Source organism: Enhydra lutris, unplaced genomic scaffold (genome assembly GCF_002288905.1).
Source record: "Enhydra lutris kenyoni isolate GAN:26980312 unplaced genomic scaffold, ASM228890v2 scaffoldscaffold38, whole genome shotgun sequence".
NCBI lineage: Eukaryota > Metazoa > Chordata > Mammalia > Carnivora > Mustelidae > Enhydra > Enhydra lutris.
This window is the reverse complement of record NW_019154122.1, coordinates 2774596-2846684: the sequence shown is the minus strand read 5'-3', so window position 1 is coordinate 2846684 and position 72089 is coordinate 2774596. Positions and strand designations below refer to the sequence as shown.

Here is a 72089-nt window from a genome sequence, read left to right as displayed (position 1 = left end):
TACAAAGTTCAAAACGGTGAGTCTCAAGGTAAAAACAAAATAACAGGGGTGCCTGGGTGGCTCAGCGGGTTAAAGCCCCTGCCTTCAGCTCAGGTCATGATCCCAGGGTCCTGGGATCAAGCCCCGCATCGGGGCTCTCTGCTCAGCAGGGAGCCTTCTTTCTCTCTCTCTCTCTCTCAATCTCTATCTCGGCCTGCCTCTCCGCCTACTTGTGATCTCTGTCAAATAAAGAAATAAAATCTTTAAAAGTAGAATAAAATAATAAAAAAAAGAAAACAAAATAACACAAATCTTTGAAATCTGAAGACAAGAATTTTCTGTGAGCTACCAAAACATACCATACAAGCACGGGGAAATAGCTCTCATCTAGAAAGCAACTGGTAGCTGTGACAATAGTGCCACCTGGTGGCCAGAGCTGGGAATAGACTAGCAATGCTGTCTTTGAATGTCTACTAGGCCTTTATTTTTCCACTCCTTTTAAGTTAATCAGACAAAAATGTATAAGGAACCTCTGGAATACTAGAAAGAAAGCAGAACTTGCAGACAAAAGAACTTGTTGCCATACTACCGTTTTATAGCCCTTGTGTTCCTAGTAGTATTTTTTTTTAAAGATTTCATTTATTTATTTAACGGAGAGAGAGATCACAAGTTGGCAGATAGGCAGAGAGAGAGAGGGGGAAGCAAGCTCCCTGCTGAGCAGAGAGCCCGATGCAGGGCTCCATCCCAGGACCCTGAGATCATGACCTGAGCCGAAGGCAGAGGCTTAACCCACTGAGCCACCCAGGCGCCCCCCAAATATTTTTTTTTAAATAAAGTACTGTATATGTATTTTCCTGTCCTTATGATTTTTTTTTAAAGATTTTATTTATTTAACAGAGAGAGAGAGACCACAAGTTGGCAGAGAGGCAGGCAGAGACAGAGAGGGGGAAGCAGGCTCCCTGCTGAGGAGAGAGTCCGATGTGGGGCTCGATCCTAGAACCCTGAGATCATGACCTGAGCCAAAGGCAGAGGCTTAACCCACTGAGCCACCCAGGTGCCCTGTCCTTATGATTTTAATAACATTTTTTTCTCTAGCTTACTTCATGGTAAAAAGGTCGTATGTATGTATTTCAGTAAGGCTTCTGGTCAACAGGATGGTATTAGTAATTAAGTTTTGGGAGAGTCAAAACTTACACATTTTTACAGATTTTCAACTGTGCCAGGGTTGGCACCCCTAACTCCCTATGCTTTTCAAGGGTCAACAGTAGTCCTCTTGGTTAGGACATGGGAAATCCCACCTTTAAACGGTTCCTCTCTTAGGGTAAGATTCTGCATTCTCACAGTTTTCTGATTAAAACAGGAATGCCCAGAGAGGAGTGGTACCTGAAAGGACAAGACCTGGGTTCGGAAACCTGTCAGTTCACTACGTAGGTGATTGGGAAATCACTCCCCTTGAGTCAGCTTTGTTTAGAGGTCACCTGCCCATCCTACTTCACAAAGTTGTTGATCCTAAATCTTTTATGTCTTCTAGTTAACACCTTGGCCTAACTTGACTCTCCTCCCTTATTCCCCGGGTCAGAGGACTGCTTCAGTTACTTCCGGAGTACAGCAGCGGGCAGAAAGCAGGGAGTTAGGGAAGAAACACATGGAAGATGCCTTCAAAAGCTGACCGAAGATAAAAATGAAGGCAGGTCAAAGGGGCACCTGGGTGGCTCAGTGGGTTAAGCCTCTGCCTTCAGCTCAGGTCATGATCTCAGGGTCCTGGGATCGAGCCCCATGTCAGGCTCTCTGCTCAGCAGGGAGCCTGCTTCTGCCTCTCTCTCTGCCTGCCTCTCTGCCTACTTGTGATCTCGCTGTCAAATAAATAAAATAAATCTTAAAAAAAAACAAAAACAAAACACTTAAAATGAAGGCAGGTCAAGTAAAACTGGTTAAAGTTATTAAAACTGTTGAACTCAAGTGAGTTATTATAAATTTTATAATGAAAGTTTGGAGGAAAAAGTAATTTTGGGGTCTCAAGGGCGCTTGGGTGGTTCAGTGGGTTAAAGCCTCTGCCTTTGGCTCAGGTCATGATCCCAGGGTCCTGGGATTGAGGCCCACATCAGGCTCTCTGCTCAGCAGGAAGCCTGTTTCCCCCTCTCTCTCTGCCTGCCTCTCTGCCTACTTGTGATCTCTGTCTGTCAAATAAATAAAATAAAATAAATCTTTAAAAAAAAAAAAAAGCGAAGACCCCTTAGGAAAAAAAAAAAAAGTAATTTTGGTGAGCTGGCCAGTAAGTGAATAGGCCAGTTTGCTGAAAACCTCTCTGAGCCTTTGAATTTTTTATTAAAAAAGTAAATAAATAAATAGCATTAATCCCACAGGGATGTTTTAAGGATTAAGTTAGATTATTCATTTAAAGTGCTTAGCACATTGCCTGGTACATGAAAAGATGCCGCTATCCTACCACTAGTAGCACCATTAGGCACTAGGATAGGTTGGTTCCATCATGATGGTCCTGCAAGGACATTAAGTAGTTTGCTCAAGATCACATAGTAAGTTTAGACACAGATCTGGCTCCAAAACCCATATATATATTTTTAAATCCATACATTTTTCAAAAATACCTTCATGAAATAGAACACCAGTACAAACAAGTGCATTAAAAATAGATTAATGAATTATAAAGCAAACCACCATGAAAGCACCACAGATCAAGAATTAGAATCTTCTGTGTGTTCTGTAACCTGTCGTACATGTATTCTGACACACGTGTGCACAAGCTTCTCTGGGCTGTAACTTGAAGGAGCGGCAATACTGGAAAATGGGGCATATCCATACGTGTCTTCAAATTCACAGTAAGGACAAATTTTTTTAAAAAATTCAGTTAACATATAGTGTATGACTAGTTTCACAGGTACAGGTCAGTGACTCATCAGTTGCACAGAACAGCCAGTGCTCATTCCATCACCTGCCGTCCCTCATGCCCATCCCCCGGTTACCCCACATGCCCCCACACCTCCCTGCAGCCACCCTGTTTGTTCCCTAGTTTAGAGTCTCTTGTGGTTTTTTCTCCCTCTGATTTCAAAAGACAAACTGTTTTATAACGTGGTTGTTCTAATTAGCTCTGCCACCAGCCGGTGTGAAGTCTCCTGCTCCATCACCAACACTTGCCACCGTCAGACTTCTCTGCACCTGTCAGGGAGCATGTCATGGTGGTTTTGATAGTATTTCCCTGATTACAAACGAAGTTGAGCACTTTCCTATGTTCGGTAATCACTGGGACAGCTGCTTCCATGATGTGCTGGTTCATGATTCCAGTCTTTTTCCCAGTTTTTTTTTTTTTTTTAAGATTTTGTTCATTTATTTGACAGAGATCACAAGTAGGCAGGAAGGCAGGCAGAGAGAGAGAGAGGAGGAAGCAGGCTTTCTGCGGAGCAGCAAGCCCGATGCGGGGCTCGATCCCAGGACCCTGGGATCATGACCTGAGCCGAAGGCAGAGGCTTTAACCCACTGAGCCACCCAGGTGCCCCTTTTCCCCAGTTTTTACTGAGTTAACCCTGTTCTTTGTATGCTGCGCCTCACGAGGGGCTCGAGATACGCTCCAAGTAGCACAAAGGGAGGACGGGTACCGAGGGTTATTCTCTGTAATTCATTCTCTGTAATTCATAGCACTAGACAGAGCTGGCCACAGAGTGGGGCTTAACGTGACGCTGGATTGGCACAGGTCCGTAATCCTTATTGCCAATCCCAAACCCAAAATGTTAGGAAAACCAAGAAAACTTTTTTTCAGTTTGGTATACAAGTTACTTGGAGGCAAAACCTGAACTCACATGAGGTTAGTCATAGTTTTTATCGTATTTCCCTGCAGAAATATTCATGTGTTCGACTATGGGATGCTGTGATTTAGGACTATGGCCTGGGATGCTGCCCAGACCCAAATGGGAGGTAACATAATACACGATATTAAGTACCTATGCCCCAGGGTAGCTCCCTAAAATGAGAACATTTCTGAATTGTTGAACACATCTGGCCACAGAGATACTGAATATGGGATTCTGGACCTATTGTTTATTGAATTCTCGCAGTGTTTCTAGCACTAGGACTGTTTTACATTTACAGCAGACCTGTGGTCAAAATTAAATAAGGCAGGTATCAGCATTTTCACATTTTACACATGGCACACCAGAGGCTCAGACAAGTTCAATAACTTGCCCAGTCACACAGCACGACTGAGATTCGTGTTTCTGGGAAGGAGTCTGTCTTGCAAATCACACACATGGCACGTTAGAGCCACTGCGACCCCAAAGAGTCATCTAGAGGTATCACCGAAACGTACTTAAGAGCAGTTAGTGAGCCAAGCTGGGTGTCTGCTGCATATTCACAGAGAAAGGGGACGAAGCTGGGCTAGTCCCACACAGGACAAGGAGCACATAGTGCATTTCTGTTTCTAGGGACGACAGCACGGTGGTTCAGAGGGCAAGGGGCATGCCCCAGGCCTCATAGCTCATCAGTCTGAGAAGCCTGCAGACATTAATTTTAACTGTAACAGGGTTTTCTGACACAAGATGCCAACAGTCAATGGTGCACTCCTCCTTCTGGGGACTTGTAAAACAAAGTGGAATCATTATTTCTGAAAATGGCATTCTTTAAAGCAAGTAAGTTGCAAACATGGCAACCTCTCAAACCTCTCCTTGTTACCTTGCACTTACACATTCTTACCTCCAGTGTCAGAGGATGTGATGTCTTTTCGTCCAAGGCCCGCTGCTTTACCAGGGCCTCCCACCCCATGCACTCCCGTCTTCTCTGGGGCCTTGGTGCAGTAGTCATGAGCCCCTCCCACTTTTAACCCTTCCTGTTCTCAACAGGCCCTTCCAAACTTAAAAAACGAAACCCACACAACAAAACTCCATCATCCCTCCATCCCTTTCTAGCTACATTTCCTCTCTCCTTTCCTTTTTCAATAAGCCTGAGTACTCCTCACTACTCCCGTCCCTCACCTCCCACTTATTTCTCAGTCCGTCACTTGTCCTTCCCCCACTGTTCGGACACCATGTTACCAACTTTCGTGGATGCATCTCGTTCGTCTTTCCCACCCTCCGCGCTGTATTTGGCCCTGTCAGCCTTCCTCTCCATGAAACTCCTCTTCTTCAGCTGAGTGTTGCTCCTGTTTCCTAATTCTCTTGGAGGTTTATTTACAGCCTTCAACTCTCACAAGCTTCAGACTATCTGTAGATAGATTTCCGGATTCGTTTCTGGTATCTCCACACACCCATCAAACGAACTGTGATCAAATTCCCAAGTCACTCCCTCTCAAGCCCAGGCATGTTCCTGCATCCCTAAATCAGCAGAGCTATGACCTAGTAGATAATCCCACTAGAAACCCCGTAGTCACACCTGAGTCACAGCCCTCCCCAAATTCCTGTCTTTACCTAATCAAATAAGTCCAAGGGGAAAGGAAAATTCTTACTCCTCCTGTCAGCTCGGATGAGCAAACTTAGAGGGCCTTATGCACACTTAGAATGTGTAGATATTAAGCAGCCTATAGATCTTAGAAAAATGTCTGCCAACCCAGTTGGTCAAAAATGCTATACACCTACTAAACATTGACCTTTAGATCAAAACACTTTTGGAGAACTCACTGTAAGAGTATTAAGATGTACTAGGAGTCATTAACAGACATTTCTAAGTTTATATGTCAAGGGCCAGCTTTATAAACTTGCTTTAGTAGAAGAGCAAATATACTCAAATGCGTCTCAAGTTGTGGCAACCAGCCCCCAAAATGGCCCCAGTGGTTCTCACCTCCTGGTATTCTTGCCTTTCTGTAGGCCCTTCCCACACTGAATGGGGCTGACCTGGGTGATCAACGGAATATTGTGAAAGCGAAGGAGGCTTGCCCCTCTATTCACTCAGGCAGAGGCGGGGGGCAGGGGGCAAGCTCTGCCCGTCCTGAGAACACTCGAATGAGTCCAGTGAAGAGGTCCACTTGGGTCGGAACTGAGTGACATCTTCTGCCAACAACCAGCACTAACTGTCAGGCACGGGAGTGAGCCGCACGGGAAGCAGAATCTCCAGCCCATCGAGTCTTCAGCTGATGGCAACCCCCCAGGACTCAGAGCCTGATCACTCAGCTAAGCCACTCTTATGTTCTTGGCCCAGTGTAACCGTATGAGATAATAAGGTTTGTTTTGAACAGGCCTGGCACTTCTGTAAGGAATGAAGAAAGCCCTACAGCACAAGGATTCTTCTGACTTGGGCAAATGATGAGAGCCAATCCCATGAAATGTCAACAGTATCAGAAAGTCTTCCATTTTCCTACATTCCTTAGGAAACTTGTGAGAACTCCTGAGACAAGTTAACTTATGAATATCAAGAATGAGCGAAAGCTTTTCATGGTGTCTCTTATGTTAGGAAAATTCTCCCTGGATGCAAAACCAATGAGGATATTAATTCTGAAAAATCTGTCAGTGGTTCCTGTCTTTATAGACATGCAAGAATTCACACTGGAGGGAAATCCTAGGACTGTGATAAACAGGAGGGTGCCTCAGCCTCGGCTCTGTGCTGTGTGGCCACCAGATCATGTATACTGGCATTAAAAAGTATGAATGTTAGGAGTATGGGATTACTTTTGTCAATATCTCTTCCTTAGATTGGGCCACTAGGTCAGTAATTTTTAGGTTTCTTGAAGTATAAACATGGATGTCTATAGCTATCCCCTAAATTAACCTTAAATTACATTTTAATAAACAAACAAGCTGCTAAGTTCTGGGGGTAGTCTGCAATGCAGCTATGCACAAAGAACCCCCAAGACACAAGAAAATCCTGTTCAATACAGCTCATGATCCACTGGAATGGAGAGAGCAATCAGACTCTTGAGGCTGAAGTATCTGTCAAAGGAAGTTATTTTGAAAAGTACCCCATCGAACAATCTTTGTGGGAGAGCTGAGAGTCTCCAACTATGGGGTGTAGAAGTTGGGCCCTAGAGTATATTAGATAATTCAGTTAAAAAAAAAAAAAAACAACTGAGGACCAGACCAAGTACCCTGTGTCTCCACTAAAGCCCTAATTTTCATTTATGATCACAGTGGAGAGCCACACAGGCACTTAAGGAAGAGAGCCCAGACCCAGACTGCTGCTGTCTCCCCTTACTACTAGCCTCCTGCTCAGACTTTTAGGCCACTTCTTCAAAGCAGAAGGCAATAAACAACATGCTCATTTATTATTATTACTTTTGACATCTGTATTTCTCACTGCTTTCATTTCAGCCGCCACTGACTACAGCTAAACAGAACTAATGGCCAATCCCAAGAATTACATCTTTCTGAAACTACTTCTGAAATCTTAACGTGTTATTTTTAAACAGATCACGTTGTATTACACCTGAAATCTAACTTGATCAATAATGATGAGAGCAGAGGCCTTGCTCTGTTCCTTTATTGTACACCCAAGGCTCAGCACGGCATGTGGCTGGGCACACGGCAGATACTCAGTAAGAGCTGGTACACAGGCTACCGCTGACGACCTCAGTAGTTTGGTGCCTTCTCCTATAGAATCTTAGGATGCACCTTTCTCGTACACCACTCTTTCTAAAATCCGGGCTTACTTCAACTGTCATCTCCAAGAAATGTTTTCTAATTTCTATCACCTCCTATCTCCAGCATCACCCTACCTCATCTGAACTCCCACAGATCTTTAAACTATCCTTGGCTCCCTTTCTGGCATCGTACTTGCTTTTTTTTTGCTCATCTAGTCTTACCTATCAAATTGCAAACCAAAGCCCAGAATCCAAATCTCTCACAATACGCCAAATCTTAGCTGTGCGAACAAAGGACCAGCATTTAGGGCGCTCAGCTGGAAGGGCATGTACGCACCTGCGCATTCTGTCTGTCTCTGTTCCCCGAAATGAAGATCCACCCAGAAATTTTGTAGAACACCATCCAAGAGCTTTATAAATATTCTGCCAAATTCTATGGACATTCTCAACTTAGAGCTGCCTTTAAACTAAAAATGCATATTCTCTTCCCTTTTAGAGATCAGATGTACCAGTTTATATGAAGAGTTCAAAGGCTAGAGGAGTAAGCCCGAGTGTGGTGACTCGGACGTCTGAAGGAACAAGACAGCGAGGCACCAAGGCCTCATGAGAGCCCAAACACCTGTGCTGCTGGCCAGACACTGCCGGTAGAACTAAGCTCATGTCCCTGTTTACTCGATAGTGCCCAGATGTAACCTAGAGCCTGCAATTCAGCATCAGCTGGAAGCTCCCCAGGAATGCAGACTCTCCAACGGTACCTCCCCTTTAGAAGAGGAGTTTAGCACATCCTCAAAATTAGCAAGTTAACATACGACCGATCTGCTGCGCAACATTGTGCTGAAGTTAACAATACTGAAGTGTGCACTTAAAAATGAAGAGAGTTAGAAGTGCCCAGGTGGCTCAGTGGGTTGAGCCTCTACCCTTGGCTCAGGTCATGATCCAAGGGTCCTGGGATCGAGCCCTCCATCAGGCTCTCTGATCGGCAGGAAGCCTGCTTCCTCCTCTCTCTCTTTGCCTGCCTCTCTGCCTACTTGTGATCTCTCTGTCAAATAAATAAATAAATAAAATCTTAAAAAAAAAAAAAAATGAAGGGAGCTGGAGCACCTGGCTGGCTGGGTCAGTAAAGTATGCGACTCTTGATCTCAGGGCTGTGAGTTCAAGCCCCACACTGGGTGTAGAGATTACTTTAAAAAAAAAAAAAAAAAAAAAAAGTCAAAAAAATTCTAGAGTGTGAATCTCATAAATGTCCTTACCACAATTCTTTTTTAAGTTACCATATGACCCAACAATTCCACTCCTAAAGGTCTAGTCCTTATAGAAACAAAAACACATGTCCACACAAAATCTTATACACAAATGTTCACAGCAGCAGGGTTCGTGGTAGCCAAAAGGAACAACCTAAATGTCCATCCACTGACGACTACACAAGATGTGGTACGGTATGTCCATGCAATGGAAAATTATTCGGCCGTAAAAAGAACGAAGGACCTGATACACCTTTCCGGGAGGAACCCTGAACACATACTCAATGAAAGAAGCCGGTTACAGAAGTCCATGCAACATATGATTCCGTTTATGTGAAATGTAAACAGAGACAGAAAGTAGATCAGTGGTTGCCAGAAATTTCGCAGCAGACGTGGTGGTAAATGGGGACAGCAGCTAATGGGTACAGGACCTCTATTCTGGCAGGAAGAAATGTCCTGAAATTAAGACAGTGGTGATGGCTCGCATAATTACTTGCTTAAAAAAAAACAAAAAAACAAAAACAAAACCAAAACCAAAAACCCTCCAAATTGTACATTTTTAAGGAGCGAATTTTATATGAATTTTATTTCAATAAAACTTAACTTTTGTTGAGAAAAGAAATGCAGATTCTCAGGCTGACCCCAGACCTAGCGAATCAAAATCTGTATTTTAACAACCTACGGGTGATTCACACACACGCTGGTTTGAGAAACACTGATCTAGAGTAAGATCAAATTCGTTTCTCCGGTTAATCAATCATGGGATAGTTAACTTGATTTCCCCGGCCAGATGTTCCTTGACAAAATTTCTTCAGATACTCAACCACTGTTCACATTCATTTTATAACATCTGGTTTCTCTATAAATCTGCCCGTTTTAGTACTGGGTGGCACTTGCACTGAGCTAAGAGCAAAACCTTGGCATACAGATTTCTTAACTCTCGACAGTACTGGGTCTCCAGCAGCTCTGCCGAATGAAACCACCGATTTTGAAACGGGGGGGCAGTGACATACAGCAGGTGACCAAAGGAGATACAAAGCCAAAGGGGAAATGAGACCAAAAAAGCACTCACTTCAGAAAACACTTTATTAAAGGTCAAATCAGATTTACAGGAGTATAAAAACAACAAGGGGTAGAGGTGCAGAAGCTTCAGATAAACTGTGCAAACAACAGGACGTAAATTACCTACCTGGGGTTCTCAGAGCAATTTTCTACTTTTGCACTGGAGCCTAAGCTACTTTTTAAAGAAACCTAGGAAAAGTCTCGATTTAGCAGCTAGAGAAAACGTCCACGTTCCAAAAAGAAAGGAGTAAACTCGAGGGACAATAGGTATCAGACATAAAATAAAACTGAGGCAAGCTCTGCTTCTCGGTTTCAGGTCTTTCAATTTTGTGCATGCACGTACCATTGGGGGAGGGAGAATTGCTATTAGAACTTTTCTTTTCAAAAATTTCGTGAAGAATTTGGTATTTTTGGGGTACCGGGCTGGCTCAGTTGGTACAGCACTGACTTCTCATCTCAGGGTCATTAGCCTGAGGCCTATGTTGGGTGTAGAGATTAAATAAAAACAAAAACAAAAACAAAAATAACTGGAATGTTCCATGGGTACTCACAGCCAGGTACGGCAATCTGCAGAGCGCGAGTTCTGCAATCTGCCTGTTTGGGTTCAAATGCTGGATCCTAGATCACAGTTGTGCCAACTTAGGCAAGTTAATTAACTTCTCTGCCTTAATGATTTAGAAAATGGGCTTTAGTAGCATTCATCTCATAGGAGAGTTGTGAGAATTTAAAAAAATATATGTGAAGAGCTTAGAGGAGTACTTAACACATATGAAGTGTTTTTGCAAATCTCTCTCTCTCACACACACACACACACTCTCTCTCAAGTGCACACAGACACGGGATCTTTCAAATATAATCTGTCATATCCAGACTCACAAGCTAGAGTGGACTGTTGATGGAGAAATGTTAATTAGCCTCAGTATGTTAGATTTTTATTTCCTAAACTAGAATTCCATCTCTATCATTATCAGTAAAAAATGAGCTTCTAAAGACAGGAACTGTGTGCTAGTCCATTTTGTATTCCAGGGTCTGGCACAATGCCAGACACAAAGGTGTGTAATGAATGTGAAACAATTTAACCCTAGCAATTTAAAAAATCATCTACAAAACCAATAGAGGTGGAGGTGGAGACCTATAAAAACCCGTAATTTCACTCTTACTTCACTGCATACAATGCAAATGTAGTTCTCATAGTAACTCTGAAGCACTTAAAAAGTTTTCTATTAAAAAAAATAGTTTTCTATAGATACAGCGAGGGATAAAATTAAAACTACGATACAGTTCAATAAAGAATGTGAGCTCAAAATAACAAAAATCAGCACTCTGTACATTTCAATGCAAGTTCCAGCTTCACTGCTGAGAAGCAGAGGAAAAGCTCCATGTTGGCCGAACCCCTCCTTCTCCACAATACTGGGAACCAAGCCAAATGGGAGCAAGACTTTCTGAAGCTGGGAATTAAGCAGCTGTCTGTCTTTACTAATATGAAGCAATTAGTTTAAAAATACCTAATAGAGTCTTTCTTCAAAACAGGTATTTCACTTACCTTTGCAGAATATTTCCTAAAAACATTAAAGAAGATGTAAGGCTTAGCTGGTAATTTCCATGAACTCAGTTCTTTTCCTCTGACTGCAGTGGCGTTGACATGACAAAGCAGGTTTGGGAATGCTAGAAATGAATTCCTACTTCCCTTTGCATTCTTCAGGTTCATTTTCCCCCAAATTTCTGCACTGGTTGGCTTCCACTTCAGCAGCAGCCACGAAATCTTGAAGGTCAGACACAGTAAACAGGGAAGGACATAAAATTAAGTGATTCGGGCGTAGTTTTGAGTCTCACAACTTCAACAGGGATGAGTCATACCTTAAAGTGTGTGGAAATGAAATACATGTTCTACCCCTTGATGAAAATCAGCTTAGTCAAGCTAAAGGGAATTAGCTCACAACAGCCTAAAATTTTGTTTGCTCCTTTAATAAATGTTGAGTGAAAAAAGACGACTCCCGAGAAGGGGCACCTGGCTGGCTCAGTCAGTAGAGCATGCAAGTCTTGATCTCGGGGTCATGGGTCCAAGCTCCACACTGGGCACAGAGCTTACTTGAAAAACAAACAAAAAAGACCTAATTCCTACGACGACCAAATACAAACTGATCATTTTAGCATGAGTGCACGTCCGTGATTTATTTTGCAGTATAAATGTAAAGGAGAAACAGTTTTAACAATCAGAATTTAAAAATGCCAAATTGTTCTAAGTGATTTTCTAATTTGCCAGTCAAATTTGAAATTGATATTTACATACCACTTAAATCAGAAAAAAAGGTGAACTTTCTCCATCATTAGTACAAGCTTTAAATTAAAAGGCTATTCAACTGCTTTCTTAGTTATAGGGAATTAGCATTAAAATTAACTAGGTAAGAGGAGAAAAGTATTGAATAATTCATGTAGAATTAACAACCAAGAAATGTCTTTATGCTTTGCAAAATCATAAAGTGAAAATTAAAACTTTCTACGCTTAGTAGTTCACAATTTTTTTTCTGCTTTTTATAAATCATTAAATATGTTTGCTTTACTCACACACAGACACTTCGACCTCAAAATGACAGAACTAGGTCACTACTCTGGAAATGGAAATGAGGATAGCTAGATTAGGGGAACTCAGGCCAAGAAAACTTGCTTTTAGGGGAATGGAAGAGAAAGCCATTGATATGCCATAAGAGTTTGAGCATTCTGACCATATATCAATTATTCCTGCTGAATGGTCCTGGATTCCAAATGACATATTCTTCCTCAATGTACTCGTTCCATCACTGGCTCAGCGGTCGACACTGGAGACCATTTAAAAACGTGCACTTTGCAATAACCATTATCTATCTTAGCAGCTAGAAAGGCAAAACAAAAGTTAGCAGAAAAAACTACCTTTAGGGACAAGGGCAGAATACTAATTCACAAATGATAAACATAATAAGCAATTAAAAAAAAAAAAAAAACTATAATGAACACATCTGGTCCTGAAGAGTTAGGTTAAGGAAAACCAACCAACCAACCTCAAAATGTCTGTTTATCGGACATGATCAAAGTGCCCTCCTTTCCTGCCCATAACTTCTACCTTTGGACTGGCATTCCAGAAGTGTAGGGAATATAAAATGGTTAGGTGTTCGCTAACAGCAAGGAAAGCCAGTGAATTTGTTCAAGCTGTCCTATTAAACACTGACTTGATAGGCTTCCCATCCCAGAAAAACCCATGCATGAAAATCAGACATGGCAAGAGCTGCTCCTGATGTCAGATTCTGGTAGCAAAGCACAGAAGGGACTCGTGTTTTCACTTATAAAGAGAGACAAAAAAGCAAAATTCAGTTTCGGGGTGGGGGGCGGGGGAAGAAAAAGAAAAAAGGAATCCTCATTTCAAATGACCTGAAAAATTAAGTAAAAACCATTTGAGAACAAGTTACATGAATGCTGGGCCATTTTTAATGTTTCTTAGTCTGCAGTTAAAAAAACATTCAAAGGGAAGACAAATCCACAGGTTAATCGTTCTGAAGCAAGACACTGTTCAAAGCTGTTTAACAGTGGCAAAAGCACCAGGTTAAACACCTATCTGGAAATAAGGCAAAAATAAAACACTGCCGTCTGCTATAGGGCTAAAGCAGCATCCGGATTAGATCTGCTAAAGTTACCAGCAGACGGGAGTCAACAATAGACCTTTGCTCTTAGATACCCTGGTCTCTTAATGTTTTGTTATTGTTGTAATAGCCAACAAAAACTTAAATTTCAAGGTCTGTATTTTGAAACTGATCATTCGTCCATCTTTCATTATGAATCTTCATGGTAAATCTTACCTTCAAGGTCAGTCGTAAACCCTGTCCTCCTAAATACTTCCGTATTCAAAATCCTCGACTATAACCTAATACATTTATTCAGAGCCTGACCCACCTCTCAACTGTCCCTGTAGACTCAAAAGGTGGTTGGGGGGTGAGGAGGGAAGACTCTAAGAAATGTTAATTATACCTGTTCCATTCTATTGGTTTTACAGAATAAATCTCGTGATCTGCGAAATTATTTTTTGTTTCTCTTCATGCCTGCTTTATAGAAGTGGACACTGGAGATGAGAAAAAAATGTAAGTCCTCGTGCCAAGTTTTCACAGGTACTACCAATCATTCATTCGAAGTAAAGTCCAAGGGTATCAGCTAGCCCACATAAAAAAGCGTCCTTCAAATTACCTTGAGCTGTATTTGTATTTGTGCTGTCCTCTATGGTATAAGTAACCAAGAATCACATGATAATAGCCTTATTTCTCTGGCCTGCAACAAATCTAGCCACATTTTTAAGTGTTTGCTTAGTTCTTTGAAATATTACTTTCAAAACGTAAAATGAATAACATTATTTATTTAAACCCAAAATTCAGTGTCCCTGAGGTGGGCTCAATAACCTGTCTCTAAAAACAAACAAACAAACAAAAAAACAAACAAAACAACAACAAAAAAACCCCCACAACATTTGACTTAAACGTATCTTAAGTATAGCTGCTGGCTTTGTTTCAACACTTCCACTCATTTCTCTTGACTTGGTTCTCAATTCAGGCTCATGGCCAAAGAGAAAAATCGAACACTGTGCAGGCTAGGTTTTGTCGACACTGAGGCAAAACAGTCACCAAGTCTAAAAGAGCCATCGTCTCCAAGGTTGGGGATGCTCTGTCCTGAGAGTAAACAAGTGTCACGTGTAAGTTGTGCCCACATCAGCTCATGAAAATGCATTTTAAGAGATTATACTCAAGTGTTAAGATTATTTTAGTTGTGAAATGCTAACTATTATCAGGAGAATAGGGAGCCAGAAAAAAAAAAGTCTTGAGCACATTTTCTGTACATACTTTCCTGACAATCTAAAAACCATCAGAATATCCTTCGTGAAGCCTTATCTGATCTGTTAGCAGATGATGGTGACGGTGATCAGACTTGTGATTACTTATAGATTTTTTCCTTTAGAGAGGCTGTTGCTCTTGGACTGAATGCCATTAGAAGCATTTCCGCCACGTGGATACAGATTATCTGCTGCACATGTGTGCCTCCAGGCTGGCTTCCCATTCTTCCCCAACTGCACACTTAGGGAAGGAAACACTCATTTCATGTTAGTTATAAGTAAACCATACAGAAAGCAAAATCAGACTACAAATTACTTAATACTGATTTTTATCACCTCCTACCTTCCCAATGCTGACCTCACTCCATTCCCCGCAACCTCTTTATTATTTTTTTTGAGAAAAACATTTTTCTTGTATAATTCTCCTCTAACATTTGTGGGCCTTCCCCCTCCACTTTCTTTAAGACACTGAACTAAGCTCCTGGAAATTTCAGGGGAAAAAAAAAAAAAATCAGTGCTGAAACTAGAGGCAGATCTATAGTCAAAGCAAACAGTTTTCATATATATCACCCAAAGGGTTAAATTAGAGGCTGCAAACAGTTTATAGGATTAGCACTCTCTTCCCTTTCTTCTTGCCTTTGGTTCTGAGAACCTTAGAGATCAAGGTCACAGGCAGATTGTAAGGGACAAGGTGAATGGAGGCTACTTTCGGGACTGACTCTTCCCCCTTAGATGAAGATACAGGAGCAGGGACAGAAACTGCTGCAGTTTCATGAGCCAAAGGCTACTAATGTCTAGCCCAAACTTCAAAGGAAAAGAAATCCTAAATGTATGATTATCTTTTAATCGCTGGCAAGTCATAACTGCACTTTTTCATGAAAACACTAACATACTAAACACACAGCTCCACTTCTCAAGCCCTCGTTTTCCAACTAAACTGAATCTTCAGGTAACTTTAAAGAACGGTGCTAAAGCAGAGAAGCAAAGTTGGAACATCTGAATTTAAATGAATTTTGCCAGCAACTGTTACATAACCTGGAATGTCACCTTAGGAAATAAATGGACATAGTACTTCCGAGTGTCAGAAGCCATACTTGCATTATTAACACCGTTCCTCCTTGCTTTATGAAATAGGTTAATTCCTAAAAATCCACTGAACATAAAATTTTTACAGACCAGGTGGATTTCCTACTGACGACAAACTACTCTCAATCAAAGACGCCTTAATAATCTTTGATTGCTCTCCACTAGTTTTTGTTTTGAAGTAAATTCCTCAGTGGACTAGTGATTCTACCACATACTCGGATATCTTGCTAAATTAGCTTACTATAAATGAGATGTAGAATGTGGCTTGTTCTAAATTTTTTCTAGATTGCCATCAGCCTTGTTCCTAAAAGATTTGATTATCAAGACAAAGTAGGAAAAGAGAGAATATAGATTACACAAATGTGGAAACTCATGTTCTGATTTTGCAGAACTTAGTCCTTTTCAGTCATTCATTACAAAGTTCTTCTTCTACAAATAAATGACTTTAAGCCAACTTCAGGTAATTCCAAGTGAAAAACAAAAACAAAAACCACTGCAGGAATCTAGTTTCCAAGGAACACTTGACAGAAAAATTAATGTGTTAAAATTTTTGGTGTCACTAACTTTATAATTTTAAAATGTGTGGCGTATCTTGATTTTAAAACAAAGGATGTTTTAAATAACTTTATGAACCCACTCCCAAGTTTTTTGGTTTTCTACAACCTCTAGTCTTAGAGAAGAACTTACAAGGATATGCAGGACTTGTCTAGGCATAGCTGGCTCAGAACTGAGACACTGATTTATAACCCAATGAGGGTTCTGGGGATCTAAGAAAGCATTTGGGACAAAGCAGCAGTAAGGCCTGATTCTGATAAATCTAAAATGTGTTTTAATGTTTGCTCTTCATTTTGTAAGTAACTGAAGTCCTGCATAAAATTTCACACAAAGGGGAAATACTTCAAAGTGGTAACCATTTCCTAATGTAACATGAAACCACCTTTTTCGATCTTAAGGATTAAGAAAATTGATGTTACATTTATAAAATAAAAGAGAATCAAAATACCCACAATCATTTTGGCAAAATCTATACCATTTAAATTATTTTATAAATAATTTTCACACTGAATATGGCAGGTACGCAACTAAAGGAGATTTCATAACCCTAATTTGTAGAAAATGTTCCGTATGATATTTTTTACCTATGTCCTTCTTCAAGTGTGAGTGCTCCAATACATGCTAGTGAAAAAAAAGACCAAAATTAGCATCAGCACAAGGATTTTCAGTTAATACTGCAAATAGAGTCACCAGGGAAGAGAAGGCCAGAATAAAGGAAATTCAAATATGTGACTAAATGAGGAAACCCTTGAGACATACAAAATCAAACTGTATTACTTACCAAACCTCTACACCATCTCCTGATAAATATCCAAGGAAAAATGTGGGAGATCTAAAATGTATCATACACGGGCAAAGAGAACACTTTAATAGCCCTCCTCCTAAATAACAATTCAAAATGAAAAATTTTTAGACACAAGTCAATGAAGTATAATTATTTTGAAGTCTTTTATAAAATCTCTAAACTTATGAATAAATTCCCAGTTTTCTAATTCTGAGGATGCTAAAATCCTTTGAAAAAGAATAAAAGCAAAACAAAACAAACAAAAATCACTGAAATAAAGGTGGGGGGGGGGACCCAACACAGAACATGGGGAGGAGGGAGATTGAGGTGAAGAAAGAGAAACACCAAACTTAAAACAGAAAACAGGAACGCTCTACAACACTCTGGCATTCTAGTTTTGAACAAACCAGTTACCGGGTGTCTGAATCATGGCTCTACTACAAAATGTTCCTGCATCTCAAGTGTCCCCATCTGTGAAGCTGTGAAAATTAAAACAGACCGCCCAAAAACACTTGGCACAAATACTTGACATGCACTAGGCACTTAACAAATGGTAGTGCTATGCGCAACACACGTAATTCACCTAAGTAGTTTTTTTAGTTGGCTGTTATTTTTCATTTTGCAAGAGCAAAAGCAGGGATCTCCCTGACTGGCTGCAGTTGAGTCCAGATTTTAAGAATGTATCTAATGATACCTAACTTTCACAACTGCTTTAGGTAAATTCTTTAAGATGTTGTCTGGACGCAGAAGTCGCGGGCCTACATAGAAGGTCGCTCTCTTCTCCTTGCCTGGAACCAACTACTGCTACTGGTGTCAGAAGGAGATGGTAGGCAGCGCGCCCTTGCACACTGTGTCCGCGTGCTAAATGAAGGGTGAACTGAAATGTTCAAGATTGCTCTGGGGATAATCAAAGCGACCAGGTTACACTTGCAAGTACAAAATCAACTTCTTTCCTCTGAAGCTTCTGTAAATATACAGAAGGAAACATGAATCAATCACAAAATACGGAAAAGGAAGTAGTCTACGATGCTGAGGGCAGGGCAAGAGAAGCACACAACAGCAAATTTCTCCAAACTTAAACCTTATATTCTAGAATAAACCTTTTGCTCTTTTAAGCTTGTCATTCAAACCCTTCCCACAATAAATCTAATGTAAGAAAAGATTTTGTCTCTCACTCTAAAAAGCTACGTACATATTTGTAGAGAAAGATAAAAAGGAAAGGAAGTCTTAGTTCTCCTACTTGCTTTGTCACACACTAGCTGCACAACCCTGGCTAAGCCTGTTTTCCCACTGGTAAAACTGGGATACACTAACACTACTACCTAACTCAGGAGTTACTGCGAATACTCAAGAAATGGAAAGCACTGAGGTTCGTGCGTCTGGTACACAGGAAGTCAATGAATGGAGCTATTCCTTGACTACGGTGAGGAGTGTTGGATTAGGTATCAAGTCAAAGGTCGGAATATCAAGAAGCCTTTCTTCTGCACTTTCCACAGGAAGAGACAGCTGGAGCGCAGATGTCATAAGGAGGCAAGTCTAATGGACTTCATCTAAGGTAGTTTATCACCATGACTAGAGAAAAAACTCTTTAAAACAATCTCACGTGTAGTATGGATGACTACTGCAGTAACATTACAGTACATTTACTTTCAGAAAACACAGAAGCATGTGAAAATCTATGTACTCACCCGTGCAATTTTTAGGCCAGGACTGGCCAACTAGGTTGTTTGCTACTATTTGGTCTACATTCTCTACCAGAGCAGGCAACCCCTCTGAGTCACGAGGTTCACCTCAAAATCTGACAGCAAACCCTCATAACCGAATGATTAATTCCGACCCTTCTGCATTTTCTTACATATCGTTACCCACAGCACCTAGATAACAAGGTACAATACAATCTTGTCGAACTGCCGTTTAATTAATTCTAAATACTTCTGGGAGTTCTGGCTGGAGTCTAAAAAGTCATTCAGTACACGGCGTTTATGATAACTCTGCCATGTATTCCGGTTACTTCACAAATGAACACCGCAATCCAAGTCTCTTAAGAAAATGGAATGATCTCCAAAATAATTGCTAGGGAGGAATCGAGTAACCTGGACAAGGGCAGTATAACTTTCCTCAAGCTAACAGTAAAGGTTTAAGTAGAATCACAGTCAGATTAGGAAAGGAATAAAAGGTCTGAAAGGGGAGACAAGAAGTATATGAAAGGCCTCAAATGTCAAGAACTTAGATTTGTGACCATGATGTAACAGGAATGCTGGCATTTGTGAGAATTCCGGCAACTGTATAGGACAAAGAGGGCAGTAGAAGAGACTGAGTAGGACAATTAGGAAGAGGTCAAACAATCTAGGAAGAGACTTACAAATCACAGAGCAATGCCTTTTTCACCTTTAAGGCTTGGCCTTGGGGGTCAAGAAGACTAAATGCGAATTTTTTCCCCTTTAATAGATCACTAGCTCCAAATGGGGAAAAGACTGTCTTACTCCCACTGCTGTATTTTTAGTACCCAGAATATTATCTAAAGGTGGCGTTCCCAAATTACTATCTAGATCTGAATGTAAACGCTGCTGTAATGAGTAAAATGTAATTCACTTAGGAGATATTGCTGAATTCCTAGAATGTTTTAATATATGTTTAAATGTTTCAAATATTTTTTTTTCATTTATGTTGAAATCTAAACATTTAAATGTTTTAACACAAGTTTTCCAATGAACTCCAGTATTACAGTGTAACTGTATAACTGGTCTGATACCTTTTCCTACATTGGTTCCAAGTCATTCTCTTAGAAGATAAAGAACTGCCACCCTAGGATAGTAGATTAATGACTAAAGAAATTAAGGAAAAAAATCCATAGAAGAATAAGCATAACTTGATTAACAGAAAATCCAATAGAAGTAACCTGTAAGATCAAGAGGTGCTGCCCGAACACATGAACTCTTCTTGGCTGGTCTATAAAGCTTTGTTCCTCATGCCGGATGCTCTGCCTTGTATCCCCAGTTGCCAGTACAGGGCAGGAACATATGTATTCATTAAGCGTCTATTAAATGAACAGAAACTGGTAACTATTTTTCAACATTATCAAGTTCCATGTGGTCTGGAGGTACGTATGAGAGTGAAAGATTGGGGTGAGAGATAGAAAACCCAGTAGTCCTAACAGTGCTTGAAGAAAGACACAGGGAGGGGACATTATGGGGACAAGGAAATCCACAGAAGTGTGGATCAGACCAAGCCAGCAAAAGCCAAAGAAGTTTTGAGGTCTGCCTCAAAAATAACAAGATCAAGGACAGTGATGGCAAGAAAAAAGGTAACTGAAATGACAGGAAGGTCACTGATGCCATTAGCACCCTGGTTTGCCTGAAAAGCAATGAAAATATCTGTGATTACAAATCTTGTAGGCAGAACATAGAGGGATGGAGCCCCAGAGCACCCAAGGGTGCTTTAGTTCATCAGATGTCTATCTGGAACAGAAGCTGGTCTTGGTGCTAAGTTTAACTAGAGCCAGTCTGACTTTGATGACTACCTTCCAGGTCATTAAATAAATCCCAGTTCTGACATTGCTGAATTACTTATCCACCAGCTGTGTGCATGTATGTGTGTATATACATATACACATACATACAAACATACACACAGAGGCTATTACTATTAGAGAACAGATTTTTCCAAAGTTAACAGGCAGTCAGTCAGAATGCCACTCAACTCTGCTTGGGTAAACTCAAAGGCTTCTTTCTCCAGGAATCAAAGTGAGAGGAAAACTACCAGGACTTAAGTTCTGATTCTGCTCTAGCTTTATTCTGTAACCCTAGTGTAGGCAAATCCTGTGAGTTATGTAGTGAAATGGAAACAATAATACCCCACTTCTAAAATGCACACACACAAATGGAAAGAGAACTGCAAGTAATCAGAAAAGTGTTAAAAAAAAAAAAAAAAGGATAATCAGCACTACACAAAGCCATGGTCATGTATGCGCCCAGCATACTTCATGACCTTCAGGTAGCCACTTCAAAGACATAAAAGAAAGCCAGGAAAGGTACAAAACAGGGCAACTAAGAAGTGTTTACAAAAATAAAGTGGCTTTTACCTTCAAAGAGTAAGAACTCCAATCTGGAAAGAAAGACAATAAAATTGAATTCCATGTAAAATCATAATGATTGCAGATAAAATACCAACAAGCCAGGCTCCATTTTATTACAAGTAATTTAAAACAAATCCTGAACACTCTAACTAGGAGAGGTTTTAAGACTCATAAAAGGAAATCGCGAATCAAAGATGTTTGTGGCTTTTTTGTTACAAGTACAAAAAAAAAGAGCAGTTTGAAAAATCATACACAGGTTTAAGAAGCATCGTTCGATTACTGGAGGCTGCTCGTTAGCATTTCTTTCCAAAGGGAAGTTGCACAGCTATTCAGGGGCGATCAGTAGTTTTACTATCACAATAAAACATAGTTCTTAAGCTCTTACTCCTAGAACTAGTTTTTGGCCCCATCTTTAGTTCTGAGCTGGGAAGACCACCAGTCTAACATAGTAGTTAGCAGGATCCAATTTATTCTATTATTTCAAAGAAGCGCAATGACATTTACCCGACAAGACAGCAAAGAGCAAGTAAAATCCAGAAGGCAGTACAGGGGGTGATTAAAATGTAAACTGGGCTATCAGCCCCCCGCCCCCGGGGTCCAATACCAGATTGGCTACTTGTGCTCTGGAGGTCTTAGACCACACTATCTCCGGACCTCCGTTTCCACACTTAAATACTTAAGTTCAAGTAACTTTAAAAGAATGACAGCCCATTGGAGATACTCAGTATTAGCCCTTCTGTCAATGTGTTTTTGACTGAAACTGTGTCAACACGTTAACTTCAGTTCTCTCTTGCTGCCTGAAGTTCCAGCTGGCAGCCACAGGTCTTAGCGAACTTTGGAAAAAGGAGAAGGTTCATGAGTGAAAAGTTAAGAAGCTGCAGGCTGTGAAGGAGGGTAAGCTGGTGGGTTAAACCACAGTCTTATGACAATGTAGTCCGGAGTCTTTTTGGAAAAGGGGCCATCGTATCTTTTCTTTCTCAAGCACCTCAGCAGTGGCTCCTGTCACGTGTATTAAAATCCTGTAATACCGTGACAAGAAATGTATTATCAGACACTAGACTCATCAGCTTCAAAAAGACAATAGTGAAGTACGAAAACAGCCTGATCACATAGGGAACTTTACGAGTTAAGGAAATGGAGAAGAGTAATTGTTAGTAAATCTATCCCATTTGCACGAAGGAGCATCTGTATGTCTGTTTATCCTCAGGGAGGGAAGAAATGTTTCAGAGGACTGTTTACTAGTTCAATCACGACCAGAGATTTCGCACTGAAAGGTTGAAAGTTTTCAGTAATAGAAAGATAAAAATATAAGAAAACCTACCTTCACACTTGTTCTTTCAGATTCAGTCACCTCTTTATATTATTTATATGTTCTTAAAAATTGAACTGTATAGGTTAAAATTCTTAGGATCAACTTACTTTGATCATATCCAGTGGGCACTATATTTTTAGTTAGCTAAACAAAAAAAAAAAAATCATGACACAATTTACAAACTTTTCTGCTCACCAGGATAACTGAAATCATACACATTATTCATGTGTTCCAATTATGAGCTGAAACAGGAGCACAAAATAGCTTTTAAGTTTCCAGTGGTGTTTCTGGAAGATTTGGTTTGATGACTGTCGCTACGATTTATAAATCTATTACTGCCTCCCAGAATCTAATCTGAATTCTTTGAAGATAATGGTCACAGATTACCACGGATTACTAATATAGTCCTAACTCTGAACACACAGAACACTCAATGGTTGTGAAATGAATGGATCACGAATCAACCATCAACGTTAGGTATAAACTACACTTTTTAATAAATAGCTGACTTTGAGCCAATTATCTAGATCTGGTCGATGATGTACTAAGATTGATCCACTTAATATCCCTCCTTAAGCATTAATGCCTTGATGGAGATGTTTACTGCACTTTCTGAAAAGAAAAACAAGTTAATTACCTTCATAATACCTTTCAAAGGTAAAATCCAGAATGGGAATTTTTGGTAGTTCCTACTACTATTGAGAGCTCACACTACAGAGAAATAAACTAGCAGCTACTGTCCATATTTTTGCCATCTTTCTTTTAAGGTGAAAAACATGTTACATTAATAAAATAAGATTAAGAATTTTCAACACCAGAAGACATGAAGATGTCTTAATTTGGGTTTATTATCTCATTAGAATTATTTAAATGTTTTTTCAAATGTTTATTGATTAAACAAGATGACAAATTATATACTGAGACTTTGAGTGTTCAGCTGGTAGACTACAGTTACTCAACCTTCTTTCTTCAAGGCTACTACATCCATCTACAGACACTTAAATATATCTTGCCCTAGACAAAATCTCTGGGTAAATTTCAAGAGCACTTATCATTGCTTTGACCTATTGTCCAGATTAAGATAAAAGCAACACTAAAATTAATGCATAAGTGTTATTTTTTTTTAAAGATTTTATTTATTTATTTGACAGAGAGAGATCACAAGCAGGCAGAGAGGCAGGCAGAGAGAGAGGAGGAAGCAGGCTCCCTGCTGAGCAGAGAGCCCGACGCGGGGCTTGATCCCAGGACCCCGAGATGATGACCTGAGCCGAAGGCAGTGGCTTACCCCACTGAGTCACCCAGGCGCCCCATATAAGTGTTATTTTTTAAAAAGAAATTAACACTGTCTTTTCAGGTAACATTGGCCAGATTATTAATGTAACATTTCACATTATTAATAACCTCCCTCTGGCAGACATTTCATCTACACCAAAACAAAACTAACCTTGTGGAAATTTTGTTAAGAACTAGTTTTCTTAGAACCAGGCCAACTGGGGCACCTGGGTGGCTCAGTGGGTTAAAACCTCTGCCTTCGGCTTAGGTCATGATCCCAGGGTCCTAGGATCGAGCCCCACATCGGGCTCTCTGCTCAGCGGTGGGCCTGCTTCTTCCTCTCTCTCTCTCTGCCTGCCTCTCTGCCTACTTGTGATCTCTGTCAAATAAATGAATAAAATCTTTAAAAAAAAAAAAAAAAAAAAAGAACCAGGCCAACTGATCAGTTACAAACTCAAAGAAATGACTTGAGAACTTAGGCAGAGTAAATGAGCTTTTAGGCTCCTCCCCAATATGGTGTCACATTACTATCATGGTGACCTTAAATTCAGGACTGATGAACAAAGAATCCCTGATTCTATTCTGAAATACCCATTACTTTGAGCAATGGCTCAAATTACACAATCAAGATTGTATCTTCTACAATCAAGATAGTAACAGTTCTTAAGAATTAACAGGCTTTTAACAAAACTACCGATTGCTACTGACCTATATATTTTCTATATGGCTCAGATTTTCATGAAATGGGACAGTAGTAAAGAAAATACCTGGAATAATCTAAAGCCATTATTAATTTACCTAGAAAAGTATTCTAAGGCCTTTTCTCCTCCTGTATCAGGGAGAGTATCTTTGTTAAGAGTGCGTAAGCAGGTCTTACGCACCACCATGCTGGCTACTTTTATGCATAATTTTGTGTTCTTGTGCATGTGTGCACACACGCACACACTCAGGTCAGATATAAGTGAAGTTGTTTAACAACCTCTTTCACTAAGTCCTTGAGAAATGGAGAAGGGGGGCACCTGGGTGGCTCAGGTGGGTAAGCGACTGCCTTCGGCTCAGGTCATGATCCTGGAGTCCTGCATCAGGGCTCCCTGCTCAGCAGGGAGTCTGCTTCTCCCTCTGACCCTCCCCCTTCTCATGCTCTCTAATACATACATGAATAAATAAATCTTTAAAAAATTTTTAAAAAAGAAAAGCGGAGAAGGGCTGAAATCAAATATTAGATGATGGGAATGGCTTAATATACCAATAGTTTAAAAATGCTTAAATGCTACTTCAGATGGGGGGGTGCCTGATAGTAGAGCATGTGACTCGATCTCAGGGTCCTGAGTTCACGCCCCACATTGGGCGTGGAGCGTATGAAAGAGAGGAGGAAAAGGAAGAGGAAAAAGAAAGGAAAGGAAGAAAGGAGGAAAGAAATAGTACAGACAGAACTCAAGAATAAAAATAAGTTTGGATTTTGTGAGTAAAATATGCTGAAGTGAAATTTAAAAAATTTAAGTCATTTGAAAAGTGGCACCCCTTTCTGAATCAAGTATAATCTTGCCTAGGTGAAAACTAGCTTTCTCAGATATTTTGGCCTAGATTTTTATAGATGAATGATGGATGAGAAAACAAATGACTGAACTATTAACGTAACACACACATAAAAGGACACTTTAGCAATCCACTTTAATCTAGGAGAAAATTATTTTAAATTCAAACTAGGTTGGCTTTATTTTAGGCTTACAGGGCTTTAAGGTAAACAAATTTTCTTGTAAAAGTAAAAATTTTAAAGTAAACATAAAATTTAAGATTTAGGGGCACCTGGGTGGCTCAGTGGGTTAAGCCTCTGCCTTCGGCTCGGGTCATGATCCTGGGGTCCTGGGATCAAGCCCCCGAATTGGGCTCTCTGCTCAGCAGGGAGCCTGCTTCCCTTCCTCTCTCTGCCTGCCTCTCTGCCTGCTTGTGATCTCTGTCAAATAAATAAATAAAAATCTTAAAAAAAAAAAAAATTTAACATTTAATTCTAACCTCACGTTAGGCCTATTTCTAACCCGGTAGTTAAGAGTGTACACTTGGAGTCAGGAAGAAAAGGGTTTGAGTCCTGGCTTTGCCACTTCACAGACAGGTGAACCACCAGCTATATGTAACAAATTACATAATCTCGATCTCTGAATTCCTCACATGTAAAGTAAGGACAATACCACCTACCTGAAAGGGTTGTTGATTACATAAAAATACATAATGTGAGGCCATTCTTCAGCACAGTGGCTGGTACAAAATACTTACACCACAGTATGACTAACCTACCATTAAAAAAGCTTGGCTAAGGGGGCGCCTGGGTGGCTCAGGGGGTTAGGCCTCTGCCTTCGGCTCAGGTCATGATCTCAGGGTCCTGGGATCGAGCCCTGCATCGGGCTCTCTGCTCAGCGGGGAGCCTGCTTCCCCCTCTCCCTCTCTGCCTCCTTGTGATCTCTCTCTCTCTGTCAAATAAATAAATAAAATCTTAAAAAAAAAAAAAAAAAGCTTGGCTAAGGAAAGGAAACAGCAGAGTATTTATTTTCCATATTTCATCTGTTTTTATTTTTCAAAATAAAGTTTTAGAGTTGAAAATCAGATATTTTGCCACATTTATGAAGGACTACCTATCTTCTAGTCCCTCTGTAAAAAATGGATACATACACCTGCCATTTCTATTCCTCATGGAGGATTTCCCATCTGTTGCTCTTAATCCATATGAACTGCTTCTAAAGTCACCTTTAGTGATTTTCTTCCTTAATCTGCTTTGGCCACCACCCACTCAAGGTTTACTTTGATCTAATTAGTGAACGTCAACCATGGTTTTTCTTTCAGAGTTCAACATTTCAAGAAAAAGAAAACCACACAGGTATTCTGTAGTAACCTATCAACTTTCCCCTTTCTGAGGTTTCAGTACTTATTTTATCTTCCATGACTCTTATAACCTGCTTTCTGGTCTAATTCCTAAATAAATATCCCAGAACATTTCCTCAGTGACCTGGTCTTTTTTGCTTTTTCCTTCCTGTTGCTATTTTCCACCAATTTCCTCAAACTTTAATATTAAAGCCTGTTTTTCTAAACTCATTTCATTTTCTTGAAGATGGGCTCCTAACCTTTCCTTTCAATCCTGAACACTCTAATATTTGTGGTGGCCTTCGCCAAAGTTTTTAATCTCCGACTAGATCCAACTAGACCAACCAGATCCTGCAAACCACTGCACACATCTATTGCTGATACCTTTTCTACTAAGGTCTACTCTGAATCCCCAGGGAGTGTGAGATAATCTATTGCTCAAAGTGTCCTCAGGGACACCGGTATCACCTAGAAGCATGTTAGAAATGCAAATTCTTGCCCCATCTCAAACCCACTGAATTATAATCTGTATTTAAAAAAAAAAAAATCCCCCGAGATATCCACCCATACTGAAGTATGAAAAATACTGTTGAATGATGAATTGTGACCTAAACAGTTTTTAACTAGAAAATTAAAATCATCATCGTTAAGTTCTTTCAAAATTATTTTGACAGATGCAACAAATGGTCTCATTTACCTTTTTTCTCACATTTTGGAAAGTCAAACAGAAATGACATTACAACTAACAAACTTACATTACTCTTCATTATTTTTTAAAAATTGTGATAACAATATTAATTATTGGTTGTATTTAGACAGATCAAATTTCTCCATACCAACTCTACATAAATATGATTAATCTGGTAAGGTTCTGCTTCTTAACAGGAAGCATGAAAAGTTTCAATATGACCAGTCAATGCTAAACACAGATGATCTAACCACAAATTCTGTTACATCATAACCTGCCAGAAGTATACCCAAGTTGCTCTGACCACATCAATTCAGCAAAAAATATAAACCCCTTTATAATTAACAGGTTCAAATGAAAAGTTTTAATAATACCTTGATCAATATAAAAACACAAAAATTGCAAAATAGTGATTTCGCTGATAAAAACAGTAATGGCTTTTTAAAACATATGAACTGCTGTTTCTACTACTTAAAAACCTAGACAACTGAAATTTGCAGTTTTAAAGGATTCTTGGCTTTAGTATTGAAAGTACAGGCATGGCTTTGTCTCCGAATTCTATTAAAAAGTGCTTGATACAGTGTATGAGATCTTCAATAATGGAATATTTTCAAAGTTAAGGAAATATTTTCCCTTTTGTCTATCTGAAAACTGAGGTTGAGCTCCTGCCCCCACTCCCAATATTATCATCCTTGACAATACTGATCCTCACCGTTTACCTTTGTGGAAAATAATTTTAAAGTGATCAAACCTCATGTTATTTTAAAGGCATGACTTGAGTTGTACAATTATATGACTAATTTAACCTCCGACTCTCTTAATAAATGGATAGCTGGGCCTAAAACTCACCCTTTGGGAATTCTAAGTAAATAGTTGAATAAAACACTACTCATTAGTGGTTTTTTGGGGGTATTAGTTTTTGAGGAAATGCTTATATATGATCCACAATTTCAAGTTTCAGTAAACAGAAATGTGATTTTCATAGCTACAGGCAGAAAATACTCCTTTATGCAAATATAATACACCCCACTGAAAATATCTAATAAAATCTAATTATTTCTAAAATTAAACTAAATATATTCAGGGCTTCGAGTAGCGCCCAAAGATACCAATAGAGCCTAAGCTTAAAATGATCAGCAAAAGCAACCTCTTATTTTTGGAAAAAACACACCATAAATCAGTAAGCTGCCCCACCCCATCCCCAGCTCTGTCAACACCAAGTTTAGATATTTTTTTGGTTACAACATTCCTTCTTGTCTCCGAATGATCTGTTGATTTTGGACAAAAGAAAAACAAACAACAAAATCTTTCTGGAAAATACTAACCTAGAGGAGTTATTCTGTCTATTCCTTATGTTAAAAACAGCAGGAAAAAAAAAACAAGAAACAGTAGGGTAATCACTTTTTCTTTCCTACAAGCTCACATTCATTTAACAATCTTCATTCAAAAGAGACAAGGCAGAATATATTACTCTTCCTTCTGAAGAGTTTCTTACTCAATTTGTTTATAGATCACTATGTCCCTAGCACTTTCCTCCTAGGTCTTTTGGCTATTAATGGTACAGTTTGCAGAAAAATGAGCACATTTCTTCAGGTAAATTTCCATTTGGTGTTGCAGAACTTCTACCTCTTTGACTGATAAAGAACTAAGTACACCCTCAAGGGAAAGAACTCACAAGAAAAATTACTGTATTAGGGCTCTCCTCAAGAGTATGGGATCAATATGAAAACAGAAACCCTTATCAAGTTTGAAGAACTCACTCCCAACATGGTGCGTCTTGTATACTGGAGACATTTCCCAATGATGCGCCTAAACCCTTCAACACAGCCTTCCTCAAATATTCCCTCACCACTTCTTCACTTGCTGGCATGTTGTGTCAAGGGGCCAAGAACACGGGGAATAAAATGCCTTCTGAAAGCACTGTACAGGTGTTTCCCTTTGCCCGCCTCTGTATGTTTTCTAGATCATTTCCAAATGGATATGCCACAATTTCATCAGAAAAACTTTACTGGCAAACTTTTATGCCAAAAGCCAACATTCCCATCTTAAACCTGAAGACCCAGCTCTAACCCCCAGTAAAGCTACTTCCTGACATTTTAATAGACCCCCTCAAGTTCAGCTCTTTTGTTTTTACTCCTTCCCACTCCCTCACTGTCTTCTTTCAAGCCAGTACCCAATACCTAGTACTAAATGTGAAGACAGAACTCCATTTGACCACAAAAGTCTCAATTACAGAACTACTGAATCTGTTTTACACAATCGAAACCATCACACCCCACCCAAAATCACCAACACAACATTTTGAACATGTTCGATTTTATTAAAAATATTTAACATTGTACAAATATTCCAATACAGTTATGGTACCTGAACACTGTACCAAAAACATGATTTTTATTAAACTGCTGATTAAGTGGTCTTGCAAATGTTCCTACTGTAATATTCTCATATTACTATATGCATATAGCAATGTCATGTTCACAGGAGCTTTCAGCTCAGTTATAGAAATAGCCTTACAACATAGTACTAAACATCTTAGTAGGATTTGTTAAAAGTACAATTCTACCTATGTTACCGAACAGGCTAGAGAAGTTCCTTTTGTCCAGCCATTATAAACGAGAAATCAAGAAAAGCAACGTTCATGGGATCCTACAAAGTTACTACATAAAATGAAAACCCCTGTTTGTATTTGAAGAATTGAAGCTTTCCCCCCACTCCGCAAGGTCTCCCTTCCTGATCCCATGAAATGCGTTTTGTTGTTAGTATATCAAAGCCACTAACTAGACTTTGTGCTGCAAAGATGAACTCCTCAGAATTACTTGCGTGTTCCTACTGCTTACTATCAAGCTTTCCAAAGAGCACATTATTAGTGCAATCTTTATAATCTTTTCTATCAATGGTACAGCATAAAATGTGTCAGAAGAGAAACAAGTACCTCAACAAAATGATGTAATCACTGCAATTCTTAAAGTATAATTTCATTATAGCAATTTACAAGTAGTCTACGACAAGCTTACAGACAAGATTTCAGAATACTGACTAGCGCGTTTAACACCCAAGATTCATCCTAGACATACGTTCAACCAACAAAGGAGGCTTAAGAATATTAGGGAGGTTCTTCATGTATGAATATTCATAATTACTTTTGATCAGTGATTACGTCATATTATAATTATTTTTTTATATGTTATGGTCAGAAATGCTTAGTTATTAAATTTAATTTCCTTGCTTTATACTTTACTATCATGGAATCCTCTACTGTGAGAGATTTTAATCTTTAATATCATCTAAAAATGGACAAATTCTACCACTACCTACTAATCGCAACAGCTGTCCTGGATTTCAGACAAAACACAAGTTGTTGACAGATTAATGGTTTTGCTATGTTCAAGGTTCTAATATTTAGCTAAGTAATGTCCTCTTGACTCAAAGTCATTATGTCAAATGTATTTTTAAAACAAGCCCTCTCCTGTTTGTGAAACTGCTAGAACTTTTAAGTTTCATTTTACAATGTTAAAATTTTTTGGAAGATTTAAAAAATAATTTTTCCTAGTGTTTATTTAAATCCTCCATCCTATCAACAACTTCTACTTTTGCTAGTATCAGCGTGCAATAAACATCTCTTAAGATGCATTATGTACTCATCTTCCCAATAAAAATGCAAACATAATGAAGATATTAGAGGGATTGAAACCACAGTAAAATAAAGCAAATTTATTGTCTAAAAGTCTTGAGAATTTATCTTGTAAAGTGTCTATTTTCATCACCTAAAATATACCCTGAGTATTTTGTTACTTCATACTTGCAGACCTTTCCTACTAACCTGTACTTTGAGAATAAAAAGTATGAAGTAGTTATTATATGTTCCTATTAAGAACTAAATTATTTAATATTAAAGTCTTACTTGCCTACAAGGCCAACATAAATGCCCACTTATAAAATATGGGCATTTTCCCACACTTAATGTCCCACTACTGATTAAAAAAAAAAATAGGAAAAAAAAAATTTCTTACCAACAATTCCACTGGTTATCGTCCCCAGCGAACCCCACCTAGCAAGTCGACATCATGACATGTCAGGTCAGGGCAGCCTCAACCTCGCTTCCCTGATAGTCAGGTGATAAAAGGAAGGAGTTAAAACAGGAAAAGTACACTTGCAGATTTCTGGATAACATCTGAAAATGGTTAAAAAACAAAAACAAAACAAAACAAAAAACCCAGAGCTTCTGGTAACCTCTAAATAAAAATTACATAAGTATATATATTTAAAAAGAAAAAAAAAACTATTCTAGAAAGATTAACAGTAACTACTTCAAATACTTTAAATATTTATATTCATTACTGACCAAATACATTAAATATGCAGTATTTTTAAGGCTTGGTGTTTGCATTTCAAAATTCAGAACTAATTCACAAGCTACTAGCACAAAAGTAAGCATGCTTGGTTAGTGGATTTGTCATTCTGAATTCTCTAGTCAGTCACCCAATCCACAGGCTTACTGAGAACTAAGTTAACAGAAGCTCCCATTCTTAGAGAAACATAAACACACTTATAAATCCAGTACACTCTTTCTATAAGGCTTTTTCTTAGCTGCTCACTTAAGAGATGCCACACAAAAAGGGACAACACTAACATTTCTTTACATACTTCAGTTGGTTTTCTTTAAGAATACTGGATAGCTCAGTAAACAAAATTCTCTTTGAAAAATCAAAACTGCAAATTTTAACAAATGTAGAACTCTTTACAATTGACAAGTAATAGCCTTATAGCAAGTATTTACTGGAAGGGTTTTGGATTTTACAAATAATACACAATTAATAAAACATAGGTATGATTATCCAAATGGGCAGGAGGCAAATGATGTAATGAGTTTCCAGAATATTATGTGGCTTTATGCTAGGAATGGAATTTTATGTCCCTTCTCTTTTGGAATTTAAAATAGAATTTATTTTGATGCATGCTAATCTTTTTAAAAAGAGGGTTCACCTCCTAAGTCAGATTTCAAATGAGAGAAAAATTGTCTATTAATAGAAAGCATTGGGCTTTCTTATGCAGAATAACCCCAGTAACTAAGAAAACAAAAACAATTATGCTGAACTCTTTGCTTAAAAAAACTAACTACAGAACCGTAGCAACTCAATTTCCTTATCAATTGATCAAATAAACTTGGATTTATTAGAAATCTGGCAACTTATTAGAACTTTTTTGCTTTAAAAAAATTAAAACACTGTCATTTAAATACATACATTTAAGCAACTGCTATAAATGAGTGATCAAATAAAAATTAGCATTCCATTATGGGGAAGGGGTATGTTTAGGTCAGTCTTAGGAAGGTACCTACAAAGAAGAGGTTGGCCTCAATATGAAGTAAATATATTTCCCAACACACATTACTGTAGCAGGCTCATAAGTAAAGCAAATGAATTAGGTTGGGGAACAAAAAAGATGGCGTAAGAGCAGGGAATGAAATTTCCCAGAACTCGTTAAAAAAAATTCATTAAAATAAAGCACCTAATGAAAATCTAAAATAAAGACCTCCTGAATGAACATTTTTCAGGCTTCTGTATTAGATTGTTAAGGTTTATTTCTGTGAAAAGTTAAGCTCCAAATCTATTTTCTCTGCATGCTGCTACAGCAAGAGTTTACAAGATTCAACAAGGGAAAAAGCTCTGAAGTGAGACTTAATGTTCAAAAAGTTGTGTTTTTCTGTGAAATAAAATAGCTACAAAAACCCTATAAAGCAATTATTAGGGGACATCTCTTAGACATATTTTAATAGGTGAGAGTAAAATATTATTTGCAACTAGAGGAAAGGATTTTGTCATGGAACCCAAGTTTTAGTCTTATGTTTTTGCTAGGGCTTATATTTTAGGATGGGTAGGGGAAGCACAATCAATTACTTTTTCAGAATCACTTCTTTACCCATTCCTAATTTTCCTCATGATTACCTTTGTATCTGGTAACATCTAATTTTAAAGAAATACAAACAAATCAAATTTTACTTGTAGATGCTTTCTTCTTCCCAAGAAAAATCGGGATTTAAGTCTAATTTAGACTTATAATAACTACAAATTGTATTTTCAAAGTTTAAAAGCAGCATTTAAAGAATGTTTGGTGTCTTTACTTACATACATGGGCATAAGAAAAACTACTGTATCTAAGCTTTACCAAATAAATACCCATGTTAATTTGGGACAGACTACATAATTCCTTTATGAGTTTCCAAAAACACAAAAGGAATATTAATAAGGTCTTTTAACTTACTGAACTATATAGTAAGTGTACTTTTAAAGAGAGATAAATAATAGACTTTCATCAGTAAATACTAATTTTCTTACTTGAAATCAAGAGAGAAGCCATGAAACTCAAAACACGATCTAAGCACGCTCGTAAGGAACTAAATGGCTTACGGTCCTGAGATCTACTACTGCTGTCCTAAAAGACACCAAACAGGAACAAAACACAAAATAAAGGTGTGATCATTTTAATTCCTCCCTAAATGGCTCATTTTTACAATTTAAAGCATTTTAGACCCACCTAGGAGTAAAACGGAAGAGAAAATTTTATGGTAATTTGAATGTGATCCAGACATTTCTGCACTGTCAAGTTTGGATTCTTTTGTTCCTCTTACTCTCGAGCAAAACTGTCATTATAATAATTCAGAATTTCTAAAGGAAACAGGGAAATAGATGTTATAACTTGGCCAACAAAAATTTAGCCAGGAGGGTAGTAAAAAAATAAGAGCGATATTAACCGAAAGTCAGAAGTATGACTAGTGGATATGTTTACGCCTCTCTTATAAGGCACGAGTGCTTCTCAAAGCAAATTTATGTAGCAATAGGAAATTATATTCCTAAACCAGTAACTGAAGTGGTAGTCACGATTATGTACACTACAATTTAAGTTTAGTCCGCAGTGCAATTGACGCCACAGTACTAGCATTTTTTCCTGTTATACATTCACTTATCCAGCAAATAAGGTCTTCAGACAACAAATTATCCTTTATAGAAAGAATGTGGGTCAAAAATAAATTGCAGTCTGCTTCCCCAACCCCATTTTACTTAACGCAAATTATCCAATGCCTGCAAGAATGTTCAAAAGCCTCTGAACCCGTTTTTATAAAAATAAAGGATAAAATTTCAAAATTAGAAGAGACTATGAGAGAACACCAATCAATAAAGTGCGATTTGGAATAAATACTAGAATTTAGACTAATCCTCAGTCTGATAACCACGATACATATTGGAATAGACAAGAAAATTTGCATGAATTTGATCACTCACATAGGCAGTTATCATTTGAAAACAAGATTCCTTGCAAAGGATTACGAATAAAATAATGTTTTAGGACACAATTGAATTTGAAATAGGTAATGTTTTGAATAGATTTTTTAGTTTTATTGAAATCTTACATGAACAAGAAATTGGAAATACAATCACATCAAAGAACAAATTGTCACGGCTTTGACGTTTAAGCCAAACAAATTTTGTAGGGCAGATTTCAAAAAGGTGTGAAGTTATAACAATTTAAAAACACAGTTAACCTACTTCTAGGAATGCAAAACATACAATCATAGGTTATTTTCAATACAAGAAAACTTAAATTTGTTTGCTTTAATTTCTTAAAACTACTAAGACAAAGCACTAGCTTGGATTTTTATTTACAGCATACTCCATACTCCTATGTCATCTATCCCAAATCCAAAAAAATGAAACTGTCCAAAACCAAAGGTTCTGCAAAATCATGATTTAACAGTGTGCTCAGCTTGTTTTTGAAGCTAAAATGAAGCCTGAAACGATAAAAGCATTGTAACCCCCAGAATAAGGGAACTCTGCAAGCCCAATAATGTCCAAGAGCATTTATGAAAAGAGGAAAAAAAATAAAAAGACTTGAGTATATATACAATAGTGATTTCTTCACCCAATACAAATGGCAGCAAACTGCTACTTAAAGATGAAACAGTTAAGCCAATTTTTTTTTTGAAGAATGTAGATCTAGAGCCAATCGGATCTTGCCAATATCATTTTCAAGCCCTCACTTGTCTATTTCCACTGTTGCCCATAAGTATCCTGATAAAATTCCTGGTTGTCATTATTGTAACCATAGTTACCAGAATAGTCACCACCTTGCTGAAGCGGCTGCTGAGCGATGGGTTGGGAACCCCAGTTCTGTTGGTTGTTGGTCTGACGGCGCTTGGAATCAGGTTGGTTGTACCCATCTGCCTTTCTCTTGCCTCCTACATTGCCCCCACGATTGCCCCGAGATCCACGGGAACCACGGCCTCTCTGCTGTTGTGCAGGACCCCCTCTGCCACCCCTAGAGCCTCTTGGTGGTCCCAAAGGTGCCCCCCTCTGTGAATAGCCAGCTCTACCTCTTGGAGGTGGTGCTCCCCGCCCCCTTGGTGGTGGTGGAGCACCTCGCCCTCCCCTTCCTCCTCCTCTTCCTCTTACTGCATAGCCATCATCATAGCCGTAGTAGGGATCTTCATAGCCTCCACGATAGTCGTGATAATCATAACCATAGTAATCATCATAGTAATCTTCATAGCCATAGTAATCTGGAGGGTAGCCATATCCACCTCTCCCCCCACCACGACCCCGACCTCTAATTGGAGGTGGCATACGAGGAGGAGGGTGATAGTAATAATCTTCATACCTAGCAATGAAGGGAAGGGAGAAAAGAAAAAAACAAATTAGCTTACTTCAGGTCTATTCCTGAATTTTTTTATTAAGTTGATCTCTATTACCAATTCATTCTTTGTTTAGAGATATATTTACTAAAATGTAGACTCACGCAGTGCTTCTGGAAGCCTGTCTAGCAGCTTGGCGCTCTTTCCTTTTCTTGTCTGGTGGCTTGGCTAAGACTATTTCAATTTCTTCCCCTTCTATCTCCTTGCCATTCATTTCATCCATGGCCTACACAAAATTACAAAAATAAATTTATTTTACCTGTAAAAATAGAACTTTAAAACATAATTACATAGACATACCCTCCCATTTAATACAATTAATAAACAATTTACTTCACAACTATTTTAACTGGCAAAAGAATCAAGCCACAAAGCAAAAAATACAAAGTATTTATTTCCCTCAATCTTACCTTCTTATGTGTAAATTATATTGAAAACAAAACTGATGTCCTACTCTTATATTTAAAAAGCTGGAAGGTCTTCCAGAGCCACCTATCACTGCTCCTTAATTCCAAAGAACTAACCCCTCAAGGTTGAGCCGTAACAAAAAAGCAAATCCACATCTGGGAAATGCCATAATTAACATAAACTTTTCAAGACTCAAATTTTTAAAATAAAAACATGGCATTCAACATGTAAATCTGAAACTGCTCTTCCATAAAAATCTTAAAGATCTGAAAGACAAATGAGGTTAATGAATGAGGTTATCAGTGAAAATGAACAAGATACCGACCAAAAAATGCCTAGGTTTCCCCCACAACACTTCACCTAGAACAGGTACAGACTAATAAAGCCTTGAGTATTCACCGGGAGAGCAGTAATCGAAAGCATCCTATGCTCTAGTCCTTTATCTGTGTTGTTCCACCTAATAGCCTCTGCCATACATCCAAGTTCAAGTAACTCAGTAACAAAATGTCACACCTCCTTGCCACAGCCTTTCTGCTTCCCTACACAATCTTTTCCGCTCTGGACAAACAGAATAAAACGCTCTATCCATAAAGAACATTCAGAGATTCACAAGCAACTAGACAAAGATTACATCAGTCCTCCTCTACCTGCTAACTGCTCCCCATGACCACACACTTCACCTAAAGCAACTAAGTCCACAGAAGCTTCCCAGTTGCTGACACATTTTGAAATTTCACAGACCTCTCTGGCAAACCCCCCTACCAGTTTTTATACTTCTTTTCAATTAGAGACAAGTTATTTAGTAACAACTGAATGAGAAGCAATACTCAGAAGGTATAAATTAGTTATCCGTGTTTCATACCACTGGCAATTTCAGAAACCAAGCATTAAATTCTGCACTAAGCTGTGAATTTTATAAGCAATGCTGTCTCACTAATTAGCTTTCATCAAAAAGCAAGCCAATAAATTCTAACTAATACAAAGATTCTATAAGGCACACTTTAAAGCAAATATCCTGGGCAGGAAACAGAAACTGCTCAAATTAGAGGGGGCCCCACTCCAACAGACCACGCCGAAGAAGGACCAGGCCTGAGTGAGTCACTGAGGATGCTCGACATACCTTCCCAAATAAAAAACTTCTGTTAGTGTTTTGTCTTCTCTCCCCAATCGGGAAAGGTGAGAGGAACAAGAAACTACCAATTCACATGGAAGATACTGCTGATCCACTATTGGCAGAAAACAGCACAGGTATTCAGGTTTTACCCTCTCGCCACCACACAAAATGCTTTCACACTTTTCATTACTATCATCAAATTGACTATTATATTCAAGAAGTATCTCTAACAACTCCTGAAACCAGCAACACAGCTAATACTACTAGAATTCCGCAATGACTGAAGAAAGGCAAATCTATGAAGGACTAACCACTCTCTCTGAACACATCTGGTGAATTCAGTAGGTCAGTCGTGCTGTGTGAGAAGTCACACACACTGACTGCTCTGGTCTTTCACAGGTCCACAAAGTAAGGTAAACAAAGCAGTTATAATATGATTCATTACCTGTTTACCATTTACAGCAGCTAATTCCTACACCTTATAATATTTCCAGGGCATCATGCTATCAAATATTAGGCTTACAAAAACAATATAGAGATTAAAAATAACTTGCCTGAAGTTACAAACCCAGTTAGTAATAATCAGGCTTTGAAATATGAAAGCTTACCTGTTACACTACTACCACTTCACAGATTATTAAAAGTAAGTTCCAGAGTTCGGCAAAAGCTGAAAACCAATTTTATTTCAGTTTTTAAAGTCATTTTATGTGTTTAGCAAGTCTCAACAACAAAATTCAAATATCAAGAAGCAAAATTTCAAGTTTCTACCTTAACAGCTGCTCCTCTGTCTTCAAAATGAACAAATGCATAATCTTTCAACTTCTTCACTCGTTCGAGTTTTCCAAATTCAGAAAATGACTTTTCCAATATTTCTTCTGTCACTGTAGTAGCCAAGTTTCTCACAAATAAAACTTTCACCTAATACAACAAATATAAAACATTGGCATTGGCTACTAATTTTTTGCTTAAGTCTTACATTAAAGTATTTCTTCCTAACTTCACAGCAGGCTTTCCTTCTCAAAAACATTAAATAATAAAGGTGCATCACAGAAGGTATAAAAATTGCCAAGAAAATTATTCTGTAAGTTACCAATTTATATAGATTGGTTCCTTCTCCTGCCCTGTAACTAGCACTGGGGCACCTGGGTGGCTCAGTCGGTTAAGTGCCTGCCTTTGGCTCAGTTCATGATCCCAGGGTGCTGGGATTGAGCCCCACATCGGGCTCTCTGCTCAGTAGGGAGCCTGCTTCTCCCTCTCCCTCTGCTGCCCCCGCCTTGTGCTCACTCTCTCTCTGTGTCAAATAAATAAAATCTTTAAAAACAAATTCTGAAAAAATAAATAAAAATAAAGTACCTAACACTGTGAACAGAACCTTCAAGGAGCCAAGAGATAATTACTAAGTTAATTCACAAATTTAACAGGTCCCTGAGTATCAACTGAAACAACATGTTTTGGGGTTTTGCTCCCTGCAGAACTGAGTAATTAAGCTAATTCTAAAGTTCATATGGAAAAATAAACAAGAACAGTCAGAAAAAAAAAATTTGGAGACTAGCCCTACCAGATATAACAAACTATAATGCTTAAATCACTGAAACAGTATAGTGTTCACCTGGATAAAACTAAAAGTTGGGGGTGCCTGGCTGGCTCAGTTAGAGGGGCATGTGACTCTTGATCTCAGGGTTGTGAGCTCGAGCCCCACGCTGGGTGTAAGGATTACTTAAAAATAAAATCTTAAAAAAAGAAGTTGGATTCATACCTCAGACTACATACCAGGGTAAACTCCAAATAGATCAAAAATTTTAAAAGGGGTGGTGATGGGGAGAGTCTGAAAAATATTAAAAGAAAATAAAGGTGGGGCACCTGGATGGCTCAGATGGTTAACTGTCTGCCTTCCACACAGGCCCTGATCCAAGGGTTCCGGGATTGAGCCCCACTCTTCCTCTCCCTCTGCCTGCCACTCCCCCTGCCTGTGCTTGCCCACATGCTCTCTCTCGCTCTGTCAAATAAATAAATATTGAAGGAAAGAAAGAAAGATAAAGGTAATTCCTTTACATAACATTGCTCCAAGGAAGGCTTTATAATTTAGAAGCTATTATAGGGGCGCCTGCGTGGCTCAGTGGGTTAAGCGGCTGCCTTCCGCTCAGATCATGATCTCAAGGTCCTGGGATCGAGGCCTGCATCGGGCTCTCTGCTCAGCGGGGAACCATGCTTCCCCCTCTTTCTCTGCCTCTCTGCCTACTTGTGATCTCTCTCTGTCAAATAAATAAATACAATCTTAAAATAAAATAAAAGCTATTATATAAAGGAGTGGTAGAATTCACTACTAGAAATAAATGGCTTTCACATGGCAAAAATGACAGAAGTGGAGCCAAAAGACAAATGACTTCTATCACAAAGAGTTAACCTCTATTTTAAAATATCAGAGTTCCAGAAAATAAGAAAAAGCTCAATGGAAAACTGAATAAAAGACATGCAAAATTCATGAATACAAGGTTCATACAAAGAAACACAAATGGCCCTTCAACATACTAAAAACTTAAATCCATGCATAGTAAGAGAAGTAAATCATAACGGCTTTCAGATACACCATTTACCAGACTGGCAAAATCCAAAAATATTACACACTATTTTGACAAGGATGAGGAAAGTGGGCCTCTTGTATTTTGCTGGTGGGAGGATAAAACAGTACAGGGGAATATGGCAATATTTTACAATACAAAAGTATTTTATAATAATTGCAGAAGCATGTACTCTGTGGCCCACAATTCTATCTCTGAGAATCTATCCTACAGATGTATCTGCACTTTTATCAACTGACACCATACAAGCTCATTCACTATAATATTGTTACAATAATAGAAACTCTGCCCAACCAGCTGAACACAGTATAGTATACCCACACAATGGAACATTATGTAGCCATAATTGTTGGTAAGACATTTTTTCCCTTTTTTACATCTCTGAAATGGGAATCCAACTTACAGTTAATGTGACATGCAAGCACTGTTTCAAAATTAAATTGGCAACATTTAATAACTTCTTAGTAGTACACATAATAGTGATATACCACCTTAGAGTTCATGAACTAGGATACTGAATAAAGCAAATATAGATCAGTGAATGCAGGTTACCTGTACCCATCATGTAAAAAGTTCAGGAAAGTAAGAATACTCGTATTTGCCTGTATCTGTCTGAGGAAATACTACAAGAATAAACCAGAGACTACGAAAACTGGGTGTGTACTGGGAACGAGGGAATACAATAGATGCAGCTAGGTAGAGGCTGGACTTTTTGATTTTTAAAGATTTTATTTATTTGACAGAGAGATACAGAGAAAGCACAAGTAGACAGAGCAGCAAGCAGAGGGAGAGGGAGAAGCAAGCTCTCCGCTGAGCCGGGAGCCCGATGAGGGGCTGGATCCCAGGACCCTGGGATCATAACCCGAGTTGAAGGCAGCTGCTTAACCGACTGAGCCACCCAGGCATGCCGAGGTAGGACTTCTTTAATCTATACCTTTCTGTGTAATTTTGATTTTTGAACTAAGGAATTCTATTACCTATTCAAAGAAAAAAATTAACATACCCGGTGAATAAACTCTTTCCTCAGATAAAGGATATATGAATAAAAATTATTTGGGGGAAGGTATTACTTCAAGGCGGGGACTCTAACACTGTCCACCTCCATCTCTACCCTCTTTATTTTCACAGTGTTGTCAGAGAGGTCAGACTCAACATTATGCAGGCCTCAGTTGGTTTATTTACCCTTTTTTTTTTTTTTTAAACCAAAACCAATTTTTTTTTTCTTTTTCAGGATGAAACCAAAACATACGATGTAAAAATTACTTGTTGAAAGTTTGTTTAAAACATTCAACAGGAAAAAAGTCCCTTTAAGAAATATAGGCTCTTAGGTTTCGGTTGATTATAAACTGACCCAACTTGGCAAGAAATCTTTAATGAATTAGAACACTGATAATGTTAACAGCAGAAGGGTAGAGCATCCACCCTCCACTTTAGAAAACAATAAAGGAATCAGTATTAGTCAATCAAATTTACTCAGTCGGTATTATTCAAGTTTACAGAGGCCTCTTTTTCATTCTGAATGTTGTTTATGATCTAGGAAGTATAGTTCCTAGAATAAAATGTTGAGGTTTTCTAACCCTATAAAGCTCAGGATGCACTTCAATCCAAAAAGTTATTAAGAGGTATGTGAAAAGTGTTGATGAGCACATCACCAGCCAAACTACACTTCAGATTCTCTGTGAATTTTATTCACCTCTTAAAATGTGTAACATATCTATACTGCTATTTTAAACAAGTTTTTACAGAAAAAGCAATACAAACTCTACTGTTTCTACAAGGCAATTCCAAATTGTAAGGGTGCTTAAGAGATTTATCCAACTCCAATAAAACAGAGGACATCCAAGTTCAATAGGTTTGCCCAAAGTCACAATTAATTGTATTAGAAGAAACAAATGGAATTAAAATCAAGTTAGTAAAAAATAAAAATAATCAGAGCTATTTAAATTCCTAGTCTCTTTCCTTAACACAAATCCATTCAAGGAATACAAGAAAAGGACACTGAGCAGCACATCTGAGAGCCTCTCTGGTTCATTCTCTGTGGATCTTCTCTAACCCAAGATGACTTTGCCTATAAAACTTGTTCACACTAGTATAAACTGGGGCTCTCCTCCAAACTAATTAGAGTGAAGATTACTTGCTCAGAACCTGGAATAAAAAGCTTTAGAGGAAGACTTCCCAGTCTAGGAGAATTCAACTACCAATTTATGGTCATTACAGAGTTGCTGCCTCACCAAGAAGGGAAGAGACACACAAAAATACTCAGAAATTCACTAAGATCAGCAGAGATGCAACTCTGATGAGTCCCTTCAATTCCAGCAGTCACCTGAAGGGAAAGCCTAACAATCAAGCCTCATGGCACCATTATTTACCAGGCAGGGATCATGGCAACAGAAGTATAAGGCTTAGGAGGAAAGTGAGGGCCTGCCACAGGATCTGCCATGCATATTTTGCCACCACCACACAAGAGCAAACACGATAACCCTCTGCCTTTCTTCATGGAGACAACAGTCTTAAGGGAACTTAATCGTTAGATTAAAAAAAAGAAATAGAAAAATCAGCTATAAATCTAAATAAATTATCAATGGCCATGTAATAAGTCTTACTATGGTCAATGAAGACTGCAATTCATAATCTCCAAAAAACATTACTTCTGTCTGTATCCAATAAGACCTCTCTTTTTTAAAAACTCTGTATCCTTCCTAGCTCCTAGCACTGAACAAATTCTCAATGCTGATGGACATACTTAAACCAATTTCACTTCAGTTCCTTTTGCACATTTAATCTCCAGGAAAAGGGATGATAACAGAAATTTCTAGATACCAAGAAAGACTGTTAAGTTTGGTATTAAAGCAGATTCTAGAATTAAGATCAAGAGCTATAAACTGTATTTATTATATAACTTTTAAAAGTTGAGCTTTATCGGAGTACAAAATTTAAATAATCACCTCACCCCCATCCCAAGCAACTGCATTTACCTTAGCCATGACTTCTGGATCTGGTTCTTCCACAGGGTCAGCCCATTCAACTGTAACTACATTTCCCCATACTTTTACTTTTCCACTCATCAGCCGGCGTCTGGCTTGTGCTGCTGACTTGTGATCCTCATATTCAAGGAAGCAGAACCCCCGATTCTTCTTTTTGTCATCGGGTTGATGATAGAGAATAACGTCCACCAAACCCTCTGTTAAACCAACAGCCAGATATATAAGCCAAAAGCATCCACCACACATCTAGCGGTTAGGCAGACCTAAATCCATTTGCCGAAGAGCAAAAAATATTGAAGAAGCCTCAAAATGATTCCCTAATTACCTAGTAGACAATTAAATCAGCATTGTTAGATATGGATTGTGAAACAGTATTTTATGTTCCTTTTTAATTTTTTTCAGGGTCCTGAGGGTACAGCCATAAGCAACAGGTCCAGTTACTGTATTCTGATATAGAACATACCATGTTTTAGAGTGTTTGATATAACAAGACCTTACAATTTATGAAACCAAGGAATTTAAAAACCAAATTATTAATATAAATTCAAAGGAATTTACATTCAACCAAGTAATCAAGACCAAAAATCATCCTTGGCTCTAACTTAAAAGTTACTTTTACCAAGAATGAAAATGATTGCTGGGGCACCTGGGTGACTCTGTTAAGCGTCTGCCTTCAGCTCAGGCCGTGGTCCCGAGGTCCTGGGATCATGCCCCACGTCGAGCTCCCTGCTCGGCGGGGAGTCTGCTTCTCTCTCCCTCTTCCTCTGCCCCTCACCCCCAGCTCATGCTGAATCTCTCATGCTCTCTCTCAAACAAATAAATAAAATCTTAAAAAAAAAAAAAAAAAAAGAAAGAAAAAAGAAAATGATTGCTAAATATTGGTGTCCCTCCGGTCTTAGTCCTGTGTTCTCATCCTTCCACATATGTTGTTTCTAGGTAGTATCAGCTAGTCAGTACTTTTAGAAGCTATCTATATCCTTAAGAATGCTTACATTTTATTTCTAATCCAGACTTAAAGACATTTCAAATTTAGCATGTCCAAAATCACAGTTACCACTCCCCGAATGTGTCTTCTCTACTTCCCTATCTAATAAATAGGACCATCTCCTGGTTCTCAAGCCAGAAATTAAAGACTCTTCCTTGATTTCCTTCCTTTACTTTCTTTCCTTTACTCCCCTACTCAATTCAGAGCCCATCTACTTTTTTCCACCTTCACAGCTATTACCCTCATCCAATCTTCTATCCAAACTACTGTGATAGCCTCAACTAATTGATTAACTTCTACTCTTAAGCCCCTCTAAACCATTACCCATATGGCAGTAGAGATAATATTCCGTAAACATGAAACAGATGTTACTCCCTGCTTGAGATCTTTAAATACCTTCTCATTCTACAAAAATTAAATCTAAACTTCTTATAAGGTCCACAAAAGCTTTGCCTACTTCATCTAATTCTACCCTTAACTCTACAGTAATTTTAACAACACTGGCCTTCTCCCAGTTCCTATAATACACCAAGTTCTTTCTTGCCTCAGAGACTTGGCATGTGTTGCTCTGCCAGAATGCACAGTCCTCTGTTCTTTGTCTGCTACATCCTCCTCATTCTTCAGGTCTTGTCCAAAATGTCATGTTATCAGAAAAGTCTTCCATAAACATCAAAACGGGGATAATAGCTATTCTCTAGCTAAGTATCTCTTATTTTGCTCTTCTCAGTGCTTACCACAATGTGTAAATATTTCTTTAGTTTTTTGTGTTACTCCTTTCCCAGAATGTAAGCTCTACAAGGGCAGAAAACAGATCTTATTCACCACTGTATCCCAGCGCATAGCACAATGCCACCGCTTTAACAGGCACTGGACAAACACCTGCTGAAGGAATGAATACATGGATAAGAAGCCAGAAAGGAGCCGACAGGTAATAAAGTGATGGGGGCAAAGAACTGCGCCATTTGGAGCATGTGACCAACACAAGTGTGATGGAGAGTGGTAGTGGTTACAAAGTAGAATGCTAGAAAATCAAGATTTCGGAGTGGGCAGAATTTCTGGCAGCAAGATCCAGAACATGATCGGGATGTGGGGGGAACGGAAATAGAGAACTGGAAATGAGGCAGTCATAAAACTAGGAGGCTAGGGGCCTGGACGGTCATCCGTGTACATGTTAAAGGTACTACAAATAAGTCAATTTAGGGAGGAAGAGCAAGACTCTGAGCAATCTTCAATTAACGAAAGACTGAATCGAGAATGAATCGAGCAACGGATGACAGCATCAAGGGAGGAGAAAGGACGGTTTATCTGGAGGACAAAAAAACATGGCTTTTATGAGGGGAAGTAATGGTCTAAATCAGTGTTTCTTAAACCATAGCTAGACTGAGTTTATCTTTACCCATGTTTAAGACAAATGAAATGGAACAGGAAAGATAACACTAAATCATGTAAAATAAGTGAAAGTACAAGTTTTGTTGAACTTTGTTTCAGTTACAAATGTATATAGACCTGTGATGTAACATGTACTTCTCAAGTCTATGGATTTAGAATAGGAAATTTTGAAAAATCTGATCTAGACAAGGCAACAGGGAGGAGGAGGAGGAGGAGAAAAAACTCCCAGCCTCTTGGCCCTAAAGCAAGCTGAATGCTGGGAAGCCTTCACTGAAGGGCTACCAGGCAAAGACTCTGGCAAAAGCTAAGGAGCAATGAAGGCACAGAAGTAAGGGGACATTCCAAGAAATGAAGGCTATAAGGGAACATGCTTAGACCAAACCACTGTAAGGCAGAAAGGAGACAATTTAGACACTGAAGATTTGCATTTTTAGATTAATATACACTTCTCTTTCTTGGTACTTATAAATAGCACCACAGATTTCCCAAAACTAACTTCTACTAAATACATTTTTGTTTTACCTGTGACTTTACTGAATTCTTCCAGAATGTTTTCCTTAGTCTTATTCTTCGGAATTGATCCAACAAAAAGCCTGTTGTTTGCCACAGAAATGCACACTCCAAGGTGTTTACCGGGGCGAATTTCATAGCTGTCACACTGCAAGGAAGAAAAGAACCAGATACCCCACAACCATCCCAAACTCAGGACAATTGTCTCACTCTAAAAAATTCAACAATGTAAGGTCAAACACTTCCTGCTTCACAAACTCACCGAGTTCCCTCATGCTTACCATTATAAAAATGTGTATTTTAAAACTTGTTACAGTCTCTCATCTTAGTTTGGTTTTGTTAATTTTCACTGCTCTTCTGGATATAAAGGACTGAGTTATTCACTATTTTTTAAAATACCTTACGTCATATTTCAATGTTATCTATCTGAAAAATTTTCCAGAGAATTTCAGAAAAAGTACCCAAGACTGATCATTCAGGATCCATGGAGATAAAATTAGATACAGATAAGCCAAAAGCAAAACAATAGTTAACTAAGTATAATCAGTAAGAAGAAATTCAGAAGAATTTTATATTCTACAGAAAACACAGTATTCTAAATCCAAACATGAAAAGTTTTAAACTGCACAGCAAACACAATACCTTCAAAATTATATGAAATGATAGGAAATAAAAAAAGGCTTTATTTAAATCACTATGGAGATAGTTTCTTTGATAAACCTCAGCTTCCTCGACTTTAACATTACTTACCATTAGCCTACTAAAACATACATGATTATTAAAAAATAAAAATCATCTATACGTTACCAAAAATTAGGAAATGAAGCTTTGAAATTTTCTCAATAAAAACAAGGAAAAGTTCTTAATAAAAACTAAAATCTGGGTCAAGCTAGAATGGAACTAATTTAGAAGCGATTAATAGAACAAAAAGCCCTGGTGAAAGAGGTACCCATTCCAGAAGGCCTGGAACTAGACTAAGTGAGGCTTTTAAATGTCTGGAAAGAGTATGCAGAAACAATGACACGGTTTTTTTCTAAGTTCCTGAGATGGGTGTACCAACACAGGTAAGAAGATATTTCTCATTTGCAGAACTGTTACAACTACTACTACTACAGGAGTACTATTGATTACTACGTACAAAGGGTAAAAGAAAATTACTAGATTACAGAAGATGGTCTACAAAATAGTAAAAAAGGAGAAAGACTGAAAGAGAAGACTGGAGGGTCTGAAAACAAAGTACAGAGAAGAACAGGCATATACTCAGACAATAAATTGTATGATTAGGTTGTAACAAAAATAAAAGTCTCAGATCATTTCATGAATTGTGTCCTAAAAGTCACTGTCACCCAGTTATATCCCCCAGAATCCATCCCAGCCTTCATTACACTTTTAAGAATCTTGTCCTGAAGTTTAACGGTAACAATTCACATCTTTTTTTGCCTAAAATCCAAAGAGAGAACTGCAGAAGCCAAATATTCAAATGAAACTTTAGATACTACCCAATCTAATAAGTAACAGAATTACGGGAGACTTTCTCGAACACATTACTTCTTGGGTATTTTCAGTCTTTTTTACTTTTATCATCAGAAAAAAATAGAGCAAAGGTCACATATCAACTTTATCAACATCCCCACCATGCAGAGCAAAAACCAAAGAAAACGAAACAATGTTAACTGCGAATGTTTTTGAGGCAGTCCGATCCGCCACCAGACAGTGAGTGTTTATCACATACCAGCTTAACGGCCTCCTGTGCAGCCTCCTTCCCGCAGAAGGTGATAAACGCATACCCTCTGTTCTGACCAGACAGTGGATCCATCATAAGACGTAGATCCCAAATGGGACCAGCCTTTTCAAAAAGGGGTACCAACTCATCCTCATATAAATCTCTTGGTATTTTACCTACAAAGACCTGGGGGAAAAAAAAGACAAACCTCTATATTAGAATCCCAATATAAGCATTTTAGAGCCACAAAGCCCAACAACTCTTCTTCTAAGGGGCTAGGGGCACAAAGATGGTTAAAGAGGAATGAAGACAATTTGAATCATTAGGAGTTAGCTCTAATGTTTACTATAATGACCGATGGTCATTAACACAGAATAATATTCTATACTGAAAAACGAAAATGATTAGTAAGCGTGTGCAAAATACCTCTGAATTGTTTATTTTTATAATTTCTCTTTTTCTCACAAAAACACAGAATAAAGGATATATATGTATCTTTGGCAAATACGATATCAGCATTTTTGTAAAAACAGTAATTGAATAAATACTGAAGTGGTCTTTCTCAAGTTTTCTCAACTCTCAGTGCCTACGTGGCACAGTCAATGACTTCCCCTAAGGTCATGATCTCAGGGTTGTGAGACTGAGCCCTGTGATGGGCTCCACGCTCAGCGTGGAGCCTGCTTAAGTTTCTCTTGCCCTCTGCTCTTCCACCCCTCATGTGCTCTCTCTCTTTCTCAAACATATAAATCCTAAGGGGGCGCCTGCGTGGCTCAGTGGGTTAAGCCTCTGCCTTCAGCTCAGGCCATGATCCCAGTGTCCTGGGATCAAGCCCCACATTAGGCTCCCTGCTTGTCAGGAACACTGCTTCTCCCTCTCCCACTGCTTGTGTTCCCTCTCTCACTATGTCTCTCTCTGTCAAATAAATAAAATCTTAAAAAATATATATACATATATATAAAATCTTAAAATAACTACTACAAAAATTATGTAATAAGGATTAAATTATGATAAATATGTTAAACAATAAAAAACTTTCTCAGTGTTTAATACTAGACCCACAATTTCTTCAAGCTTCTACCACATAGGCAACAATAAAGACAATCTTGTACATTAAAACATTTGCAATCCACACGCAGTTCTTATTTAGATGCATTTATTTATTTGAGAGAGAGAGGAGAGAATTTCAAGCAGACTCCCCACTGAGTAGGGAGCCAAACACAGGGCTCGATCTCATGACCCTCAGAGATCATTACCTGAGCCAAAACCCAAGAGTCAGACACTTAACTGACCGAGCCAACCAGACGCCTTCACATGCAGCCTTAAAGAGTAAGTCAGCGTCTGCATTTGAGATGAATTTTCTTTCTTTTTCTTTAAAGATTTTATTGGTCAGAGACAGAGCGCACAACCTGGGCGAGCAGCAGGCAGAGGGAGAAGCAGGCTCCCTGCTGAGCAAGGATCCCAGAATCCTGGGATCATGACCTAAGCCAAAGGCAAACGCTTAACCCGCTGAGCCACCCAGGCGTTCCTAGAGATGAGTTTTCTAGTGAAACTCATCTACATCAACATTTCACACTCTGAAAAATGACTTGAATAATGAAAGAGCAATCCAAAAGATGCCCAAATTATTACTGGATATTCAGTTTCTGAAGTTAAGCTCTATAACTGCGCTAAGAAAATCGTTTTCAAAATAATTAGATTTACCTTCATGGCTGTCTGGTAAAACTTCTTTTGAATCCCTAGCATAATTCTCTCACACAAGAGCTATTCAATTCTTCTGTCTCCTTAAAGTCTCCAACCCTCATTCACTAAGTCATCCAAGGAGGGCATGTGGGAAGGTCAGTGGTTTTCTCATATTCTTTCCTAAATTCTTTCCTTCTTCATACCTCAGAAAAAGAGATTTATTTCCTTTCCAAGGTTAACTTCCTAACCATAACAGAGCCCATTTCTTCACACCACCTTCTCCTGGAAATAACTGCAAACTTTTATTTGACTCTCCTATTTTGCTGAGTACATCCTTCCAAACATGCCAAATCTTCCGTAACAAAACAATATGCAAACAAGGAATATTTACCCATTTATCTTTCAAGCACTTTCAAATGCTTTGAACACATGGCCATGTCTACTTTATTTCACTCACGCAGTTATTCAACCCATCTACCATATCCTTAGTACTGTGCAGCTACGAAGCATAAGACATCTAAGGCATCATCTGTGCAACATCCCTACAGAACTATATTTCTAACAAAAACTCACTCTGAAGAGCCCTTGGCATCTATGCTAACTACAATACTGACTTCTTCCTCTAATACTAAGCTGCATCCCCAAATGGGATCCACTAATGGATTTCAAACAACTAAATTCAAGTCTTTTTTCCCCTCACTCTCATCTTGCCTTCTTGGTAAGTGGTAACACTGGTGATGCTGCCTCCTAAAAATTCTCTTCCCTTCAATTTTTAGAATCCTCCACTAGCCTGGTCTTTTCACCTTTTATTTTTTTCTCTATCCTTTCCACAGTGATTCTTCTATTCACCTAATAACAGTCTGCATGTTCCCAAAGTTATGGCTCTATCTAATCTTCCCTGTATTTCCTTCACTTCCAAAGATCATATCCATTCCCCAGTCTATATCTATACACTCATCTCTCACATCTACATCCTAAGACCTAATTTTATACTTCCAACTGCATTTGGAAGCATATCCTATTGGTTGTCCTAATTTTACCTCAAATTATCAATAAACAGTAATGTATTTTCTTGTTTTTTGAATATAGATATATCTAGAGATATGAATGACTGTGGATGTGAATAGTACTAATAGTGATTTATCAATGTGTGAGAAAATGGTTCTAATTTTATTCTTTTCCTTTAATTATATTTTCTAAATATTCTGCCACAGATATAATATTTTTTTTAAGATTTTATTTTATTTATTTGACAGACAGAGATCACAAATAGGCAGAGAGGCAGGCAGAGAGAGAGAGGAAGGGAAGCAGGCTCCCCGCCGAGCAGAAAGCCTGACGTGGGGCTTGATCCCAGGACCCGGGGATCATGACCTGAGCTGAAGGCAGAGGCCTTAACCCACTGAGCCACCCAGGCGCCCCAAGATTTATAACAAATGTTTTTTTCCAAAAATCAAAATGAGTAAAACCCACCCTTGTCAACCACTTCCTTTGATTTTCCTCATTTTTCTTGAGTAACATAATTTCTGCTGCTCCCTCCAGCCCCCAAGATGACCAAGGAAATAATACTTTCAATAAACAAAAATCTCAGCTATTTTGAATCCCTTCCATTCCTATCCACACCCAACTAAACTTCTATGTATCGGCCTGGAGTTGTTCCAATAAATAATACCTAGCCTACAGAACTGACTTCCAACCTACTCATAGAACTTCTCCAAACTTTTCATGAGACAGGGAATTCAATATACCTTCAACTCATATGCCATGTATTTTTCTAAGTTCTAGAGATACAGTGAATACCACAAACAAGGTCTAAGCATTCACGAGGTTTACACTATTGATAGAGACAAAGGTTAAAAAATATATATATGAGGGGCGCCTGGGTGACTCAGTGGGTTAAAGCCTCTGCCTTCGGCTCAGGAGGTGATCCCAGGGTCCTGGGATCAAGCCCTGCATCAGGCTTTCTGCCTGGCGGGGAGCCTGCTTCTGCCTTACCTCTCTGCCTACTTGTTCTCTCTCTCTCTGTCAAAATAAATAAATAAAATCTTTAAAATATATATATATATATATATATATATATATATGTATATGATTTCAAGAGGTATTAAAGGCTAAGAAAAATAAAAGCAAGGAAAGGGAATAAATGAGGAAGAGGCTCTATTTTAATTGGAAGAGTCTCCCTAAAAAGGTAAGTCTGAACTGAGACCTAAGGTAGAAAATTAAGTAAAAATCTAAGGGGGAAAATAAAATCTGAGGAAAGAGCAATCCAAGGTAAAGAACATTACAAAAAGATGGGAGCACACTTAACATATCTGATGAACAGCAAACATGACAGCGACTGGAAGAAAAGCTGGGAAAGAGAGAACAGGGGCCAGATTAAGTTAAACCATGTTAGGAGTTTGCATTTTATTCCAGTTGTTTTGGGAAGATAGCAGAGGGTTTTGAGCAGACAAGTGACTAGATTTGACATGTTCCAAGGGCCTGGCAGCCAGGCAGCAGAGGAACTGTATGGAGAAACGGGCTGCCCAGTCAGGTCACAAGGCAATCCAGGCAAGGGATGATGGCAGCACGGAGTAATAGGTTGATAGCTCAAAGGTAGGGAGAATGTGAGAAATAGTTAAGTTTTAAGTTATGCTGGGTTCATGGGGTGCCTGGGGAGCTCAGTGGTTAAAGCCTCTGCCTTCGGCTCAGGTCACGATCCCAGGGTCCTGGGATCGAGCCCCGCATCGGGCTCTCTGCTCAGCAGGGAGAGCCTGCCTCCCTCTCTCTCTCTCTCTGCCTGCCTCTCTGCCTACTTGGGATCTCTGTCAAATAAACAAATAAAATCTTTAAAAAAGAAAAGTTATACTGGGTTCAGATCTACATTTTAGTTACTTTGAACAAGTTTCTTAATCAGCGAGTCTCAGTATCTTCATCTGGAAATAACATCATCCAGAGGGTTCAATTTCCATGTGAGCAGAGCGCCCAAATCTTGTTCCTCATTTTATTCCCAGCTTGAACACAGTGCCTGGAACATATTAGCTGCTCATCTTTTTTTCTTTAAAGATTTTTATGTATTTATTTGACAGATAGAGATCACAAGAAGGCAGAGAGAGAGGAGGAAGCAGGAAGCAGGTGCCCCACTAGCTGCTCATCTTTGATGAATGTTCAAATGAACATCGACCTCATGCTATTAACTTATACACTAGGTCCCACACCTTCTCTTCCACTCAAGAACAACAATTTGATCATCAGCGCTCTAGTAATTATAATTTGTCACTTAAAAAAATTTTTTTTTCAGGGGCCCCTGGATGGCTCTGTCAGTTGGGCATCACACTTAAAATTTAAATGAAAAAAGTATGTATCCTGACTACGACACACGTTCCAGTTACTGTCCCATTTCTCTGCTACCCTTTTCGGCAAAATTGCTCAAAAAAGCTGTAGGTACTTGCTATCTCAAATCCCTTGCCTCCCACTCTCTTTAATCCTCTCCAAATAGGGCTTTCACCACTATTCTTGACAAAGTCACTGATGACATCCCTGTTGTCAGGATCAAATGGCAATTCACGGTCCTCTCTTTCTCACTTGGAAAGTTTGTTGTAACTGACCACCTTCCTGCTATGAAAACGATCTTCACTGGACTTCTAGGATACCACACCCCTGATTTTTTTCTTACCTCATTGGTTCTTTCTGCTCAGATCCCTTTACTAGTTCCTTCTCAACTCCCCAATCTCTAAATGTAGAGGGCTGCAGGGATCAGATTTTAGACCTTTAGTCTGGCTACACACACTTCCTTGGTGATCACATCCAAACTCATGGTTTTTAAATACCAAGTAGATGCTTAAGCTTCCAACGTTTATAATCTCCAGCCAAAACCCTTCCCTGAATTCCAGGCTTACAGAAGCAACTGCTCATTCAACACAGCTCCACTCAGAGGTCTAAGAGACATCTAACTCTTAACATGTCCAGAACTGAATTATGATCTTCCAATATGCTAATCTGCCCTTCTCTACAGCAGTCTTCATTTTAATCCATGGCAACTCCATCCTTCTAGCTGCTCAGGTCATAAGCCTTGAAGTCATCCTTGGCTCCTTTCTCTCATACCCCCATATCCCACTCATCAATAAACCCTGTTAGATGTGCCTTCAAGATATCCAGAGAATCTGCCGGCTTCTCATCAGCCTCAGTTTATCAATCCTATAAATGACCATTCATTAACGGGGCACAGCACTAAAAAAAACTGTGGATAAAAGATGTCCTGAGCCAGGCCAGGCGCCTGGGTGGCTCAGTGGGTTAAAGCCTCTGCCTTTGACTCAGGTCATGATCTCAGGGTCATGGGATCGAGCCCCACATCCGGCTCTCTGCTCAGCGGGGAGCCTGCTTCCCCCTCTCTCTGCCTGCCTCTCTGCCTACTTGTGATCTGTCAAATAAATAAATAAAATCTTAAAAAAAAAAAAAAAAAAAAAAGATGTCCTAAGACAAAAAAAATAATATAGAAGTATAATTGGTATTCATTTTGAAATATATTTTTTGGTGCGGCTGAGGTCTCTGGCCCAGACAGTGTTTATGTATTTGAAGGTATTTGTATTTGAACATTTAAAATGCGTTCTGGAGGGGCGCCTGGGTGGCTCAGTGGGTTAAGCCTCTGCCTCCGGCTCAGGTCACGATCTCGGGGTCCTGGGATCGAGCCCCACATCAGGCTCTCTGCTCAGCAGAGATCCTGCCTCCCTCTCTTTCTGCCTGCCTCTCTGCCTACTTGTGATCTCTCTGTCAAATAAATAAATTTTAAAAATCTTAAAAAAAAAAAAATGTGTTCTGGGAAGCAAATTCTGGTTCCTATTATTTCCATTAACATAATGCAATGGTGCTTCATAATTACATTGTTCACTATCCCTATTTCTTCCATACCCATTACAAAAACACATAAAGCAAGGAGCACACAAAGTGGCACTGTGAAAATACACCCGACACACAGCTCAGTGAGGAAGCGAAGTGTCAGGTTATTACATTACTTATGTAACACTTGTGCCCGTATTTTTAGAACAGACAGGTATGCCTCATTAAGCAAACCTAAAGTGAAAAACCTATCTTTTGAGAATTTAATGACTGATTGATCACTTTACATACAGGATTCATAAGAGCCAAGTTCCTCATACTCTGAAGTATCATTTGAATGTCAGAAGTCCAACTTACAGATTTTCCATAAGAATACTATTTACTTTAGAAGAAATATCAACAAATCTGTGATCAACAAAGTTCCCAATATGATAATCAATGGGATCCAAAGAGAAACAGGCTAAAAATACTGATTTACTGAGAAGCAGGAGATGGCTTCATTTCAAGATCAGTTTAACATAGGACATTTAAGTAACTTAAAAAGGCTAAAAATAAACAGTATTTAAAACTAGGCATCATTCCTTTGTAAGTTTCTAAGCTCAATTTTTAATTAACTAAAATGAAATAGAAATGTTTTCCTTTTATTAACTTGTTGGTCCCTGAGCCGTTATGGGCCCATAGGAACTGTTCAGAGTAAGCACTCAGGCATATGCAGGTTAGCATCCCCTGCCCCCTGCCCCTCTCAGAACCAACAGAATGGGGGCGCCTGGGTGGCTCAGTGGGTTAAGCCTCTGCCTTCGGCTCAGGTCATAATCTCATGATCTCACGGTCCTGGGATCGAGCCCCACATCGGGCTCTCTGCTCAGTGGGGAGCCTGCTTCCCCCTCTTCCTCTGCCTGCCTCTCTGCCTACTTGTGATCTCTGTCAATAAATAAATAAATCTAAAAAACAAAACAAAACAAAACAAAAAAAGCAAACAAACAGAATGTAATGAATACCGTAACAACCAGTTCTTTCTTTACTCACTAAGCATCAAGACTTGAAAAATGTTTTGGCTGTCTGCTACCTAACCATCAAATACTTCAACAGTAACAGAGAAAAAGGCCTTTGAGTCTCTGGAAGGAACAGAATTAACAGGCAATGGAACACAGTCTTTTGAGGATCTACTAAGGCTCTTCCATTATCCTGCTCCTATTTGTTGTTTTGCAAACACAGCAGCTTTTCCTTATACATAATTCAATTCAGGTACTATTAAGTCATATACTTTTACATCTCTGTTAAATACACTGGTTCTCTAACACCTCCATTAGTTAAAATACCAAAGAATTAAATTTCAATCTACCATTTCCTTTGAATTCCTCTACAAAACACCAGTGCTGTGCTCTTTTAAAAGTCCTTATTATCATGGAAACTAATGAAAACAGAGGCTGTTTCCCAAAACAGGTTTACAATGCCAGCTGAGGAACACAAAGATACTATAACCAGACTGCATCTGAGGGCCCAGACACACTAAAAAACACCCTTCAAAATTAATACCTATCTTTCTTATCTCAGGACAATGCTTAGAAACAACGCAAAGAAGTGCTCCTTTATAGGGTTAATTTACAGTAGATTTTACCAAGACAAAAACCTCACTCTTCTCATAACTTAATTTTAATACTGTCAGACTCAGGCACTGACCCTAATTTCAACTTCCTCACTCAAGAGCTAAAATTTTTAATGACTATAGTGAAACATAAAAGAACAAAAACTTAAACCTCACAGCATCAAAAATGACACCAACTAAAACCAATTTATTTATTAAATCAGTAACCCAATATGTTAAAAACCTATTTTTCTGATTTTTTAAAACTTTAATTTTAGGGTAGCATAGACAGCTCAGTTGGTCAAGTGTCCCACTCTTGGTTTTGGCTCACGTCATGATCTCATGGGTCGTGGAGCCGGCCTGAAGATTCTCTCCCTCTGCCCCTCCCCAACATGCTCTCTAAAATAAATAAATCTTTAAAAGAAAACAAAACAATACTTTAATTTTCAACAGGTATAGGCCAAATCTCTTGGAATTTAACTTTATGGGAAGAACCCAAACCTTTATTCTAAGATTTTGTTTTAACAAACTGCTTGATAGGAGTGGCTTAGGCTCATACAGGGATTTCACTGCAAAGGTATCTGCTGTATGCGATGATATCTAATATATAGGAAAATGCATCTTTCCCCTAAAGACACAATACAATATAAAAGAATACCATATTTTACAATTAGGATGCCAACTTTGTTTCTAATTGGATACTCAAAATAGTTTATCCTATTAAGTTGTTTAAATGCTTTCAGCAAAATGGTACAAATACTAACAAACTCCTTTCTTATCTATATAAAACAAAGATAAAACAAGTCTCCATTAATGAGCTCATTCATAGAATAAATCTAACAGGCTAAAAAAGTTCATTTTTGTAATTATGAAATAGATACAACCAACTAATTTTATACCAGGCTATACTGGGCATTGGAAAGAACATTAACAATATTATATAGACTTAATTTTTATTCCTAAGGTTTTTATAACTAAAGAAACAAGACTAAGATAAATGTAATAATTGATAAATACTAATAAGGATATCACATGCTGGATGGTATACTATAGATAACTTTTTCAAACTATATCTCCCTCTTGGAGGTGGTTTTAGGCTGCCTCTAAATAAGGAAGAAGCAAAAGAGCAATTACATTATTTATTTACTTTATATGAGGGTTTAAGGTAAGAAAACAAAACTTAAAATCATTTGGAAAAAAATACCTACGACAATCGTTGTTCAAGTAAGAAAGTTAAACTACATTTGTATATTGTTCAAAAGTTAATAAAATGTAGGGGTGCCTGGGTGGCTCAGTCTTTAAGTATCTGCCTTTGGCCCAGGTCATGATCCCAGGATCCCGGGATGGAGCCCTGCATCAGGCTCTCTGCTAGGCGGGAAGCCTGCTTCTCCCTCTCCCATTCTGCTTGTGTTCCCTCTCTCGCTGTGTCTCTGTCAAATAAATAAAATCTTTAAAAAAAAAAAAAAAAGTTAATAAAATGTAAATGTAGATTTGAAAGCATTCACAATCTAAACAGAACATTAAAAATGAAGGATGGCTTGAGGTACCTAGCTGGCTCAGTCAGTAGACTGCGACTCCTGATCTCAGGGTTCTGAGCTGGTCTGAGCTGGAGTGTCATGTTGGTATGGAGATTACTTAAAAATAAGAAAATCTTTTTTTTTTTTATAAAGATTGTATTTATTCATTTGACAGAGAGAGAGAGAGTGCACAAGGAAGGTGAGCAGCAGGCAGAGAGGGACAGGGACAAGCAGGCTCCCCACTGAGGGGACCTAAGCTGAATGCAGATGCTTAACCAATTGAACCACCCAGGCACTCCATTAATAAATTATCTTTAAAAAAAAAAAAAAATACTATTCACTCGTATTCTGTATTTCATGACATTTGCTCCTAGAACAAACTTAGATGGCTCATAGTCCAATTCCAACTCTACAGTAATTATGGAACATGGAATAATTTATAGTTTTTTTTTAAAAGAGACACAAAATAATAATATATAGCTGATTTAGGTATCATGAAAAATAAAGATGCTTACAGTCCTCCTTAATACTGCTAAATATTAAGAAATAGAATATTAACTGTCATAATGCTTGAAGGCAGTTCAGGGAACAAAGACCAATGAATGTAAACTCTATTTTATATACAGAGACTACACTGGAATTACTTCTGATATAAATCTAAAAAGTTAACTGGTAATGTCTTTATTCACAAACTATTCTTTTGGCTACCTGAAAAGACACCAGAAAGAAAAGACCCTGCTGTAAATTTATATTTTGGCACACAGTTTTTACCATTCAAAGGATCAGAATTGGTGGGGCGCCTAGGTGGCACAGGGGGTTAAGAGACCAACTCTTGGTTTTGGCTCAGGTCATAATCTCAGGGCTGTGACATCAAGCCCTGCATCAGGCTCCACACTAGCATGGGAGTCTACTTGGGGCTCTCCCTCTCTATACCTCCCCCGACCTCCGAGCCTCGCTGCGTGCACTCTCTAAAATAAACAAATCTTTAAAAAAAGGGGGGGGGGTTAGAGTTATCTAACATAGAGGTATATAAAAAAAACCTCTATGAAGGCACAGATGGAGCAGCAGAAATTGCTTTGTTCAATGACAGACCAATGTGCTCGACCTTTTATCTGATTCTACACCCTTCCCTTGTGTGACCCACTCCCATCAATAAATATCTCAGCAGGGGCGCCTGGGTGGCTCAGTGGGTTAAAGCCTCTGTCTTCGGCTTAAAGCCTCTGTCTTCGGCTCAGGTCATGATCCCAGGGTCCTGGGACTGAGCCCCACATCAGACTCTCTGCTCAGAAGGGAGCCTGCTTCCTCCTGCCTGCCTCTCTGCCTGCCGACTTGTGATCTCTACCTGTCAAATAAATAAATAAAATCTAAAAAAAAAAAAAATTCTTTTTAATAATAAATAAATAAATAAATAAATAAATCTCTCAGCAAAAACTAAGTACCCTTTACGTGGTGGGGGTAGGGCCAAGGAGGGAGGACAAGCGCTATTCAGAATTACTGACCTAAAACAAAACAGAATAAAGCAAATGTTTCTCTTTCATAACTTCAACCCAAGCACCTAAAATGGTGTGTTGCTGGTTGCATGGTTTTAGCAACCAGTTCCAAGAACTCCACATTCCTTTACAGAGTGTTTGGACATCTACTAGTCACATGGTTCTCCTTGCTTATGACTACAGTAAAATGCAAATGGCTAGCCAAAGAAAATAATTATAGCTAAACTTTAAAAAGAATCAACTACTCTTCCCCATCATACCATAGACAGAATAATTTACAAACTGGAAAGATTTCAGCAAACAGCTGAAGAACACTTACTTCTGTTCCAATGCCAGGTTGTACACCAGAGTACACACTGTCTGGTGGAGGACCACCATACTTCCTCTGTCCTGTGGTTACATCCAGAGTATAGCCAGTCCTTTCAAGCAACGCCTAAAGACAATTATACATCTGTTTATACTTGAATATTATATCACACATCAGTATATTAATCTTTTCCAAAGGATATCCCAACATCGTAGGCCATGTAGCTTAGATAAAATAATGTCAGAACTCATACTGGTATCACTCGCACATGTTGTTCCCCTTCATTTTACTCCTTTCCATACACTGAATGGAAAGAATTGTACACCAATTAAATCTCTAAGCACACGATGATTTTTTGATATGAAGGAACAGAAAAATGGGGCAAGGATTATTACAAACGTGACATAAGCCGACCCCAGGATACCTATCCATACTTCCGTATTGCAGCAGTCCTCATTTTGCATTTTCCTCTACTTCAGTGAGAGCTTTTCTTAACTTGTTCCCCTTACATACCATCTACCTACCTGTGATTCCTTTAAAAAAAAAAATGTTCTCTCATCAGAAGTCCTACCTTCTTCATGCAGCTTCTCTCATTCTCTATTCCTCACATCTTCCTACTGTGAATTTCGATTACAGTCAAGTAATTTAACCTTTATTTTGTTTAATCCTTTTGTATTTCTGCTCTATCATAAGCTCTATGAGAACCAGACCATTTCTCATACAACACAAACTCAAAATATTTGGCAATTACCAAATGAGTATTCTCAGGTTTCAAAAAACAAAACCTTATGTTTCCTGATTACCAACCTTCTTCACAACATTAGGTACTAAAGAGGGATTATAGAAAAGAAGGTAATGCTCTTGCCCTTAAGGGTCTGTATTTATATGAGAGGCAACAGCTCAGACAAAATGGAAAAAAAGAAATGTCATCTACCTAAAAATGGGAGATTTTTACACTTCATGCTTTAAAAGTTAGATGGCTCCCAACTTGCGATGATTCAACTTACGATTTTTCAACTTCCGGATGGTACGAAAGTGATGCATTCAGTAGAAACCACACTTCAAATTTTGATTTTTGATCTTTTCCAGTGCTAGCCATATGCAGGATGATACTCTTGTGATGCTGGGCTGAGGAAGGGAGGCTCAGCTCCCAGTCAACCACTCAATCACAAGAGTAAACAACCAATACACTTAACAACCATTCTGTATCCATAGCAACCACTGTTTTTCTCTGTCAGTACAGAACTCTTACAAATTACCCGAGATAGCCAACACTTCATTATAAAATGTGCTTTGTGTTAGAGATGACTTTACCCAACTATAGGCTAATGTAAGTTTTCTAAGCACATTTAAGGTAGCTAGGCTATGTTTGGCAGGTTAAGTGCCATTGGGTGTATTTTTGACTAAGGATAGTTTCATCCATGTCCAGATAAACCCATCCTAAGCTGATGAAGATCTATACACAATATCAAAGCAACAAGAAAGTCCAGACATCAAGTTTAGTGGCTTTCAAAAGTATGGTAGGAGGACCCCCGGGATTCCGGAGTTACTTTAGGGTCTCTATTTTTCTACCTTTGACTAAAAAGAGCTGCTCTAATTTTAAGCACAGAAACACATGTAACACAATATACACACGATATACGTTTTTATACATTTAAACTTTACTTGTCTCATATGTAATATACACATATCATATGTGCAATATATACCTTACCAAAAGCAAATACTCACTTTTGGGGAAATAACATAGGCCTATTCAATACACACCAATATTTAAAAAACAAAAAAAACAAAAAAAACCACAACTATTTTGTCAAATGGAATTTTCACGTGTTTATTTTTAAAATATTTAAGAATAGGTTATGCCATTTTACAGATGAGGGAAAAAGGTACAAAGGAGCTCTATGTAAACTATTCCGTGTCAGAAACTACAAGTTCTATTTTTTGTCTAAAACAAAACCACACAAACAACTTCATTAAGTAAAATAACTACTTCAATTTGAAAAATCTATCACTGTGGCAAAACATCAACAGCCCCTTAACTAAGGAATGAGGTTCACTGGTCCTTCACCAAAAGCCCTGTATTTATCTCGCAGAGCAGTTATCTAAACGATAACAGTAACTGGTGCTAGTTACACAGTTCTTGCTACATTCCAGGCATTATTCTAAGCACCTGACATGTCTTAATTCCTTTAATCCTCACAACTCTATGGTAATATGCCCAGTTTACAAATAATTAAACTGAGGTAAATAAAAATTCAGGAGTAAAGCAGTTAAAAATACCTCTTTAAAAAAAAAAAAAAGAAAGAGAGAGAGAGAGAGAGAGAGAGAGAGAGAGAAACAAAGTGCTCAGAAAGAAACCAAACCAAAAGACATGACTGAGTCAACCTCAAAAGCTATTAGCGGAAGCATCAATAAAAACATAACCTTCAGAGCCAGAACAATGAGGCAAGGGTCTGAATTAAGGTTTTTTCCCACCAAACATACAACTGAATGTTTGCCCTCCGAATTCTTCTTGTGTAATTTTCCTTCAATTATCTCATTTCTAAAACACTAGCTTAAAAAAAATGTGGAACAATGAAAACTGTTTCTAGGAAACATGAAAAGAAACATTCAATCTCATCATTCAACTTATTACCACTGCAACGACCCAAGTCCAGTTTTACCTTTATCTTCGCTTCATCCGGCCCCTTTGTGGACTCTTGCACCTTGCTCCCCTGTTTCTCCCTTTGCCTGTAGGTCTTCATAACTCCACATAAAAATGCACTTTTGTTCTAGAATAGACAAGTAATTCAATGCAAAAGAATCAGCAGGAATCATCGAAGGGTCAAATACATAGTTAATTTACAGTTTCAAAAGACCAGAATTTTAACCAAATATTTACTCATTTATTTGCTCAACAAATATTTGCTGAGTGGTTACTGTGTGCCAGAGACTGGAGTAGACAGCAGTAAGACAGCCAAGACCTCAGGGTGCTTACCTTCCACACTGGCAAGTCTTCCATTTGTTGATATTCAAACGCACGTGGACTATCTTTGCCAAACATTCCAAAACTATTCCTCCTACCTACATTATTTTCCTCCAAGATAATAAAACAGGGTCAGATAAACCCAAAACTGTTTAAAATCGGAGTATTCTAAACCCATAAAAGCTTAGTAATAACTGTCAGCAAATCCTGACTTTGATTTTAAGTTTTTAAAGTAACTTACTGGAAAGAAGTGGGGAGAGATTTTACTTTCTGAGAACTCTCCTGTGAAAGGTTTTTTTTTTTTTTTTTTTAATATAAGCAGAGGTAGTCACAAACAAAAAAGTATCAATTCTTTTCAGGAAAAAAAGTAATGGTAAAGTAATTTCACGTCATTAGTTATTCAAAGGCATTTCTAGTAAGTGGCCTTACCTGAACATGTGATAAGTCACTCTCCTTGAACTGCTGTAGTACAGACAGAGCTCCTTCTTCATTAAATTCCCTGAGAGCATCAATTGCTCTTTCATCAAGATCGACATAAGCTACCAATCCTACAAATTAAATTGAAAAGGGGTAATGTTATTGCAACAAAAGGGATAACCTAAACCGTGCTATCAATGTTTAATCAAGAATTATATTCAGTACTATTACTAACAAACTACATTCTCATTTAATATGCATATAGGCAGCTATACAAATACTATACAAAAAGGTCAAGAGTACAAATATGAAAATAGAAGATAAAATGTCAAACATGAATTTCAATTCCTATAAACACGAATTTCAATCCCCACATCCCACAGAAACCCCACAAAAATCCTAGCCCCATTTCCCCTCCCCTTCTTAAGGCTTGGAAGATAAATCTGATGTACACAGTGTACTACAGATTAAGTATTAATACAACAAATTCTGATTTATGTTAGAGTGGTAAGCATACACTGTATTCCCCAAGGATCAAGCTTCAAATTATATGGACTGTTGTAGTTGTTGCTAACCACACAAGAGGTGGGAGAAAAAAAAGAGAAATCATTTTTACTAAATAATTCTTTCCACTCTCCAAAAGGTATCAAAGGCTTTTCCTCCTTAGCACCAAAGAGAAAATGAAATGCACTTGTTTATCTGAGCGTCTACTTTGCTGCAGTCAGAATGTGGAAAGGCATAATTTTAAACTCTTCTACAAATGCAAGTGCAGCTTGATTAATCAATTCTGAAAGTCGTATTTTAAGGCATTTTTTTGTTCTTCTGATGTGTCAAGCTGAGGTTTAAAAGATGCTGTGGCATTCACAACACTGTCAATAATGACTGTTTTTCTCAAATGGCATTAAGGACTTTACTATGGACTTACAAGTAAACTATACAGAAAATATTTGCACTGTATTCTATACATGTAGTATATTAACTGCACACAGAACATCTACTCAGTCTGAAATGTAATTTCTTAAGTCTGTTAAGTTTGTGTTGTATTTCTCTCTATAAGGAATGTATTTCAGAATTGATCCAACGTAAAATGGATATATTTGGCAGATTAAAACTCCAAGTCCCTATGAACATCAAAAGTGACTCCATTTTGATCAAGTGAAAAAGAACTTTATTCCATACAGTAAATATATTTTAAATAAATGTAATGCCATTTGTAAAGTTACTTTAAGAAAATGTTGCCATGAGTTGTTTTAAAAGCTCAAAGTGAGCGTGCCTAATTATTGGAGTTTCCTTACTTCAAAATTCCATACCACCACCCAAAGCCACAACTCAGAGGACACCCATCGATCCATTCTGTCAATCCAACCCTACACCCGAACCATCAGCCTCTTGTCAATAACAAAGCACTCTGCAAGAGAGCACCTCTGAGCAAATCACTGCCTATTCTCTGTGGCAGAATGTCACAGAAAGTTCCTGAGGACTGATTTTCAAATGGAACCATCACCCAGGAGTCATTTTTCGGAAGTCATTTTAACGTCTAAAATTATCCTAAGCTTCTCAGATTTGAAAAAAAAAAATTTAAGGACAAAAAAACAGATATTTGTTACTACAGTACTTAAGACACATTTGTGAGACCATTCAATTCTCTCTCCCAGAATCTGGATAGGCACACAAAACACAGAGGAAGAAAGTTTCCATCTATGGCCCCAAAGGGGGAGGACACATTTATTAATGCACAACACTCCCTAAGGGTAAATATTTCTCTCCCTCTTTAAAAACTTCAAACCGCTTACAACCGACCATAGTAAGATATTCAAATTTGCTTAAGCACTTATCCATGGGACTTCTAGATTTTTTTAAAAAGCAGCTGTTACAAACCAACACTTCCAGATTACGGAGAGATGTGGATTTTCGTCTATTAGAAACGAGAGAGGCCACAAACTCTCACGGAGTCTGACATTTATTATCGTTTCAGACAATACTGTCTAACCAGTCCTCTTATTATGCCACCTAATCAGACCTAAGCTAATTTAACAATCACTTTAAGAAGCTAAAAGTAGAAAAGTAAAAGCAAAATGATGACTGATTTAGATTAAGAAAAAAATGTAACATTTGGTATGCTGAAACATACATTTTAATTGGTGGTAAATCGAAGACCAATTGATGTACTGTTCTGAAACAACTAAGACTGCATATTCAACACTAAGAAGGCTTCAAAATAATGAAATAAGAATATCAAAGTCAAACCCAATATGCCCTCAATGAAGGGAAAGTAACAAACATTCAGCTCTACATAGATCAGAAACAATATGTATTATTTAACCTTAAAAAAAAAATCTATAAAATTCAAAGTGGTTTGCCCTCACTTTCATAACCAGTCAGAAACAAGAAATGCATATTATACCTGTCTGAAATATTTCATCAAGTCTTTCTGCCACCTTCTGTGGGAGGCCTGCCTCTATCAGTGTCTTGTAGTGTTCTGTGTGAGTTACACTGGAAGTATCCATTGGTTCTTCCTCTTCTTTTAACTGTACCGCATTACCATTCACCTGATTAGCCATTTTATTATGCTGCTGGAAAAAATTCAGGAGCTATATTACATTAAGCCAGAAATAACTAGTTTGTAGGACAATGCATGATTTATCTAAACTAATTTGTATACATGCTGCTAATAAACTCTATCAAAATATTATTATATGCCTTTTGTGATGTATCTGACCTAAATTTGCAACAATAACCCTGTAAAACCATAGAAAATGTACATGGAAGCATTAGATCTTTAAGGAACTTCATGTACACGGGGTTAAAAAAAAAAAAAAAAAAAAGGCTTGAATTTACTGAAGGTAGAATTGCTGATTAACAAAAGCAGCTGTTGTGTCCTGACAAGCATATCAACAAATCACCACAAAATCCTAAAAAGCCCATCAGCTCTCAATTCTTACACAGTTTTTAAAAGTTTGATTTAGAAACAGAATGAACACCCATAGACCACTTAATCAAGGTTTAAGGACTTTCAAATTTTCCTAGTTCTGCTCCAAATCTAGGATAGGTGTGAGATCAATGCACTGCTGTTTCTAGTTCAACATGCTGGTGGTTTGGGTTTTCTCCGCCTCACTTAGAAAAAAAAAACAACAACAACACAACTTGACATTAATTTTAGTTCTAAAATTAATTTGCTATTCCCATTCACAGATTTAAAAGAAAAAATGACCAAGTTTAAAAGCTAAACGATTGTTTTAAGTCCACGTAAAATAAAAAGTGAGCTATAATTGAGGTTGCATCTTTAAAAAAAAAAAAATCATGAGTACATATTGAATTTTTCGTATCAGTAAAGCCGCAAAAACATATCGAAGAATGGACGGCTAACTTCTTCCAAACAGTTTCAACAAACATTACCTAATGAGGGTAAACTTAGGTCAGATGTCCCAGATTAACCTACCCAAATTATTTTGTATGTTCAACCTGTATATAGTACTGAAATGGACCAGCTCCCTGAAGAGAGAGATTAGATAATAAAACCATACAAGGCCAGTCTCTATACTGCCTCGAAAGACAGGGAATTAAAGTGCACTTGTCTGCGGTTAATGTGATGAAGATAATAAGCAGAATAAAGACATTGCAACAAATACTGAAATAGAGGACATGAAGATGAATCTCAAGAAGAAGCCTCCTTTTCTTGATGAACCTCAAGGTACCTAGTCAGCTACAAAGAAAATACAAGCTTCCTAAAAAGCACTAAACCCCGCAAGATAACCACACTTCCAGACGGCTGACAAACACTGTGCAGGTGCACCAGGTGCAGTTTTCTGACCTAAAACAACTTCTTTTCATTTCAAAGTCCACTGATATTTAGTTGAAGTGAATGAGAAAGGGAGAAAGACCAAGGGGAACGAGGTAATAGAGAGTAGGAAGGAAGGAAAATGCAGAAAGGATTATTCTGAAAATAAGATCAATATCATGACTTCTTAGGATTACAAAACATTAAGACTTGAGAGCCCACTAAGGTCTACACAGACGCAGATTCTCATTAAACTTTGGGTGGAGAAAGATTTCTCAAGGCAAGCCTCAAATTCTGATGAACTGACAAAAACGAACACATTCAAAACTGGCACACTTTTCATCAAGAAACTACTTACAGTGTAAGATGAATACGTTTACTGATTAATACAACCTATTTCTACAAAGATGCACCCTGAAGTCCAAAATCTCCTTGTGAACATATAGTTCTGTTTTCCCACGCTCCCGCACCCCCAAATACAACCATAAGATCATCAGAACTCAAAAGTTCTCAGTATCACAAGACCCTTAACAGTTATTGCACCTGTGAATACTATTAGTCACAGAAAGAAAGCAAATTTTTAACAGGAAAGTTCAATGAACATCTGCTAAGGTGATTTTTTTTTAAGTATGTGTAAAGCAAAAAAGACAAGTTGTGTATTAAGCACAAGATAGAAATATTTATGACTACCATTCCATTGCAAAGGTTCTCCTACAAGTTGATTCTGAAATTGGTTGATATTGTCAAAAAGTTTGTAAACTTTAACAAAAAAAAAAGTAAAATAATTAGATTCCAGGAAATAAAACCTTTCAGATCAAGGAAAACCTCTCTCTTCAAGCCAAATACAATGTGCTCATTTAAAAACCTCTTTTATGTCGTATGAGACCGTTTAAAACTTGTGTCAATTCAATACAATGCCACACAGCCAAACCATATTTCTGGATGCAGCAAATATACTGTGACTGGAGTCATTTGATCTAAGCATTTTTGCAAAAAGTAGACATTTAAATAAGATTTTAAAGGGCTGCTGGGAGATTTGGGAAGTCAGCACTAGCCCCTCCCTGACTTTTTCTGAACATCTCTGTGCAAATTCTTCATATTAAGAGACGGGCTTTAAAAGAACCAACGAAATGAAAACTAACGGTTATCTCATGGGTTAGGAGTGTCAAGCCCTTATCCTACGACTGACTCATGAGACATAAACTGAGTCTCTTGAGGACAGCAAAAATCTCAAACAGGTCAGCATGAGAGGACTGAAGCTTTCAAGAACCCCTTGGCCTTAAGTTTTACATTTTGGCAACACGATTGCTACCGTATAAGAAAAAGAATCGCCTTTCCAATTTAGTGCGCCTAAGACATTCTTAGAATTATGCATCTCAGGCGCCGCTTGAAGCCTAAGTTTCACGGCCTCTAGTAGTCATTTTTTCCTTCAAATCTCGGCTCGCAGCATGCAGAATGGGGGAGGGGAGGGAGGCTTCCTACACAAATCCGCCCTCGGGCTTCAGCTCCCACAAAAGTTTTCTCCCGGCTCAGGTAACCCGGGGTTTGCATCCCGCCCTCTGCCCACCCCCCCCCCTCAGGCCCGTCGCGATCAGCCACACCTCCCGCGCACGCCTAGGCCGGCCGAGACGGGCGCGAAACGGCTCCGGAGGACAGCAGCGAAGGGACCGCGGGCGTCTGAGGCCGCGGGCCGGGCCGGCCGCGTGGAACGGCGGGCGGAGGCGGGAAAAACACTGCAGTCCCCGGCAGGCCGCGCGGAGGGTGCCCGGCGGGCCGGACCGCCGGCCGGGGGCTGGAGGGGCGGGGAGAGGATGAGCGAGGGCGAGGAGGCGCCTCGGCCGGGCTAGGCCCTCCGCTGCGCGGCCGGACGAAGCCGAAGCCGCCCCCAGCCCATCCCCACCCCCACCCCGGGGCCTCGGAGCGAAAACGAAACTGGGGCCAAGGCGCCGAGCCCGGGCTGGGCCCCGTCGGGTCGGATCGGGGCTCCCGGCCCCTCCCCCCCACGGGCCGGCGCGAGACTCACCAGGGCAGAGCTGGGGCCGCCGGCCGGGCCCGTGAGAATCAGCGCGAGGCGCTTTGAAAACGACTAGAAATGGCGCGCGCGCCACCCCCTCCCCCCCCTCATGGACAGAGACGCGATCCCGGCAGCACGCGGGGTTTACCGGAACTGCTTCCAGGGACTCCGAGCGGCCGGGCAATCGTCTCGCGCGGCGGCCTGAGAGGCAGCTCAGGTGTCCAATAGTAGCGGAAAGAAGCGGCTCACGCTGGACGACTGGAGAGCCAATCGATGAAGCCGTCGGCTGAGCCAATGAGGGAAGTCAGCGCCGCCGGCTGGGGCGCCTCCGGGGCGGGGGTAGGAACACAAAGGGGTCCGTGGTGGAGCCCCGAGTAGAGAGGCGAGGCTGCGGGGCACCCGGCCTTGAGTGGGCGAGGCTCTTCGCTCCTCGTCCGCGGGCGATACGAGACCGAAAAGCTAGGCCTCGCGCCGCGTGGCCGCCTCCGGAACCCCGCCCCCTACTGTCCGCTCCGGCCCCGCTCCTTCGCGGCCCTCCCGCCCCTCCGCCGGCGCCGCGGCGTCCCTAACCTCCCTCCAGCCACTGCCGGCGCCGCCGCCGCCGCAGGCGTTCGCCCCCGACACGCCCACCGCCACGCGGTCGGGCCTCCTTCTGGGTCATCTTTTGGGCTCCGGTTGAAGCACAATTTAAGGCTGATTTGGCTGGCCGTCTGGCTGGAGAATTTCACGGACAAAAATCATCTCTTGGAGCGATCGGAAAACTGTCCCCGGACTCCCCGTTGCACATCGTTGGGGCAGCTCGGAACGTGAGAAATCGCTGAAGTTGGCACCATTCGAGAGCACTGTTAACAAATGCTAGAGCAGGGACCTTTTCTCACAGAGTTGCAGCTAATTGTTAGGAAGAAGTACGGCAGATACATGCATCTGCGAAGCCAAGGGAGCAGTGCAGGGAAATGGCTAAGTCCCAAGGAGGTGAATTCCTGTTATTCCTAAACCCATTTTTCAACGTAACGCCCTGATGGTTTGTTTTCTGTCCTTGACTTGGTGCAAACCTCTCTCCTCCCACAATCTTCCCAGCTCACTTCTGTAGAGCCAGCTGTTCCCCACCCCGACATCCAATGCCCTACCCCTCTTAGGGACTGGAGGAAGGTCAAGCAGTGGTCTATAGGATTTTCAGATATACTGGAGGATCATTTAAGCTTCCCAGAACCTATCAGCCCCAAATTAATTATTAAAAACATACTATGGAGGTGCCTGGACGGCGCCTCTGGTTAGGCACTTTGAGTTTGGCTCAGGTGGTGATCTAGGTGGTGGGATGGAGCCCTGCCTTGGGCTCTGCGCTCAGCAGGGAGTCTGCTTGAGATGCTGTCTCTTCCTCTCCCTCTGCCCCTCCTGTTCCTGCTCTCTCTGTCAAATAAATAAATCTTTTTTAAAAAAACCTACTGTGCGCTCAGTACTGAGCTAAATGGCTCAGTGGATCCAAGTTTTGTAATAAGGGTTGTGAAACTTACACAAATGCTGGGATCTTTTTTGGAAGTGATATAAAATGATAAATACAGGAGCGCCTGGATGGCTCAGTGGGTTAAGCCTCTGCCTTTGGCTCAGGTCATGATCCCAGGGTCCTGGGATCGAGCCCCGTGCCGGGCTCTCTGCTCCGCAGGGAGCCTGCCTCCACCTCTCTCTGCCTGCCTCTCTGCCTACTTGTGATTTCTGTCTGTCAAATAAATAAATAAAATCTTTTAAAAAAATGATAAATACAAATTCAGGAACAGAATCTTGGTAGGGCATGGTACAAATGAGAGACCTCAAGGCTTGAACTTTATTAGCCTCTAGCTCAAGAATTCTTTTTTTTTTTTTAAGATTTTATTTATTTGACAGAGGGAGACAAAGGGAGAAAGGGAACACAAGCAAGGGCAGTGGGAGAGGGAGAAACAGGCCTCCTGCAGAGCAGGGAGCCTAACCCAGGGCTTGATTCCAGGACCCCGGGATCATGACCTGAGCCAAAGGCAGACGCTTAACGACTGAGCCACCCAGGTGCCCCTAGCTCAAGAATTAACATTCTTAGTGCTATTTGGTAAGGGCTATGGATCTATTCTAGATTTTAAATAAAATACATAGCATTACAAAAGAAACATTATATTGAAATACAATTAGGAAATATGTGGGTGGGTGTTTATTTTTCGACAGAAAGAGAGAGAACAAGCAGGGGGACAGGAAGAGGGAGAAGGAGAAGCAGGTGCCCCAGGAGCAGGGAGCCCAACGTGGGGCTGAATACCACGACCTGTTGGTTATTGACCTGAGTCGAAGGCAGATGCTTAACAGGCTGAGCCACCCAGGCACCCCGGGAAATATATATATATATATATATATATATATATTTAAAAGATTTGATTTATTTGAGAGGAAGATTGCTAGAATGAATGGAGGGGTGGCAGAGGGATAAGCAGACTCCCTGTGGGGCTGGGAGCTGGAGGCAGGGCTTGATCCCAGGACGCTGGAATCATGACCTGAGCCTAAGGCAGATGTCTAATTGACTGAGCCACCCTGGCGCCCTAGGAAAAATATTTTAAGAGCAAATGTGTGATGTAAATATGTTTATCGGGTGCATGAGTGGCTCAGTCAGTTAAGTGTCTGCCTTCGGCTGGAGTCATGATCTTGGAGTCCCCGGATGGAGTCTGTGTGGGGCTCCCTGCTCCATGGGGAGTCTGCTTCTCCCTCTGCCCTTCACGCCACTCTTGTGCTCTCTCTCCCACTCTCTCTCTCTCTCTCAAATAAATAACATCTTTAAAGAAATAAATCTTTTTATTTATTAAGACATTAACTATCAAGCTCTTGCAGCAGGTCAAATAACTACAGAAATTTTAAAACGGTGATGAGAAGATATTCAAGAAGTCCATGATAACTATAATGTGATATGGGGGTGCCTGGGTGGTTGAGTCATTAAGCATCTGTCTTTGGCTGGGGTTATGATCCCAGGGTCACGGGATCGAGCCCTGCATCAGGCTACCTGCTCAGCAGGAAGCCTGCTTCTCCCTCTCCCACTTCTCCTGCTTGTATTCCCTCTCTCCCTTTCTCTCCATCAAATAAATAATAAAATCTTTTTAAAAGATTTTTAAATCTTTTTTTAAATTTTTTAAATTTAAAGGTTTTTAAATCTTTTAAAAAGATTTTATTATTTATTTGACAGCGAGAGACTGATATCACAAGTAGGCAGAGAGGCAGGCAGAGAGAGAGGGCGAAGCAGGCTCCCCGCTGAGCAGAGAGCCCCATGCGGGGCTTGATCCCAGGACCCTGAGATCATGACCTGGGCCGAAGGCAGAGGCTTAGACCACTGAGCCGCCCGGGCACCCCAATAATAAATAAAATCTTAAAAAGAAAACCCAAAACTCTAATGTGATATGAAAATGCCTTTGATATCTATTGGTGACAGAGTGAAAGTTACGGCTAATTCTACTGTGGTTTGTTGCCTGCATTCACAATGGGGGATAATGCTAAGTTTCAGTTTGACATTCATGAAAATAAAAATGTTATTTTGGGGGGGGCACCTTGGTGGCTCAATCAGTTAAGCCTCTGGCTTTAGCTCAGGTCATGATCTTGGCGTCCTGAGATGGAGCCCTGCCTCAGGCTCCCCGCTCAGCAGAGAGTCTGCTTCTCCCTCTCCCTCTCCCTCTGCCCCTCCCCCTGCTCATGCATGTGAGCACTCTTGCTGTCTCTCAAATAAATAAATAAAATCTTTTTTTAAAGTGTTATCTTTTTTCATCTAACTTGAAAGACCATGCACTTCCATCTGGAGACTCCTTTAAATCCACTGACCACAGGATAAAAACCCTTGGGCTGAATACCATAATTAAAGTGATTCCATCACCCAGTATTT

At 39.2% G+C, this 72089-nt stretch overlaps 1 protein-coding gene across 5 annotated transcripts; it reads right to left on the bottom strand.

Annotated features, from left to right (window-relative positions):
- Positions 1–29571: 29571 nt before the first annotated feature.
- LOC111154612 (heterogeneous nuclear ribonucleoprotein R) lies at positions 29572–68387 on the bottom strand. Of its 5 annotated transcripts, none has more exons than XM_022514312.1 (11): positions 68364–68387; positions 64828–64996; positions 62436–62554; positions 61705–61812; positions 59051–59164; positions 47657–47833; positions 45937–46072; positions 43032–43246; positions 38246–38395; positions 36060–36181; positions 29572–35921 (listed from the first exon to the last, which is right to left on the bottom strand). In XM_022514312.1, the coding sequence occupies exons 2-11, from the start codon at positions 64982–64984 to the stop codon at positions 35309–35311; spliced, it is 1911 nt and encodes a 636-aa protein (XP_022370020.1). In that variant the 5' UTR covers positions 64985–64996; positions 68364–68387; the 3' UTR covers positions 29572–35308. The 5 variants fall into 5 exon arrangements, with proteins under 5 accessions (XP_022370020.1, XP_022370019.1, XP_022370022.1 ...); XM_022514311.1 differs by lacking the exon at positions 68364–68387 and adding an exon at positions 68225–68326 and having other exon boundaries at positions 64828–64993; XM_022514313.1 differs by lacking the exon at positions 68364–68387 and adding an exon at positions 68225–68239 and having other exon boundaries at positions 35309–35921; positions 43032–43237.
- Positions 68388–72089: the final 3702 nt, after the last annotated feature.

Coding starts and splice junctions, on each gene's coding strand:
- LOC111154612 (XM_022514312.1), bottom strand. CDS start 64,984: ATGGCTAATCAGGTGAATGGTAATGCGGTACAGTTAAAAGAAGAGGAA. Junction 62,555..64,827: donor TGATGAAATATTTCAGACAG/GTATAATATGCA, acceptor TTTAATTTGTAG/GATTGGTAGCTTATGTCGAT. Junction 61,813..62,435: donor GTGACTTATCACATGTTCAG/GTAAGGCCACTT, acceptor TGTCTATTCTAG/AACAAAAGTGCATTTTTATG.